This window comes from Saccostrea cucullata, unplaced genomic scaffold (genome assembly GCF_032062105.1).
Source record: "Saccostrea cucullata isolate Sc308-1 unplaced genomic scaffold, CSIRO_AGI_Scuc_v1 ctg7242, whole genome shotgun sequence".
In the NCBI taxonomy this organism is placed as follows: Eukaryota; Metazoa; Mollusca; class Bivalvia; order Ostreida; family Ostreidae; genus Saccostrea; species Saccostrea cuccullata.
In genome coordinates this window covers 1-63,160 of record NW_026935203.1, presented here as the reverse complement: position 1 = coordinate 63,160, position 63,160 = coordinate 1, and the positions used below count along the sequence as shown (strand labels likewise).

General features: G+C 32.7%; 5 protein-coding genes across 5 annotated transcripts; 4 read left to right on the top strand and 1 right to left on the bottom strand.

Annotated features, from left to right (window-relative positions):
• Positions 1–1,866: 1,866 nt before the first annotated feature.
• On the top strand, positions 1,867–6,546 carry LOC134242241 (probable serine/threonine-protein kinase roco6). Its single transcript, XM_062724326.1, has 3 exons — positions 1,867–2,108; positions 5,069–5,166; positions 5,344–6,546. The coding sequence occupies exons 1-3, from the start codon at positions 1,943–1,945 to the stop codon at positions 5,557–5,559; spliced, it is 480 nt and encodes a 159-aa protein (XP_062580310.1). The 5' UTR covers positions 1,867–1,942; the 3' UTR covers positions 5,560–6,546.
• A 17,636-nt stretch (positions 6,547–24,182) lies between these two features.
• LOC134242237 (organic cation transporter protein-like) lies at positions 24,183–41,004 on the top strand. Its single transcript, XM_062724322.1, has 10 exons — positions 24,183–24,407; positions 34,444–34,684; positions 35,638–35,741; positions 35,959–36,113; positions 37,096–37,264; positions 37,729–37,941; positions 38,024–38,250; positions 39,483–39,664; positions 40,258–40,409; positions 40,745–41,004. The coding sequence occupies exons 1-10, from the start codon at positions 24,262–24,264 to the stop codon at positions 40,821–40,823; spliced, it is 1,668 nt and encodes a 555-aa protein (XP_062580306.1). The 5' UTR covers positions 24,183–24,261; the 3' UTR covers positions 40,824–41,004.
• LOC134242238 (uncharacterized) lies at positions 26,635–27,905 on the bottom strand. The gene is made up of 3 exons (XM_062724323.1): positions 27,549–27,905; positions 27,358–27,460; positions 26,635–27,243 (listed from the first exon to the last, which is right to left on the bottom strand). The coding sequence occupies exons 1-3, from the start codon at positions 27,619–27,621 to the stop codon at positions 26,787–26,789; spliced, it is 633 nt and encodes a 210-aa protein (XP_062580307.1). The 5' UTR covers positions 27,622–27,905; the 3' UTR covers positions 26,635–26,786.
• An 8,792-nt stretch (positions 41,005–49,796) lies between the features above and the next one.
• On the top strand, positions 49,797–59,984 carry LOC134242240 (solute carrier family 22 member 7-like). Its single transcript, XM_062724325.1, has 6 exons — positions 49,797–50,016; positions 56,460–56,688; positions 57,077–57,180; positions 57,413–57,567; positions 59,158–59,326; positions 59,797–59,984. The coding sequence occupies exons 1-6, from the start codon at positions 49,874–49,876 to the stop codon at positions 59,819–59,821; spliced, it is 825 nt and encodes a 274-aa protein (XP_062580309.1). The 5' UTR covers positions 49,797–49,873; the 3' UTR covers positions 59,822–59,984.
• Positions 59,985–60,352: 368 nt separating this feature from the next.
• On the top strand, positions 60,353–62,423 carry LOC134242239 (organic cation transporter protein-like). Its single transcript, XM_062724324.1, has 4 exons — positions 60,353–60,574; positions 60,770–60,951; positions 61,458–61,609; positions 61,707–62,423. Exons 1-4 carry the CDS (start codon positions 60,361–60,363, stop codon positions 61,786–61,788), a joined length of 630 nt encoding a protein of 209 aa, XP_062580308.1. The 5' UTR covers positions 60,353–60,360; the 3' UTR covers positions 61,789–62,423.
• The last annotated feature ends 737 nt before the right edge of the window (positions 62,424–63,160 follow it).

Here is a 63,160-nt window from a genome sequence, read left to right as displayed (position 1 = left end):
TTATTAGTAATTTTAACCAATCAAAGTGTTCAGTGGGCGGAGCATTCAAGGAATCTCTAGTCTGTGATATGTCATCTTATTAGCAATGTAACTATGACATCAGAACATTTCAACATGCGATGTCAAAATCATACTTGAATTCTAGCAAATTGAAGACAATGATAATTCTTCGAAATGTCAGTGAAAATACTTTTAAAAAATAATTTAATTGTTTTAGGACAGGATACATTACTTATCATACAATCTGTTAAACCGCTTGCATTGAATTATGCCTGTACAGTGTGTTTTTTTAAATGTCGGAATATATCTGGTAAAGAAAATTAAATCGCCTAAGATTGTTTCGGTATAATGAAACAGTTATGGAATGGGAATTCGGGAAATAGCAAATTTATGGTTCCACTCGGCAGGAAACTATTTCCCTCGGCGGCTTCGCCGCCTCGGGAAATAGTTTCCTCCCTCGGGAAACGATAAATTTGCTATTTATCATACCATTCAATAACTGTATACTATGACACGCCAAATTCACAAAAATAAGCTAATTATAGTTTCACGGGCGATAAACTAGGTTTATCGGTTGTAAAATATAGTTTGCGGACTGTAAATTATAGTTAATAACGTTATCCGTATTTGACATCTGTAAACCATAGTTAGCGCGATAAACTATATTTCACAATAGTTAACTATACTTAACACTGAAAACAATCATTTGCGATTGCAGAACATATTTTATCTGATAATGCAAATTAATGATTTGTAAAGTATGGTTTAAATCTCTATAATATGGTTTACAACTATAATTAAAGATCTGATAAATATTGTTTCACAATTTGTGAAACTACGATTAGCAGCTCTTACATGTAACTATAGTTTACGATTGTAAATTATAGTTACAAACGTGAATCTATGTTTATCAACAAAATCTATTGTTAACGTTATATTACAGACAGACAGACTTATATAAAAAATCGTAAACTATAATTAACAACCGTTAAATATAGTTTTACAGATGAAAACTATAGTTAACGAATAGTTAACGTCATTTGACGTTACAACGTTGAGTACACTGTAGCATACCTGACGTTGCGTCAACACGAAGTGCATTCGGACAATTGTTTACAAAGAATATAATATTCTTAGTCGTATTAAATATGGTATGTCATATTAAACCTTTGTTACTTACTTTCATAAAAAAAATGACTGACAGGTAAAAATGAGCATGTTAAAGATACAGATCAGAGGCCTGTTCATCAATTACTATTGGAGGTATAAGGAATTTTTGCAAGCGCTCGCGAACGTTCGCTTTGCTGAACAGGCCTCAGAGTTATCAATGAAACAGCACATAAGGGGAAAAGTGCTTATTGATTTCACATAAAATACAAAACCTAAAATAAAATTAAGTGTAAATTGTATCTGTTTGTTTTAACTTGACTGTAATATGGAGGTTTGATTGTAGATTTATTTTCTGCATGCAAAATATGACGTCACAGTCGTTTTCGTTTACAAACAGAGCCGAGTTTCCCGAAAGTGACGGGGTTTGGCGATACTTCCCACGTACATCAATCTTAAAAAGAACAAACAATTATTTTTAACAATTGTTGTTTGAATATGAAAATTTTATTTGTGGTGTAGTAAGCATGTTGTCATTTCTTTTTTGTGCTGTTTGGCTTTTTCCCTGTCAGACGTTTTAGACACACTTTTCCATAAAAGATGCAAAAATTGCAAGCCTTGGTGTTACCCTAAAAAAGCAGAACCTTTAGTTTTTTTGTATAAAAATTTGTGATTTATAGATTAATATGAGAATTTAACAATTATTTTGTAAACAAAAATATAAGTTTAATAGAAGTATTGCTTATAACATGATAAGATTTTTGATTTTTTTTCTCAAATTGCACATTTAGCTGTCGAAGAAGCAGATAAAGAAGGGAAGGCACTTTTGAGTGTTATGGATTTTGGAGGGCAGTGTGCCTACTACGCCTGTCATCAAGTCTATCTCAGCAGAAGAGCTTTCTATCTACTGGTGATAGATATGTCAAAGTCGTTTGATGAGAAGGTTGACCCAGCGCTTTGTGAACAACAGGGGACTATGTTTGCTGACTGGACATATGGTGGTAAGAGGTTTATTTATTAAAATACTTTTTGTTAAGAGTGTGATAGACAAACTGTTCTATGTATTTCTAGAAATAGAATAAATTCTTTAAACGTGATTGTCAGAGATGTTATATTTTAATTCGTGCATACAATAAGCGCATTGACTATTAAATGCAATCGCTGTGTTTGTTTGCTTGTTTGTCTAGTGTGAATGTTTTGAGAGATCATGTGATATTTTATTTTTGTATTTACACGTGTTTCCGATTAAATGACCTAATGTGACTTAATGCTAACCAAATAACTGACCGCTTTAATCTAATTAATATGCATGTTCTCACCTAGTATATAAGTACAGCACCCGCCAAATTCCTGACCCCTACACTTATTGCTTTTACGGCTAAAGACTGTAACTGAAAATATAACAAATTTATCTTCAAAGTAATAATTTGGAGTTTTATTTAACTGGATATCTGGTAAGGTTTTTATTTACATTAACTATAATAATTGTAAAAATATCGTTCATAATTTACATTTATTAATTAATCCCGACAACTAAAAATCATATTATGTATTTGTTGTTAATGTCTGCTATTAAATAATTATATAGTATTTGTTTTGTGTGTGTGTTTGTTTGTGTGAGTATGTTGTGTTGTGAGAGTGTTTTTAATGTATACTTTGTAGGTTTTTTTTATTTTAAACACGTACATAAATCCTTCCTGTGTCGAATCCAGTGTTGGATTTTTATCCAACAAAAGGCCCAGAGTAATTTATCTTAATAAAATAAGTGTTTTGACAGTCCAAATACCCTTCAAAGTATTTCCCAATAACAGTTTTGAAAACATCCGTCAGCCAAGGCTGTACAGTAGGTTGTAGAAGAGGCAGAATGACGCACCGCGTGGCCAGAGTGTTATTTGTTACATTTTGATTAGTCGAGTTATGTCTATTCTAATACATGCAATAAACTTACCAATATAATTATACATCGCTAGGCACTACTTCAGCCCGTTATGCAAATTATCCCATGTTTCCCACTATCGTTGATGCCCTGGCATACTATACGAACTAGACAGTGATTCCTTAAATATACTGAGTAATTTTTTTAAATAAGCCAAATCAAGAACTTTTTATTTCTAATGTAAATTGACAATAAGAATTTTAAACGTATTTCTGAACATATCAATTAAGAATACGACTTAGACATTTTTTTTAACTTATCGCTTGAAATAAAAGAAAATACAAAGCGCTTACTTCAATGTTTTTATGTACTACATAAAAAGACAAATGATTTACTGTAAACCAACTTTTATTCGCGTGCGAGAAATTTTCGCGATGTTCGCGAGAGCCTTGTCATTGCGAATATTCCTCGCCCTGAAGCGGTCCTTAAAGTCTGTGTGTTAATTGAAAACATCGGCTTGATTGCGAAAATTAATCGTCGCGATCTAGTTTAACCCTGGTAAATCGCGAAATAAAGTCGTCACAAATAAAAGTTGGTTAACAGTTATGTCAGAGGCAGCAAATTTTGGTTACTAGTAATCTATTTGTTTTGTATCCATCGTTACCTATTACTAAAAGCTTTAATGACTTAATTTTGTTTCATTCGGCTATACTGATCAAAGTTCTATTAAAAACTAGGAATGTCAATTTGTAACCGGTTAATCGATTAATCGGTCGGAACGATGCTAATCGGTTAGAAAATCCGTATTCGGTAAGTCGGAAAAAATGAAATATTTGTAAATTTGAGCGTAGTTTCGTTATAAATCCCTTGGTTTTTTTTTCTCAGAAAACAATAAGCGCTGCATAGATTATTTCATTCAGTGTTTTTACACATCTTACAAATGAGAATATTTGGAGGTAATTATAGCTCTCCAGATTGAGATTGCAGGGTAATTGGTCAATTCGTTAATTGTTAATTACTGTTTTAAAACATCATGCAGTTACCCAGATAGTCCTGTGTTTTTTTTAAATGATATTAAAAACATTACAGTTGAGCACTTTTAATTATAGTAAGTCTATACTTATTTTGCTGTTATCTTTTTTAAAAATTATATTATTATAAAAAATACTTTGTAAATTGTAAGTTAAGTGAGAGTTCAGACACGGACTATAGTTCTGATTATGATGCCAAGGCAGAACTAACTTCGTTAACATCTGCGCTGGAAAATTACCCCTGTCTGATTTTTCTAGCAAGATTCATGGTTTTATTAATTTTTTCTTGGCTATTGAAATTGAATAAAACAAACTCTTATGTACATAAAATTCCCCGATGAAAAAAATAAACAGAATGTGACTTCTAACGTCGCGTTTTAGCCTTTTTGTGTATGAAAAAAAGTAAAAATTCTCGATACGACTAACCGGTTAATCGGTCGGAACGTTTTGTGGTTAACCGATTAGCAATTCTGCAATAGATTGCCATCCCTATTAAAAATATATCTTTTTTCAAGGCCGATAAAATGAAATAATTCTAAACCTCAATTAAACGTCGACCTGATCAATATATAAAGTGCCAGTTCATTAACGTCATTTGAAAACATGGGATAATTCTCTTCTCGATTGACTCTACAGATCCATGTAGATAAAACTCCTCCACTACCTATCATCCCTTGTGTATCAAAGAAAAAAATGGGAAAGCCCCAAGGTAATCATTCCACACAAGAAACGCTGACAATACATTATAATATTTAGTTGGTTGAACCTGTGGACAAAGCTTTTTTTTTGTCGTTTATGTCATCGGCATATAAAACAATGTACATGAAATGAAAAGTTAGATAACTAAAATGGTATTTATTAGATAAAAACTACATGAAGAATTCTTTATTAGTCCGTGAGATATTCACCTGCATATGAGCCATTTGCCTTTCAATTGTCAAAATTTACATTTTTTTAATAAATATGGAGAGATCGGCACACTTGACATTTAGGGAGCAAACACAGAAAAAGAGTCTGAATCTAAACATAATTTCATCAGCCTTATTTTACACAGAGTACATCCTTTTTTGGCTGAAGTCTGTCCACACCTATTGTGAAAGTAATGCTCCAGTTGTCATCATAGGAACTCATTTTGAAAAAGTAAAAGGCCAGGTATTCTTGAAAATATTTTTTTTAATGTAATTTGAAATCATGCCTTCCATTCCTTCGTAGACAAATAATTCATTACTAAAACAATTACACAAACTTTTAAAAAAAAAAGAAACAAATTTTGCGTTTAAATTCCTTTCTAGTAAAAAGAGATAATATTAATCTATGTGTCTTCTGTAGAATTCTGACACGTTCTACAACGAAATACTGGATCACCTGCAGTTCAACAAACATTTGAAAGGACACTTGGAACGAAAGAGATGTTTTGTGCTTGGTTTCCATACAGATGGTACACCTTTTTACGATACACTTTCTGACTTAGAAAAGTGTATTATTGAAATTGCGAGGGAAGAAAAAATGGAAAGAAAACATTCCAACCGACTGGGCTTTATGTGAGGTTGTTTTTCGAGAATTGAGAAAACATGGGTCAAAAATGATAACAGTTAAAGAATTATCCAACAGATGTTTCGGTGAAAATGAAGCAAAGAGTGCGCAAATCAAAGACGTCCTGAAATTTTACCATGATATTGGGGTCATTCTATACTTTAACGAGGGTGCACTTTCTGACACTGTAATCCTTGATATCCAGTGGTTCATTGATTCATTCAAAAACATAATTGCAGACCCAAATCATGTCAGGGATGTTGCGGAAAACAGCCGTGATTGGTTAGATTTCTACAAAAGTGGTCATATCTTAGACACACTTTTGACCAACATATGGAGATTGAAAAACTTCGAATTGGATTTCTGGAACAGATACAAGCACAAAGAACATCTTCTCCAATATATGGAACGTCTTGGTTTAATTGCTGTTGGTACAGTAGCTCATTATATTCCCTGTACGAATAAGCGCACATTTGGAAGTGCCGAGGAAAACTATTTTCACTCTTTGGAATACAAAACGCCTGTGTTGGTCTTTCGATTCGAATTCTTGCCATATTTTATTTACTTCCGCCTGATCGTTTCCTGCTTGACAAGAACCAACAGAGAATGGAGAGTTTTACAAGACAATGGACTTTGCCTGTACAAAAATGTTGCGTGTTTTGCATATAAGCAGCATGCGGTTGCTTTGGCTGTGAACCCCTCCTCCGTACAACTTCAGGTTTATCATCCGACAAATACTCCGGTTACCAAAACAGTTGCATTGGAAGTTCGTAACATTATCACACATTTATTGAATGATTTGCTCGAGAATTTTCACAAAAAAATCGACATGTACACTGTTGGATTCCAATGTTCAAAGCAGGAAGTATTTTACGAACATGATGATTGCTTTGTTGAAGAAGAAGAGTTGTTAAAGAAGGGGACTATGCTGTGTCCAAAACATGAACTGAATAACAGCCACATTTTACGTGAATCAAATCTGCTATTTTACTGGAATCTGGTAATCACCATTAGTGTTCAATATTTAAATACTATTTCTAAAAAATGCACACAATTAATTATATTGAACCGAGCCTAGTGTAAGAGCGTTGGCTTCGTGATCGGAATGCCCGGGTTTGATACTCGTTTGCGCCGCCGTATCAAAGCTAAGACGTAAACAAATCTAATGACTGTTCCTTTGCCTTGCCTTTAGCACTAGAAAGTCACCGGTCTTTCACATATACCCTAAAAACGTAGGTCCCGATAGGCGCCGGCACGATAAAGATAATCACTTCTCAATGGTCCTCAGTGCCGAGTATAGATGTAACTCTGAAGGCTTCACCAGCATAAAGTGAACTCTCTATATGAATGAAAAATTCTTGAGAGGGACGTTAAACATTATACAATCAATCAATCAGTTACTCGTTGAATTCATCTTGCATTAAATAAAATAATTTTTCATTCTCATAATCACATTAATTTCATATAAATTGATATTGATTGATTGATTGTATATTGTTTAACGTCCCTCTCGAGAATATTTCACTCATATGGAGACGCCACCACTTGCCGGTGGAGAGCTGGAAATTTTGTCCTATGCTTGGCACTCAGGGCTATTGAGCAGGGAGGGATCTTTTTCGTGTAAACACCTATGCGACACGGGACCTCGGTTTATACGGTCCCATCCGAAGGACCGGTCTCCACGTCCCATAGTGGGATTCGAACCCGCGACGTAAGGACTGACTCCTCACTTCGCGACTTTAGAGCAAACGCTCTAACCACTGCGCCACGCGGGCGACATAAATTGATATAAGAAGACTTAAATCAGCCTATTATAAATTTTGTTCAAGTCGTCTTACTTGAACATTCTAAAAAATTACATAAATACTTTAGACATTTTAAAAAGAAAAGTGTTTTGACGTTTTTATTCATTTCATTTGGTTTATTCGCTAATTTTGGCAATTCCATATGAGTGAAAAATTTTCGAGAGGGGCGTTTAACAATGTACAAGCAATCATTCCCAAATTTTGAAAAAATCTAATACAGCAACTCATAGTTCATGTTTTAGTTTCAATTCGTTGTACAAACCATGCGCGGATCTAGAGGGGGGGGTCAGGGGGGTCAGGACCCCCCCCCCCCCTCGGAATTTACCAGGTTAAAAACGTACATACTAAAACAAGGAAAAAGTTACCATGGATTCCCTTGGAAAACGCAGACCCCCCGGTATATGTGTAAAATGGGTATGAAAAGTTAAAGATTTGAGGCAAAAAAAGAAAAGAAGTCACCACTAACCCCCCCCCCCCCCCCCCCTACGAAATAGGTTTTTGACGTTAGGGGGAGTGTTACTTTACGTTTTTTTTTTTTTTTGCTTGTCAAGAAATTTCCAGGATAGGATTTTTTTTTTGACTGAGGTGGACCCCCCCCCCCTGGAAAAAAATTTCTGGATCCGCGCCTGCAAAGGACAATTTAAGAATACCGTTACATGACTCAATGATTGATCAGTTATTGCACATTAATTAAAAATCATGACTATTCAAGGTGAAAGTGACATAAAGTTCTGCATACTAAAATAGCGATGGAAAAGAAAATTATTGCTCAGCAAAATATATCAATTTTTATTAAAAAAAAAAAAAGAAAGAAAAAGAAAATACAGACGGTTTAAATATAACCATTTCATGCGTTATTTTTCTGAGCAGGGTGGGTAGATCCGTACATTTCTGGATATTGCCAAACCCTACATATAAAACACTTAAAAATCATACCGTTAAAATTGTCTTCACATTCTTATATCATATGAAATATTACGAGGGCCGTTCAAAAATTACGCGGACTGCGCTATTATTTACTCTTACAGACGTCATATAGTTATAAAATTTCACAGAAATATGTATCTTACAGATTCCAATAAATTTTGGGCAAAATTTCTGTATTTTAAAAAAATTCTACTAAAATTATCGGTATGTTGATATCGTTGATGGTGAGGTATGGCGCAGGACAAAAAAAAATTGAAGCAAATGCATGCGGATTCAAAAATTTAACTCATTGAATTTCTAAAATTCGCGATATTTTTCAACAATTTTCCCAAATGTACCTATAAAATGTTTTATTATTATGTATTTAGATTTCGGACGTAATATTTGAAGTACTAACAGAAATATAGTGGTTTTTCTCTGATGCGATTCCCGTGAAAACGACTGTGAAAATGACGTCTCCTGAATAGATCCAAAATATGCATATAAAACATGTAGTAAACTAGGCTACTCGTGACATTCGCCCACAAATAGCAAATTGAAATTTTAGACAGTTAGACCTCTGTAAAAAGGCTATACGGGAGGACGGAAAGAAGATTATAGACGAAAAGATAACTTTATCCGGAGTGTAAACAACGTGATTGAGAGTCACCAATATCACACTATATCTCATTAGTAGTTTTTGGTTTTAAAATAAAAAAAAGAATATTCTTTACTTGTTTAATAGATTTTAAGTTTGACAAGAAATGGTGTTTTGATGTTGAGTAGATAAGGTAACTCTATACAGGTACTCAAGGGAAAATGTTGAGAAAATGAAAGCTCAATCACATAATTTTTATAATGCTTGTGACGTCGAAGATTTTGCTGCGCCGTGACTTAATGGTATGTCCTGAAAAATCACTCAAAATAAATATCAATTTACAACATTTTGAAGACCATAAAAGTAAAAATTCTTTTATATTATTTGTGAAATTTTGCCCGATTATGTCGTCAAATATTTTTTCTGTGCAACAAGTCAGCGTAATTTTTGAACGCCCCTCGTATTTTGAAAATTTATGCTTTACTACCGATACTGATATATCTAATATAATTCAAACGTTTGTTTTATACATTTCAGGATGTACTTGCTGAGTCAATAGGTATTTTTTTTAATCTGAATATATTTATTTTACTTGCCATGAAATTAATGAATGAGGACCCTGAAATCTCTTTCAGTGGAATTATATGCACTTCTTTTCTACTTCAGACCCAGACTCTCCAGTTCAAAAAGGGAGTTATGGGAAGCATTCTGAACCTGAAATGAAAACATGTAGCTTCCAGTGTTTCGAAAAACTCACAAAAATCGGCAGAGAAGCTCTTCAGAGATACTTTGACAAAGTCTTCCCTCCAGCGGAGCTATTTATGTTACTTCAGAAGGAGAAAAGTAACTTAAGTAGACAGTTCAATACAGACCAATGTGATCTACTGTATCCAGGTATTCCGGAATTTAGGGACGCACACAGCATGCATCTACACAAACTCTATAATGTACCATTCCCACTGATATTTTCATATTGATTCTGATTTTGTTTTTTTTAAATTTAAGTCTCACGAAATGCTCTTGCTTAGAAAATCAGCATACGTTACGAACAGTTTATACTACATCAAAATGATTACAGCGCTAGTTATTTTTCTTAAAGAAAAATGTCTTGAATATAATTTTGGATTGTATTTAAAAAATTATTAAGAGGAGTTGGCAATATTAGCAGACATCATAACAGTTTAAAAGGTCTTTCAATAACTGGAACTTTTACATAAAACAGGGAATAAGAAAAAAGATAAACATACCCTGAGTTTATCCTCGAAACTTTATTGGTTGCTTTTATTTTTCATCACTGAAGCAAACACTTCTTCTATTAGTTTGAGAGTAAAATGTTGATTAATTTAAGTTTTTGTAATGCTCAATGGCATTTTTATATTTTTTGTTTTTTTGATTTGTAAAAATTAAAGTTTAACTTTAAATGAAAAAGTTAAATAGGTATTTTTTTTTATTTTTAGCTAAAACAGGCAGGCTTACATGTATAATAGTGAAGTACGAGTATGCTGAGTATAAATCTTAAAAAATGACCCAGGAACTCAGAAATTAAAAGGGTCTTACTTATACAGATTTTTTTACATTTTTTTTTTTTACAAAACCGAATACCACATATTTAATTCTTAAATGTATTAAATTTTAAGCATCGTTGTGTTGTCACACATGTACATTACTTCAAATTGGCAATTAATACGTCAAATAAATAGGAATTAGTATTGTTTTTTATGCTTTAAATTTTCATGAAAAATTCTGAATCAGTTGCCGATTTGGGGTTACATGGAGCATTTAGAATGAGAATATAAATAAAAAAGTAGGTAGTGGCTAGGACATGATTGACAGGAAAATAGGCAACAAATACAGATTTAAAAACAAATAGATTTAAGTGTCGCATATTATATTTAGCTTAGCTCTTCATGTCAAATTGTTTTATTTTTCTTTATTTTATTTTTTTTTTTATTTTCTTTTGTTTTTATGGTTTGATAATGTCGTTGCATGAAGTTAAAAGTCTTGGAAAATGCAAAAAAAAAAAAAAAAAAAAAAAGTCCCGAAATCAAACTCATACAAATTCAAACACTTTTGATAAATTTTGAGAATATTTTTTTGCTTTCAATATTTTTATTATGAATCTGAATTCATTCAGTTTATTCAATGTAATTTGAAAATAATTGTTTTTCATATGATTATACAGTAGATAAATCGATTCCAACATCTTCTGCATTTGATGTGACCCTTATGTACAAACTGTTGAGGAACTACGGTCCAAACCTTCCTACCCCGACCAAAGGCTGGGGAAAGACACCGGAACCAGGACAGAAATCTCCAACTGATGACGTAGAAAGGATCCGAGTTTATAGGAATGAGGCTGAACATAAAACTCCGGCAACCAGTGTCATGGAGAAAGAGGACTGTCGTGTGAAGTGGAGAGATTTGTGTCAGGTAATTTATCATAAATCTAAATTAACATCTACCTATTGTAGGTTAAAGGTGAAAAAAGAAAAAATAAATTAAAGTGTTCGCACCATTCATATAATTTACTTTGAATTGTATCAATATTACTAAGGTATTCCTTTACCGCATTGCAATGTATTTTCAACTAGTGGCTGCTTATATTTTGCTTAATTAATACAAGAAAGAAGAACTTCCTTTCTATCGATCTATAGGCTAGAAGGCTTGCAAATGACACCTTTTTGTTTATGTACGTAAATCGGTAGTGATTTATTAGAATGTATTCCCGTCTTGTTGATGGAAATTAGAAATTAGAAGTATTATGACGACCAGTTATTACATTTCTTTAGGAGAAACAGATATATCTGCCAATTTTCTTGTAAACTCAACCTATCAGCTTTAATGGTATATAATCTATAACAGAACAGCTTTATAAAGTCAAAATTTCTACAATATTGTTTATACAGGCAATACTACGACTTAGCGAAGGAAGCCTGGAACAAGATATAATGGAACTCATGTACTGAGGCATCAAGACTGAGATAGGGATAGCGTCAGGTTGCATTAACAACAAAGTTTTGCATCACCATCAGACGTTTATTCTTGCCACAACTTTTCTTTAGTGAAGATTTTTGTGATTTATTTTCTGTGAAAAGTGTAAACTTTCCAATCAACAAACTGATACATCTACCGTGTAAGCAGAAACTTTAACAAGGATTTTTTTTTGGCATGATAAGCGAAGGTGCTGAGACCGGTAAATTGATTCTCGTTAAAAATTAATTGTTTTTTGATATCGCTTAAATTATTTTCGCTAAAAATGAAATACCTATTTTTTAAGGCTAAATCGATAAATATGTCTCTCGCTAAAATTTCCACTTATACAGTATATTAAGTGCACGATGGACATTTATAGAAATAAGGACATTTGGCTGTCTGTGTGTCTATTTGTCTTGTCTTTGAGTCTTCACATATTGATAAAACTAAAATGTAAATTCTTCATGGCACGTGATCCAGTCTTTGATGTTTCGGAGGTTTGTGTTTGCTCTGCTCCTATCTTGTATTGTTTATTAGTCTTTAAAGCTTGAATTCTGTCCATTATATCCGTAATTGTCTTGTATAATTAGCGTATGTACATGTAATAAACAAATGTAAATTGTATGAAGAATATAAAATACTTCACAAACAAGAGGCCCACGGGCCTTATAGGTCACCTGAGTATCATAATGTAACAACTTTCCAGCGATCGTATTTGGTTCGTGTTTTAATCCAAAAGCCATGAAATTCACAAATTTTGAAAGAGGCACCATTGCTTATCAAAGGGCAGATTTCAAAGCATTAATTTATTTTTAGTCAAAGTACCCCCATGGTACCCCTGACCCAGTGGCCCTGAATTTATCTATTTTGAAAGAGGCCCCTCTCTTCATTATAAGGCCAGCATTTTTTTTATGTTTAGGTTTAGTTATGAACATGAGAATAAAAAAGTCTCGAAGGAAAAGGAAATAAAAAAAAAATTTGATAAATCAATTGTACATTCTTTTTTTTATGCTATTCTAATAGGCTCCTTACCACTGGACACATAATGCTTACAAATAGGAAAGTAGAACATTTAATTGCCTTAATAGATGAATTTTTTTTTTATTTCTTCAGGTTATTGTTCATTTCTTCTGACCTCAAATGGACTTAACTTCTCCCATAGTTTTATTTATTACATCTGATGCATAAGCAACCCTTATCTGAAGAATGATGCTTAGACTGTAAGCTATGACAGAGACCTAAACAATGTCGCTGACAATATGCTACCACGGGCAGTTTAAAACCTGGGGGAGGAAAATAATTTACAGACAGAAACTTGAAACGAATACATAATTATCTCACCAGCATGTCATTGTGCAACAAAGTCATCAGCATTTTATTTGTCCTTTGAACGGGTGAAACGTTTTGAATGGCACTCGTATCGATGAATTTTACACTAAACCAAGCTATCTTCTCAAATGTAGGCTTGTAGCTTTATTTACCCGCCGTTTCATCTTAAAACCGGAAGTGCGAGTTCGTAAATTTGAAATCTCGATCCCGACTCATATTTGACATCGGAAAGAAAAAAATTGTTTTATTTTTTTCTGAAAATTCAAAACCTTGAGCGGAGGCTTTGTACAACTGAAAATAAAATAAATCCTGGCCTTAAATATGTAATTAGATCATTAGCATATTAACCAGGAGCAAAGGATAATATGTTCAAAGAATTCATGCAATTCACTATATAATCATTAGAGCCCCACCCTAAAACAAGAACCCCTGACCCTGGGGCCATAAAATTCACAATTTTGGTAGAGGCACTCTTGCTCATCATAACTATGTACTTAGTTAGTTTATTTAATACCCAGGAGCAGAGAAGAAGATTTTCAAAGAAATCATGTATTTTCACTATATAATTAATAGAGCCCCGCCCTAACACCAGAACCCCTGACCCTGGGGCCATAAAATTCACAATTTTGGTAGAGGCATTCTTGCTCATCATAACTATGTACTTTGTTGGTTCATTTAATACCCAGGAGTAGAGAAGAAGATTTTCAAAGAAATAATGCTTTTTCACTACCTACTTATTTAGCCCCGCCCTAGCACTAGAACCCCTGACCCCATGGCCATGAATTTCACAATTTTGGTAAAGGACTCAATGCTGATTACAATCATGCAAACAGTTCGATTGCTTGATGTCCAGGAGTAAAGAAGAAGATTTTTAAAGATTGCATTAATTTTAGTGGTTTTGGCCCCACCCCTCAGGCTCCAGGGGGGCAGGGATCATGAAATTCACAATTTTTGTTCCCCTTCACCCATAGATGCTTTGTGCCAAATTTGGTTGAAATTGGTTCAGTGGTTGCAGAGAAGAAGCTGAAAATGTTCAAATGTTAACACACGACGAACGACGAACGACGAACGACGGACGACGGACGACGACGGACGAAAACGGATAGCAATAGGTCACCTGAGTTTACTCAGGTGACCTAAAAAGACAATATTAGTTAGAACAATTTATCAATGCTTCATTTTACAATGATGTACATTTTATGATAAACTTTTAAAAAACAAACTTCTTTAGTGAAATCGTTGACTGTTCCGCATACCCGGTATTTGTTACGATTTTTTTAATCTTTTGTTTTCATTGATTTTATTTTGGCGATTACCCTTATTATCATAACTTGTTTTTGTAAATATGTCTTGTTTAGAATGTCCTAATGAGAGATTCAATTTAACTTCCTCATAAACTCTAACTGAATGTAAGGAAATTCCTAAAAAACGGAAATTCATATTATAAAGCTTTATAAGCTAACATAACGTTTTGAATATGCTAGCAACATTTTCAATTACCTCATGAAGTTTCATCGTTATATGAATTTCATGTTATGTCAGATAAATATATATAATTTATTGATGGTTAGATATTTATAGTTAGGTATTTTCCTTTTATCTTTGCGTTAACTTTTTTTTATTTAAGGATATTTAATTTTGTTATTCTATTATCTTTCTTATGCATGTAATTGTGTAAATAGCTTGTAACATTCAGGATTGTATTCAAAACCATATGTAAAACCAGTACCAGGATATTAAAGAATTACTTTAGGTATTCTTATTTGTTGTTCATGTGTTTAAAATTAAACTACACAGTACTTTCATTTAAATTGTACTACAAACTACAAATTAAGCAGATAGCACAAATTCATTCAAATGAGTGAACATACATAAGGCTTAAGATTAATGAATGAATTTTAATGCGGAAGGCTAGTTTCACCATTAATTCTGTTGGAAAATCTCTGATCAAGTAACTCTTATTGCATGCACGATAAATGCAGATTCCTCATTTATCAATGAGTGCCGAATATGGGTCTAAATTTGAAGCCGTTTCCCTATATGAGTGAAAAGTTCAAAATAGGATGTAAAGCAAAATACAATCATTATTTTTGTAAAACTAGTACCAAAATAGATGACTTCCTCTCACAATTTTTTTTCTGACCAGACAAAAAGATGGAATTTGCAGACTGTGATTATTAAATTACTGCTTAACATGCATTCTCTGTAAGCACCAAAAAATTTACTATAGGGCTTGGAAACGACATATCTCCGATTTTGATGAAATTTGCACCACAGGTACACCTTGGTACAAAACCAGCAAATATGGTGTTAGAAGTTTCCCACGTGCACCCGGTTGCCATGGAGACGGATCCATTGAATTTGGCTACTTTCGGCCATTTTTGACCAAACAAAAACATGAAAATTGAGGAAATATGAATGCATTTTTATCTTTATGTTGTGAACTCAAATATAAATCTTTGTATCATAAGATAACATCAACTGTTAAAGAATACAGGGCATATAACCAGTTATTCCAGAATTGACCCCACTCTTAGAAAACGGTTCTGCAAAATAGCATAGTTTCTCAAAATTTGAAAAATGGAAAATTTGGCATTTTTTGAGAAATTTAAGGTTAAATAAAAAAAATTGTCTACGGAAATTTTTCAAATCATATGCGTGTCGTCAAACTTCAGTATTAGCAGTGTCCCCTCATGAAAAAATTGGAGTGGGATCTCAATGCTTTTTTTAGTAACATGTATCTAAAAATAGACATATTTCAGAAAAATCCAAAAAATGACATTTGGGCAGAGTTAAAGATGCCATTGCTAGGTAATTGTAAAATATACTGTAAAAGTCAATGTGCTAATGTCAGAGACTGGACACCAATAACTACCATGCATATTATTTTCAGGGATTTCCGTTTTCTATTTATAGCTTCAAATGCCTAAATATAGACATGTCTCATACTCATAAAATGATGAAAAATGTCAATTTTCGGTCATTTTGAAGCTCCACTGAATCAAAAATAATAAAAATATGGATCTCTCCAATATTTCATCAATAAGAACAAGGAATAGTACAATATCTCACAAATTATTGAGGACAGGCTCTCTTCTCTATAAATAGTACAAATGTCTAAAAATAGATACATATGAAATTAACTGTTTAATGTTGATTTTCCACTAATTCTCAAATTAGAGATGGGAAATTTACCGACTTACTGTGATTAACTGTAACTGATATTATGTGACTGACAAGAACAAAAGAACATTCAATGGAATGCAGCATGATAAGCAGAGGTTTCCATTTCTATTTATAGTAACACATGTTTAAAAAAAGACGTAATGCAAAATATGGGGAAAATGTTGTTTTTTGTACTTTTTTCTAAAATTTTGGATTAATAATTGCTGACTATCTGTTTTTAATTGCTATTGGCATATGGTGACCGACATGTAAAAGAAAGCCTTTTATCAAATACAAAATGAGAAGCAGAGGTTTCCATTTCTATTTATAGTAACACATGTTTGAAAATAGACGTACTGCAAAATATCAGAAAAATGTAGTTTTTTGGTACTTTTTTCTCACATTTTGGTGAACAATTGCAGACTTAATGTTTTTAACTGCTAATTGGCATATGATGACCAACAAGTAAAGGAAAGCATAGACGAAATACAGAATGAAAAGCAGAGGTTTCCATTTCTATTTATAGTTACACACGTTTTAAAAATAGACGTGATGCAAACTATCGGAAGAATGTAGTTTTTTGTACTTTTTACTAAATTTTTGGATGAATAATTGTTGACTACCTGTATTTAACTGCTAGTGGCATATAGTGACCAGCAAGTAAAAGAAAGCATTATATCACATACAGAATGAGAAGCAGAGGTTTCCATTTCTATTTATAGTAAAATGAGTTTAAAAATAGACATACTGTAAACTATCGGAAGATTCATTTGTAGTTTTTTGTACTTTTTTTCTCACATTTTGGATGAATAATTGCTGACTGTCTGTTTTTAACTGCTATTGGCATTCAGTGACCAACAAATAAAAGAAAGCATATATGAAATGCAGAATGAGAAGCAGAGGTTTCTATTTCTATTTATAGTGACACATGTTTGAAAATAGACATGCTGCAAACTCTCGAGAAAATGTAGACTTTCGCACTTTTTTCCCTAACATCAGGGATGGTCAAAGTGCAGACAAACGGCTTTTATTTGTTATTGACAGAATGTGACTAACGAGTATGAAAAAGCTTTAGCTAAATCGATAAGAATAATGTTTAAGGGTATTTTTACATTTCTGCCTATAGTAACACATATTTATACCCCACGCAACTAGCTGCGGGAGGTATAATGTTTTTGACCCGTCCGTCAGTCAGTCCGTCAGTCAGTCCGTCCTCTTTTTTTGTCAGCGCAACTCCTCATAAACCGCTGCACAGAATTTCGTCAAACTTTGCAGGTATTAAGGACACAATGTGTAGATGTGCATATAACCAGGAAATTCCGATTCCATTATTTTTTCGGGGAATTTCCGTACTTTTAACTTAGGCATTTAGCCATATTTTGAATATAGAGATGAACAGTTTGTCAGCGCAACTCCTCATAAACCGCTGCACAGAATTTCGTCAAACTTTGCAGGTATTTAGGACACAATGTGTAGATATGCATATTTTCAGGAAATTCCGATTCCTTTATTTTTTCCGGGAATTTCCACACTTTCCAACTTAGACTTTTTGGCCATATTTTGAATATAGAGATGAACAGTTTGTCAGCATCACTCCTCTTAAACTGTTGTACATAGTTTCGTCAACCTATGCTGTTATTTAGGACATATTCCATTATTTTATCCCAAAAAAATTTTGCCTATTATTCAAGAAAATTTCTTACCCCCCCCCCCACTTCAAATTAATGTTTGGATTTGTATAATGCCAAGAAATTTTGATTCCATTATTTATCTAGAAACTTCATTTCACATTTAAAGGTCCTCATATGCAAGACATTTTGATGTGAAGATTTTTTTGCCATTATTGCCCTTTTTGATCTATACTATGTATTTAAAGTGCACTGTGCCTTTCATTGTGTGTTTCACCGTCAAGTTTTGGGGGAGCGTGGGGTATGTGTACTTTTTCTTTCATTATAAATAATCAGGAAAATAAAGAATCATTCGTTTTTCTCAATTTAGGGATATAAAATTTGCAGTCAAACTTTCATTAGCTGTAACTGACATGGCTAATTGTATTCGGTGCGCCAGCGCGTCCACCTCATTCCAATACATGTATTACAAAAGTATGTTCTCCCTGCATTAAAACACTCAAATGACAGGATTTTCTTTATAAATTAAGCGTTTTATATTCAGGTTGACAGCCCAAGCCCAATTGAATTTTTTTTGTTAGGTGGATCCAGAAAATTTTCCCTAAGAGGCGGTGGCTCAAATCACTATGTCAGTTTTAACTAGAACTGTCCAAACGGGACTAAATACCCCCGCTGGGTTTTTCAGAGGTGCTAAATCATGAATATTTAATGGATCTTATTCTAAGAGCAGAGAGAATCGGAATTTCCTGGTAATATGCACATCTACACATTGTGTCCTAAATGCCTGTAAAGTTTGACGAAATTCTGTGCAGCGGTTTATGAGGAGTTGCGCTGACAAACTGTTCATCTCTATATTCAACGTATGGCCAAATGCTTAAGTTAAAAAGTACGGAAATTCTCGGAAAAAATAATGGAATCGAAATTTCCTGGTAATATGCACATCTACACATTGTGTCCTTAATACCTGCAAAGTTTGACAAAATTCTGTGCAGCGGTTTATGAGGAGTTGCGCTGACAAACTGTTCATCTCTATATTCAAGTTATGGCCAAATGCCTTAGTTAAAAAGTGCGGAAATTCCCGGAAAAAAATGGAATCGCAATTTCCTGGTAATATGCACATCTACACATTGTGTCCTAAATACCTACAAAGTTTGACGAAATTCTGTGCAGCGGTTTGTGATGAGTTGCGCTGACAAAAAAAGAGGACTGACTGACGGACTGACTGACGGACGGGTCAAAAACATTATACCTCCCGCAACTAGTTGCGTGGGGTATAAATATATGTTACTATAGGCAGAAATGTAAAAATACCCTTAAACATTATTCTTATCGATTTAGCTAAAGCTTTTTCATACTCGTTAGTCACATTCTGTCAATAACAAATAAAAGCCGTTTGTCTGCACTTTGATCATCCCTGATGTTAGAAAAAAAGTGCGAAAGTCTACATTTTCTCGAGAATTTGCAGCATGTCTATTTTCAAACATGTGTTATTATAAATAGAAATAGAAACCTCTGCTTCTCACTCTGTATTTCATATATGCTTTCTTTTACTTGTTGGTCACTGAATGCCAATAGCAGTAAATTATTGTCTGCAATTGCTCATCCAAAATGTGAGAAAAAAAGTACAAAAAACTACAATCTTCCGATAGTTTACAGTACCGTATAAGTAGAAATTTTAGCGAGGATTTAATTTTGGCATTTTTAGCGAGGGTACTGAGATCGCTAAAATTTGATATCGCTAAAAATTAATTGCGTTTAATTTGTAATAGGTTCTTTAATGAACATTTTAAAATCGCTAAAATTACATCTCGCGAAAAATAAAATACCAGTTTTTAAGGACAAATCGCTAAATTTGCGTCTCGCTAAAATTTCCACTTATACGGTATGTCTATTTTTAAACTCTTTTACTATAAATAGAAATGGAAACCTCTGTTTCTCATTCTGTATTTGATATAAGGCTTTCTTTTACTTGTTGGTCACCATATGCCAATAGCAGTTAAAAACAGACAGTCAGCAATTATTCATCCAAAATTTTAGAAAAAAGTACAAAAAATGACATTTTTCCGATAGTTTACAGTACGTCTATTTTTAAACACATGTTACTATAAATAGAAATGGAAACCTCTGCTTCTCATTCTGTATGTGATATAATGCTTTCTTTTACTTGCTGGTCACTATATGCCACTAGCATTTAAATACAGGTAGTCAGCAATTATTCATCCAAAAATTTAGAAAAAAGTACAAAAAACTACATTCTTCCGATAGTTTGCATCACGTCTATTTTTAAAACGTGTGTTACTATAAATAGAAATGGAAACCTCTGCTTCTCATTCTGTATTTCTATATGCTTTCCTTTACTTGTTGGTCACCGTATGCCAATTAGCAGTTAAGAACATTAAGTCTGCAATTGTTCACCAAAATGTGAGAAAAAAGTACCAAAAAACTACATTTTTCTGATATTTTGCAGTACGTCTATTTTCAAACATGTGTTACTATAAATAGAAATGGAAACCTCTGCTTATCATTTTGTATTTGATAAAAGGCTTTCTTTTACTTGTCGGTCACCATATGCCAATAGCAATTAAAAACAGATAGTCAGCAATTATTAATCCAAAATTTTAGAAAAAAGTATAAAAAACAACATTTTCCCCATATTTTGCATTACGTCTTTTTTTTAAACATGTGTTACTATAAATAGAAATGGAAACCTCTGCTTATCATGCTGCATTCCATTGAATGTTCTTTTGTTCTTGTCAGTCACATAATATCAGTTACAGTTAATCACAGTAAGTCGGTAAATTTCCCATCTCTAATTTGAGAATTAGTGGAAAATCAGCATTAAACAGTTAATTTCATATGTATCTATTTTTAGACATTTATACTATTTATAGAGATGAGAGCCTGTTCTCAATAATTTGTGAGATATTATACTATTCCTTGTTCTTATTGATGAAATATTGGAGAGATCCATATTTTTATTATTTTTGATTCAGTGGAGCTTCAAAATGACGGAAAATTGACATTTTTCATCATTTTATGAGACATGTCTATATTTAGGCATTTGAAGCTATAAATAGAAAACGGAAATCCCTGAAAATAATATGCATGGTAGTTGTTGGTGTCCAGTCTCTGACATTAGCACATTGACTTTTACAATATATTTCATAATTACCTAGCAATGGCATCTTTAACTCTGCCCAAATTTCATTTTTTGGATTTTTCTGAAATTTGGGCAGAGTTAGATACATGTTACTAAAAATAGCATTGAGATCCCACTCCAATTTTTTCATGAGGGGACACTACTAATACTGAAGTTTGACGACACGCATATGATTTGAAAAATTTCCGTAGACAATTTTTTTTATTTAACCTTAAATTTCTCAAAAAATGCCAAATTTTCCATTTTTCAAATTTTGAGAAACTATGCTATTTTGCAGAACCGTTTTCTAAGAGTGGGGTCAATTCTGGAATAACTGGTTATATGCCCTGTATTCTTTAACAGTTGATGTTATCTTATGATACAAAGATTTATATTTGAGTTCACTACACAAAGATAAAAATGCATTCATATTTCCTCAATTTTCATGTTTCTGTTTGGTCAAAAATGGTCGAAAGTGGCCAAATTCAATGGATCCGTCTCCATGGCAACCGGGTGCACGTGGGAAACTTCTAACACCATATTTGCTGGTTTTGTACCAAGGTGCACCTGTGGTGCAAATTTCATCAAAATCGGAGATATGTCGTTTCCAAGATTTTTTGGTGCTTACAGAGAATGCATGTTAACACTTTAAATATGTGCATAATTTATTTCTATATATCCCTCCTCCACCATTGGGATTGGGGAATTCGTTCACTGAGGTATCGGAGAGAACTTCAAGGGATGACATCGAACAAATACAGCAGTAGAAACCAAGAATAAAAAGATAGATCAACTTATCAAGGAGCGTAATTTACTTACAAGGGTAAACATAAGCACAGTATACAAATATCGGTATATGAATGGAAGTTCTGAATAATATATCTTATCAGTGTAATAACTTAACTAGGAGTGCGTGTCTTAGTTAGGGAAAGCATGAATTTTGTGAATAGATATTAGTCACGTGACCATTTGTTCTGTGTCTATAAATAAAATACCATATTCACACAAAATATCTCATAACCATAAATTCATATACGAGAAATCAGATCAAGTCACATTTGTATTTTATTTATGCAAAACTGATTACAAACAATCACTGATTACAAAAACTGCTCACTCATATAAAATGTTGCTTGAACTTCAATGATTTTCCATAGGAAATGTATTTAATAAGTAAAATGCAGACAATTATAGCATTAGCGTAGCTTGCGGGGCAAGGTTGAACAAAAGTGACACTTGAACTTGACAAACTCATAAAGGAATAAATAGAGAATATTACATACTAAAATCCATATCATATTTCATATAAGCCCGAGTGGCCCCATATCAGCCTGATATGGGGCCAGAGGGCTGATGTGACATATGATATGGATTTTAGTATGTAGTATTCTATTTATCATATATTTAAAACACCTAATATGCAAGTTCACATATGGTCATTGATGAATATTTCGTGCTTATTTGTGACATTTTTCTTTTATATCTTATAAAGCCAATTTTAGGTAACTGAAAAAATTAAGACCATAAATGTCAATAAAATATGATTTATTATGAATAATAAAATAAAATAAAGTAATTTGACTTTTAAACGTTATACAAACGTTACTTCCGGTTCGATATGGATTTTCGGACCGCCGGTCCGATACGTGATATGGATTTTCGGACCGGTCCGTGATATGGGGAATTGTGACGTCACCCGTATCACACCGTGCAGAATCGGTGTATTTACTACTAAGTATATGATAATAGCAATTATGTAATTATGTAGTTATCTCTCTTAACAGAGTTTCGATGAACCTTAAGTGAATCTAAAATCTTTAAAATATTATAATTTAAACTGTGATATACAAGGCTACATTCTTGCAATTATATTAACTGCATGTATTTGAATGTTTTATGGGTGAGACCAAAAACTTAATTAGAATACTATGAGTATTTTAAAAGAAAATCACATTTGTATGCGCGACCCTTTAATATAAATGTATGCAAAGTGAGGCTCGTATACTATTTCAATCATTCCGGAAATTGTAGTCCTTAATTAGCTTAGCTTTGAAAAAGGTATATTAATGAATTGATTAATAATGTCATATTTAAATGCAGAGGTAGGTTTCTGAATCTAGTTGCATAGTCCCCCTGTTTATAATAACTATAGACACTGAAATGATATACCTTAATACATGCTTAAATTTCTTTGGAAATTGAAAAAGTATAAATATTAACATATTTTCTTATTGTCAAGGTTTGATAATATTTCATTTATATATAAAAAAAAAAATCGACATCCCTTTATATTAAATTGTTCAAAATCGTGTTATTTTCTACAGAGTACATAAAACGACACTTTTAGTTATTTTCTTTTCTTTTTTTATTCCTTATTTGTAGATGTAAATTTGACTCAGGCATTCCTTTATCACTGTGTTACTGGTCTGTGTACATCTGTTATATGATTATCTTTGGAATTCCTTGATCTCTACAAACAAAAAATGAGGTCGGTGTCACCCGAATTAACCCAGATTCCACTCAGGTGAACTATAAATTCCATTCTTAAATGTTTATGAGTGAAGTACATTCAGCAATGCAACATTATTTTTTAAAATAAAAATAAAATTAACAAAAATAAAGAAAAGAAAATAATAATAAAACCGAAGTAAAAAAAAAATGAAAACACTAACAGCATTATCAAGAAAAAAAAAGTATCGAACAATGTTGTCTTTTATCAATTTTCAATGTGGAGTTGAAAGTCATTACATGACAAATTAGTCATGTAATCATTTTCAATTTCTGATTGATAATTAATTAAAGACAAAACTAAAGAAACAGGTCTCACACAAAGAAAGTTTAATGAAAAGAAACTCAAAACCTTTCCTTACTTTATCATGCTTATCAGATTAAAATATTAAAATTTTGGTAAGCATAATAATTTTATCTAAAAATGAGTTTATCGTCTTCGCACCAGATAGTAAGAAACCTGACACTAAGAAAACCATGTCCACTCTAGATACGTGAAGTGCTGCGGCAATATGTAACCCAAAAATTTGGAGATAGACTCTTTTCAACTTGTCAATTCAAAATCATTAGCAAACACCCCGAATGATAAGATTAATGGTCGTCTGACGGCCTTAACTGTCCGCCGTGCCCCATATCGAAAGCCCTCCAAAGAACACAGGAAAGATGAATTTTGACGACATTCTGATTAAGTTGGGGGAGTTCGGGAAGTATCAGAAACTCCTCTATTTCCTGGCTGTCTGTCTGCCCGGAATTAGCTGTGGTGTTTATATGGTCATTTCCGTTTTTCTGCTTGGTGTTCCGGATCATCGGTCAGTATTTTATTTCATGTTAACTTTGCGAAAAAGGTTCTTTCCGAAAAATATTTCGAAAAGTAAACAAATATGTAAATTCAATTTAATGTCAATATAAGAGTTTTTCTTTTTTTTAAACTAATTAACTAATTTTATAGTACGAATGTAAGTCGAGATTTTACTCTTAATACACATTAAGATTAATAATATTAATTTAACTCAATTTCGTAAAATGTAATTTGAAATTGTTTTAAACTATTCCTTTGACAGTGGTAAGATCTATGGTCAGGGATGCTTTAGCAAAAGAAAAGTCACAGTTCCGCGAAAAATGAGAAAATACTGTGTCACTTTGATAATTCAATAAAACGTCATTCGCTACGGTTTTAAAGTAATTTCGCTACAAGAAAATCTGGTCCTATCTCTTGTAATGTTTGAATTTTTTGATCACATAGAGAAACAATAAAACATTGATGTAGCGATCAATTTTCACGCGGGAAATCAATGGAAATGAGTCTTGATCATCAAATAGCTTTGGTATATGTGAAAAGGCATGCGTCTAATTGATGGAGACGATAGTCGCGAATATTTTGAAAACTTATAGTCGGATAAAAACAAACAAAATGATACCATCTTAAACTTGATCAATTCCTCAAGTAAATGTTGGTTACATAAAATATAAATTCAAGTTAGACACATGCATCACCTAGTATATTCAAAAATGAATATAATTTACAATTTTAGAATATAAAGAATATAAAACACGAACCTTGCATGGTACGTTTTTATGCGATAATAAAAATTCGATATTCTAAAAAAAGGGACTAGCCGTTTTTTCGATAGTAAATGATAAGCAACTTTACATATTATATATGAAAAACATATATATTTTTACAGATTCACCTTACGGAAGTAAATATATTATGTATCTCGTTTATAAAGGTAAAGAACAATCTGATTAACAAACGATTCAATTTTTATTCCGGTATATAAAACCAGTAATTCTGAATAACTACTCCCACCCAAATCCCCATACACCAACAATGAAACTTATATGTATAGAGCAGCCCGGAGGACCGGGCTGCAATTAAATTGTATGAATATTAATCATAGGCGCTTGGGTCAAGGACACTGTATTTTTTCTACATAATGTATTGTCGAGGAAATTCGAACTATACTCGTAACATTTTTTTTCAGTGTGCAGTGTTAATTTTCAGTTTTTTGTAAACCTTTCTGCTTCATATACACTAGAATGTCGCGGAAATTCTATTTTATGCACGCTTTAAAAATGGCATATCCCACTGTATACTAAAGAGAAACAACGCTTGCAACTTCATTTGCCCCTTTCCGTGCCCCAGACTCGATTTTTTCCTTTTAAAAGTTATATGCGCCGCTTACCAGCTGAATTACGAACCCCCATCTCTCCAGAAAATTCTTATGTAATGATAAAAATCCTCAGGTATTAAATTTTCATCCATCTTATATTTTTAATCAATTATTTCTCAAAAATTTCCATCGATTTATCCTCTAATCACGGAAGTCACCAGAATTCCAACATCCGAAACCCAAAACGGACGGACAGAAAATTAATTGACAGTTCTGAAAATCGCAAGGATCAGAGTATATGCCGATTAAAACTGTCTAAAACTTCTTATATTATCACTGACAATATATAATATTATCTTTAACCTGTATCTAATCAAAGGTATATAGATAAGATAATATAAGATATGTTTTATTACTAATTCAGTGCCCAAATGAGCATAAAGAGTACAAACTTACAAGAGAAAGGCCTAATATATAGATGACAGAAAAAGGAAAAACAAAACAAAACATTTAGACATACATGAACCTATACAAACATGTACATGAAATAGACATATGACTCTTCAATGTTGTGACGCGCCAAGCAAAAACCTCCCTTAAGTGAAAATTTTGACAATTTCAGTTTTTTATTGATTCTTATAGAACTTTTCCTTCTGATTCTAATGATATACAGCATAACATATATTTCTCATAATTACGTGTTGAAATAACGCATCAAAATAAAAGAAATATATGCTTTGACGTCAACTGCGCAAATAAAGGCTACAGAATTGTTCCTACGTGTATACTAGTATTAATGGGAGACATATTTCACTAACAATACATGTTCACTTCCTTATTTTGATTCAGTGGATTTTCAACAATAAATAATAATAATTAAGATATGAAATGGTGCAAAAAAAAAAATAATTTTTAAAATATACATTTCCTTTTTACAGTTTATACGTAATCATATACATTTACAAATCACGATATTTAATATCACATGTAACTCAACATTTCATAACAGAAGATACTTTTAAAAGTTAAGATTGTGTCACACAGGTTTTAATCCAAAGAAGTAATTTTGAGCTGTCATTCTTCGTTCTGAACCGGGGGACAGGTCACATCTTTCCAAGGATTGGTTACGAAAGGTCGGATCCGGCTATAAAGGTATGCCTGCCTTTCTCGTGTCAGACCTCCTGGTGAAATCTCTGGAGGTCGCGCATCATGAGCAAAATGCCTTACATCAGATTTCAAAAGTCTCACAGGAATCTCCTCACCATCACTAGACTTTTTGCAAAGTACATACCCTGGACTGTCATGGCAAAATCGAAAGATTTGGAATCTGCGCAAACCCTTGAGTGGATCAAAGTGCTCGGAGAAGAACTGCACCCAATCCGACCACATCCAAGATTCCTCCTCAGCATATAAAACCGCATTGTTGGAGTAGCTGGACTTGTCAACAATAGATCTCAGTTGTTCGAGGGAGTTGCAATCACTTCTCTTGTAGAGGCGTTTGATATGTGCAAAATTCGAATCCACTAAGCATCTAAAAAGATTTTTTGAGTTATCTTATAAAATCATTAAAATAATTCTGAATTTAGTTCACATGAAAAGGTGTCTTTTTCGCTTTTAAGAAAGTAATTTGCAAAAATGTAAATACCTTGCATGTCCTGGAATCTGCATCATGTATGTTATTTGTCTATGTAGACCAAGCAGAATTCTCCAGCAGAAGTATGCCAACAAATATCGATTCTTATTTTGACCTAATGGTACAATTAAAATCAATTTTATTATTTAGGAAAAAAAATAGGATCGGATACCGGTAAACTGAAAGCTTAACAACAGAATTACCTGCACAATTGTCTGCATGAACAATGCACTCGTTTTCACCTAAACCAAAGTTGTGTAAGCAGTGATGTAGCATTGATATTACAGCATTTGGTCCATGTGTCTTCGATCCATTTTCCCCTGAAAGTGTTATTCAATTTCATTAATTTACATAAAAAAGTAGTTTAATTAGAAATAGTCTAATTTTTTATTGTGAGGTAACGTCCATGTAATATAGTTGCATACCTATAGTTTCGTTTTCATCGACCAGGTAGTTATACTGCCTTGGAATTCCATCTACTCTCACTCCAAAAAGTTGAACTTTGCGAGGAACCAGGAAGTAAAGTGGGCCCATTTGTCTGGAGTGATGAGGCAAAAACATTTGCTGAGAAAAATCAAAAGTAAAGTGAACTTTAGTATAAGGCTTAGAGCATGGATCTACAGGTCCATATCCTCTTGTGATGCCTTGAAGCTCTGTTACAGAATCTGTCACGGCTTGTTGGTAGGCTTGTTTTTCTCTTGTTGCCATTTGAAGGTGATTTTGGAAATTAATCGTAGCCTCTAGTTTCTCCGCATCACCAACAGCTTCTCTAATAGCATTTCTATGCTTTTCACACAAATGACACACATCGGTCCGTGGATTACTTATTTTGATGTGAGGTGTGCATTTCAACCACACGTCCTTAAAAGAGGATAAACCTAAAGGACGTATCCCGGTCATTCCACAATCCTCTGTATATTGCCTGTAAATTTCATCTTTAGTGTTGGAACATGGTAAGTAAACTTGAGGTTCTGGACCACCGCCCCCGTGCCCAGCCGGTTGTGGAATACCATTTTGAGTGGCGTAGTTTTGCAAGTATTGAACAACATTAAAAACCTCATCGAACTTGAATGCGTTTGGGGCTTTTCTACCCTTGTTTCCATGAACTCGTGGGGTTACTCCGTGTGTTTGAACATGCTTTTGAAGACTATCTAAAGTATGTTCTTTCACATCGTATACAATCTCAAAAGCAGCTCTACAGATTTGTTGACTACGATAAGTGTACATATATCTCACTCTTTTTCGAGTACTTTTAGGTTTTGGACGAAATACGAAATCATTTAATGTTGTCATTATCATGACTTCTTTTTCAGTTTTTTCTAGTTCTCGTATTGAGTATATGTGATCAACAATTTCCTGTGTTGAGAAATTGTTGAGACACATCTTCACACATTTGCATCCTCTTTGGATCACATCAAAAATGACATCTTCCTCAGTATCACTTAATCGTTCGTCATTTTCATCCGAATTGAAAAAATGTTCTGCTCGATTCTTTATTGATAAAGGTTCATCAACTTCGGAATCATCATCAAAGGAAGTATCTTCTACAAAATTTGATTTACGCTTTCTGCCACTTACTCCAAAATGTTCGTTTAATCTAGCTCCTACCAAAAAAAAAATTAATAAAAATCAAGCACATATAAAATATAAGTGACTCTATAACAAGGTTTCGTGCATTCCAAAATGTGTTTAATAAAAAATCCATATATTACATTAATCATTTATTTATTATGATAAAAATATTTGTTCAAAGTACAATCCTTGCATGTTTGATATTGGGGGGGGGGGGGTATAGATGAAAATGGTTACTGAAGTCAAAATGAAATATATGTTTTTGTTTTCCTTTGCCCGATCCACCCTCGATTTAAAATGTGTCTGCTTTCCCCTTTATCTTTACTACTACATAAAAATTATAGACGAATTTTTTTTGTGGTTTGAACCGGTAAATCAGTCGAGAACTTCTCTTGTTTAGAACTTATTATTATTTTTATTTATTTATTAATTTTTTTTTTTTTTTTTTGGGGGGGGGGGGGTAATAGCACAGGTTAAACTCTAGTTGATGTTCAAATTTTTTAGATATTAAAAGATTAAAGAACTTACGGTAAATCTTAACAATTTTGTGAAGAATTTTATGCCTTGTTTTAATTGATTATTCATGAGATCTAATACTTTAACTTGGTATATAAACCATGTTTGTACCAGGGATGGGGTCAATTACTTTAAAAAGTAATTAATTAAATTACAATTACTTTGGCTTTTTCTTCAATTAAATTACAATTAAATTACAGGCTTCCTAAGACATGTAATTAATTAAATTACAATTACTTTACAAAAGTAATTAATTAAATTACAAATTACATTTTCAATTTTTGAATTTTTTTTATAATCATATGAATAGACAGGATCATTCACTTGTCTATAAGCGCTGCCTCTGCACAAACAATACAAATAATATGCTAGTAGGCATAGTGTATCTTTGTGGTTTAAATCATGACTTTTATTTATATGACAGTAAAGAAATATTCAAGATCAGTTTGATGCAATTGCCTCCACACAAAACCTACATGTACATAAATTGCTTGGGTTATGATATTTGATTAACAGGGTTTTCTTTAATAGAGTAAATTAAGTCGCAACTATTATATATAACCCCCTCACATTAAATATTTCTTTTAAAGGTAACCTTAACATCCTAAATTGCTTCTTATGTTGAACATTTTTACTTCATATTTATTTAATACTTGTATAAAATATTTTACTTCATATTCATATAATACTTGTACAGAACATATCTTTTTCAGATACAAAATTTATTCATAAAATTCTGTTTTGATGTTAAAATAATTATCAAATTGAAAGTTTTTCTTGTTCTCAAACCAGCGGAGCATTTTTAATTGAGATAATTATCCCCATGCATTGGCTTTGTCATCATAATCATGTAATGAATATGTCTAAAGAGGGATTGATTTAAATGTTTTGATTGCAATTTACAGCTGTGCTCTGTAGGGCAATTATCTCTCAATACCAATAAGAGAGAACTTCATTAATGACACACACATTCCTTTTCTTCTTTTTTTTCTTGACACAGACATTCTTATTCTAGGTTGATCAAACAACAGAGATTGAAATATAATAAATTATGTGTGTTTCATAGCTGAATAGACCTTAGAATTGTGGTGCAAATTTAGATAAACATAAAACAAAAAAGTTCAAATTTCATATAATGATTAGAAAGAAACTACATTATAATTATAAAATAATCTGTCTTCTGTATAATTGAAGGACTGAGGATTTGTTTTGCAATAAAATAAAAGACAGTATAACGGGGAGGTCGTGGTGACAATGTATCATGAATGTGTATTATATAAAGTAATTGAATGTAATTGAAAAAGTAATTGAAATTACATGGTATTTTTCCAGTGTAATTAATTAAATTACGATTACAAGTAATTGAAAAAATGTTCAATTACAAATTACATCCAATTACTTCAAAAAATGTAATTAATTACAGTCAATTACAATTACTTTTTTCAATTACCCCATCCCTGGTTTGTACCAGGTCCTCTAACCCTTTATTTATTTAAATCTTAGGAGGCCTGAAACAAATGCATGTGATTTTTTTTAAAGAATGACATTGGGTCTTCCTTTGTGTTTGTAGTAAATTGATTACTGTATCATATTTTTAAAACAAAATGATGAATGATTTTCTTGCAATGGAACGGCCATTCATTCTTGAGTTTTAAATTTACTCGGCCAAGTCATGAAGGCATCTTCGCTAACCAAGGGTTTCTGATAATAGTACAGTTTTGCCTATTAATGGTTGTAAATTTATCTCTATTCACACACACAATTGATAAGCATTTTGTTAGCATATTGTAACTGCATTAAATAAATTCTCGAATATTCTCGAAAGAATTTCATTTCTGAAAAAAATTTAGAGTGGTGCCCCTTTGTTTACATTAGCAACAACTTGGCAACAAATTTATACTGATCGTTTTCATACTGTCGTAATCAAATAATCTGAATTTCAAACATCCCTTTATATTCCACATTATTCAATAAGCATAGCCACAGGAGTTCGCAATTTTATCAATAAAGTCAATAGAAATCACTCGATTGACCAAGCCATGAGCTCTGCGTAAATTATGCTTACGCGGAGTTTGTGCATGAAGGTAATTAATCCTGTGCACCAGTGCGGTATAATGTAATGACAATTCAAAGTTTATATTATATTTCTAGAAACTTTTGAAATATGAATACTAAATTTCTCATTTGAAGTTTTAAAAAAATTAATAAATCCACACCTGCTCGCATGCATGCGATCGAAAAAGTCGCATTTGCATGTAGATCTACCGATATACAATCAACATGACAGTATATTGGTCCAACAAGTTTCTCGAATATTTTTTTTCTCATTCAGAATATATTCTATCTCTAATTAAAAAAAATAATCAACTTAAATAAGTTTTTGCAAATATATTATGCTGATGTAAGGCTCAGTAAAAAAAAAAAAACTCACCTGAAATTCCTCCATAACGTTGTTATTATAGCTTGAACAAGGAAGTTAAACACATGGCAGACGAGAATACAGCGTTTACGTCCTTATGATATTTAGACGCGTTTTCTGACGTTACGTCATAATAGATATAAGGGAGGTTTTTGCTTGGCGCGTCACATATATATATATATATGTATCATATTGTGGTATGGGGCATCAGTATTTAGGCCTAATGGCATTTAATTAATGTACATGCATTTTTGAACTTAATGTTTATAAGACAGATAGAGAGAAAAAAAAATGCAAAGTACATTAGTAGTAGAGACTGAAGTACACATGAATTGAATAATTATGTATTTCCTAACATTTTTACTTTTATCATTTTTTAATGAGATTTTTTCTCTTAATAAAAAATTTCGATAAAAAGTCACATAGTTTAAATAATACATTGTGATCTTCATTTGCCATAATCCATAAAAATTTTTGATTGTTAGACAGAGTGTTGAAATATTTATAATTGTCACTTAAAAAGTTAAACAAAACTTTCCTTTCTTCATTATATAAAGAACAATTTGTAAGGAAATGGATTTCATCTTCAATACAATTTGAATTACAAAGAGTACATGTCCGTTGACTTCTTTCTAGAGGGATCTTTTTTCCATTAATACCTTTTGTATATTCATATCTACCACTTTCAATTCTTAATTCATGTGCACTTATTCTGAATTTACACAGTATTTTCCTCTGTTCAAAAGACTTTAAAGATAATAAATATATACTAGTACATGTAGACGGAAAAGGGGGGGGGGGGGCAAATCTAAATACAGTTGTGTTTCAGGTTTAACATTATTTAAAAGATTTAAGAATAAATGAAACAATGCAGCAAGTTTATTTGTACAAACACTGCATGTTTTCCTGTACTATTACTGGTGACTTGATCTGAAAGACGCAATCAAAAGCTGTGTATATGCCTGAATAAATATACAAGTTGAATAATCTTTTTAAACAATTTTTTACTATTACTACAGGTGACTTGATCTGAAAGACGCAATCAAAAGCTGTGTATATGCCTGAATAAATATACAAGTTGAATAATCTTTTTAAACAATTTTTTGAAACTGCCTAATATCAAATATTTTTGCCAAAAGGAATGTTAAGTGTATTTTGTCTCAAGATTTGTACATGTATAAAATTCTTATTAATACTTCTTGTGTTTTGCCACTGATTCTGCGTACATAAATTGATAATAGAGCTACTTACTTATATTTTGACGGCTCATATCGGCCATCGTGAATTTGGCACCTACATGTACATTGTTCCCCTAACTCGGTATATTAATTACATCGTAACGACAGCTAATTCCCATCACTCCCTACCCTACACATTTTTTTTCACATTTGGTGCAAAATGGTTATTGCATCTATTTGTGAGAGAGAGAGAGAGAGAGAGAGAGAGAGAGAGAGAGAGAGAGAGAGAGAGAGAGAGAGAGAGTCTACACCCATTGAACTTCCCACATCGTTCTCCTGAAATACACTATTAGTTTTGACAGATTTTCTTGCTTTCTTTCTTTTCTTTTATTATTTATTTATTTATTTATTGTTCGTTTAAGTTTTCATGCATTGATTTCGATTAATAAAAACTGTTGAACAATAAGACGCCCCCCCCCCCTTCCGTCTATCAATTAAACTTTAATTTCCTTTGATTAAGGATACAGGTTAAAAATATTATATACTGTCAGTGATAATATAAGAAGTTTTAGACATTTTTAATCGGCATATACTCTGATCCTTGCGATTTTCAGAACTGTCAATTAATTTTCTGTCCGTCCGTTTTGGGTTTCGGATGTTGGAATTCTGGTGACTTCCGTGATTAGAGGATAAATCGAGGGAAATTTTTGAGAAATAATTGATTAAAAATATAAGATGGATGAAAATTTAATACCTGAGGATTTTTATCATTACATAAGAATTTTCTGGAGAGATGGGGGTTCGTAATTCAGCTGGTAAGCGGCGCATATAACTAAATCGAGTCTGGGGCACGGAAAGGGGCAAATGAAGTTGCAAGGTATACAGTGGGATATGCCATTTTTAAAGCGTGCATAAAATCGAATTTCCGCGACATTCTAGTGTATATGAAGCAGAAAGGTTTACAAAAAACTGAAAATTAACACTGCACACTGAAAAAAAATGTTACGAGTATAGTTCGAATTTCCTCGACAATACATTATGTAGAAAAAATACAGTATCCTTGACTCAAGCGCCTATGATATTAATGTATCAAACTAATACATGAAAGAATCAAATGTTGAACATCTTGTAAATTTACTTGAGCAAAAAAAAAAGACAATAACTTTTAACTAAACCATGCAAACAAACCAAACATTTAAAAAATATGAGAGAAAATAAAAATAAATTTAACCATTTATTTTTTTGGATATATGACATAATATGCCAAATAGTTCTAATCATATCATTTTGATTAAACTTGTGTGTTTTTGCTATATTCAAAAACTAAGGGTACAAAAACACAGTTTCAAACATCCAAATTAGACGTTGGATATTACCAAACTGAAGTAGAGATTTCTTTTTTCTGTTTTATAGATGTGCATTACCTCTCATCCAGAACGACACATATGCCATTCAAAGTGAGACCCATCGATCATTGATTGATCTGTATATTCCAAACACCGATCCCGATGATGATAAATTGGAATACGACAGATGCAGTTACTATGTCTATGAAAATACGTCATTTATCAGCCCTAATGCCTCCCGACACAAAGAAAAGTGCTCACAATGGGTGTATAGTGAGGATGTTTTCAAGTCTACTTTTGCAAAAGAGGTAATAACAGCACGACATTTAACTCTGGGCATGACATAGTTTCGACTTTTTACTGACTACTTTTTCTCATTGTGGTATCAAAAATATTTACATATCATTTGTTGGGATTTCTTAACACTATCGCAGGGTTTTATGTTGAGCTCACAAACATCTCAACTTCTAACGATATGGAAACCTTAATCTCAGAATCCCATGGGAGAATGGTGGGATTTTCAATCCCACCATTCTCCCATGAGAGAAAAAAATGTCAGGTTGGATATTTTCTCCCATCGGGATTTTTTCTCCCACAAATTTGTTCAAATGGGATAAAACCCATGGATATTGACAATTAAACAATTTCTTCAATACATAGTGAAACATGAAATATCAGTATCTTATACAGTGTGACAATGATAAATTTCTCATCATAATATATCGGTATAAAATACCGGTATACCAGTTATAACAATGTCTATTAGAGAAAATAATTCAATGTCAATATCCGTGGGATTTATCCCATTTGAACAAATTCATGAGAGAAAAAATCCTTTAGGAGAAAATATCCTATCTGCCATTTTTTCTCCCATTGGAGTAACGTTGGATGGTTGGTGGGACTGAAAATCCCACCATTCTCCAATGGGATTCTGAGTTTTAGGACTCCATATGTTTAGAAGTTGAGATGTTTGTGAGCTCAACATAATACCCTGGAATACTGTTAAGAACTACCACCAGGTGATAAAAAATATTTTATATATCATAATTAGAAATGGTAGTTAAACGCCTGGACTATGTTGTGTCCAGAGGTAAGTGTCGTACTGTTTTATATGAAATAAAATTAAGTTTTGTCCTCGGGAAAATAGACAAAAATACGTAGGAAATTTAAATTTAATTACACATTAAACAGATAAAAGACATTTATAAATTTTAGCTCAAATGGGATGACAAACAAATAATTGTTGTTATAATATTCGAAGATAAATTTGGTGTGTGATGACCGCTACAAAACATCCCTAGCCAAGTCCTTGTTCTTCCTCGGCGTCCTACTCGGTGCCCTCGGGCTCGGGATTCTGTCTGATGCGTGAGTACAACAAAATGTAAATCAAATATATCTATTTAAAACACAGGGTTTGAAATGAAGACTTTTTCTAAATTGTTGGAATTGAAAATCTATTTCTTTTCAACTTAATAAGAGACCATAAACAGCAGTTTACGCTGGTTATTCATATGAAATTGATTAGAAATATATTATAATTATGATCACTTTATGCGCCAAGGGTTTGGGTTTTATATTACAGAATTGGCCGGAAGAAGACCCTATGTTTGTCTGTCATTGCGATGATGGCCTCTACCATAGGACTAGCCTGGGCCCCCAGCTACCCCGTGTTTGTCCTGATCAGAATCTGTGTTGGGGCCGCTACATCCGGGGTATTCATGACAGGATTTGTGATAGGTAAAGATCATGTATATTAAGATTAGCTCTTATCTTATCTTAATTAGTTTTCATTTCTTTAGTTGTTGATTTTTAACGTGAAATTAAAGTTTAGTTAATCTTATGTTATAGACTGAACAGCCGTATCTAAAATGTCATCAACACCATTTACACGAAAATTTCCCCGACAAACTTTGCTTTTTTTAGCTGCTCACCATCAATCTCGCACCAGAGGACGCGCTCCTCAAGTTCACACTTACAAAGTGTTGGAACGGAGCTAGCTGCAAAAATGAAGTCCTCTCCTTTTCTAGCCATAAAACATCCGATAAAAAATCGGAGAGGGCTACATTATTGCAGCTAGTATGGAGCGTAAAACGTTTTGCTGAATCGCTCACCATATCAATTGTACTTGTCCTTTCATTTTTTAATAGCTGTAAATATTAACACCCTTCCCCGCAGTCACGCATTTTAACGCATATATACTATTTCCTATTTCTAACGCAAAATCACGCATTTACCGTTTGCACGTTTCTCCGCAATCACGCATTTTCACGCACTTTAAAAAGTTCATTTAATCTTCAATTTATTGCCAGTTCCAACAGTTTTATACTTGCTTGAATCTTATAAAATAAGAAAAGTTATTTTCTAATTAAAATATTATTTCAGAATATTATTTACGCTTTTAGAGAAATGTATACCCCGCTTTAAAGTTCTTGCGGGGAAATGGTAAAGTAATATTTCTATATATGACGCTAGGATTCAATGTATGTTGCATAGCAATTCTGTCAGTTGTAAACAGTAATTGTAACGTATATTGAATTGTGAGAAATTGAACTTTTCCCATTCGATCGATATGCATAACATTAAACCGTTAAAATGATGAAAGAATATTCAGTCTCTCTCAGGAAAATTTCAAACATAAGGAAAGAAATAAATCAACACTTGCCAAAGAATTATAAATAATACATTAATATTTCACAAAGTCGTTCTTTTTCCAATCAAGGTATGGAATTGGTAGGGCCTGGCAAGCGCCTCTTTGCTGGTGTTGTGAACGAGATTTTTTTCGCTGTGGGCCTCGTTCTCCTCGCAGGCGTGGCCTTCGCTCTCAGGGACTGGTTCTGGATCGAGTTATCTCTGTCCATTCCCACTGTTGTGTTCATTTCATTTTGGTGGTAAGTATCCTTTCAATGGATACTTGAAAAGTAGCTGAAATCACGTCACATTAAACTCCATCGCGTCAAAGTAGGCGCAACTGCATCACAGTAGGTACTGACTGAAAGGCTTTAATGACCATCCTCTATTGCACTTGTCTTGTTTTGCGTTAAAGCTGGCGACGTCTTCATACGAATTAAAATTTCTCTAGGAAAAACAAAATCAGAAATCCAAAGTATCATTATAAAACATATGAAGTAGTTAATTCGTCAATAAAACAAGACATTTTTAGTTCATTTATTTATTTTAATGATTTTACTTTTTATTACATTAAATTAAAAAAAAATGTATTTAAAAAAGAACAGTTTAACGACCATAATATTTGGTTACTATAAAAATTTCTCGTACGTTTTTTTTATGTTATAGCTATATTTATAAATTTAGGCTGAATAATTAATTCCTTTTCATTTTTTGAGGAAATTAGCATTTTACCTGAATCCCCCAGATGGTTACTTAGTAAAGGACGAATCGACGAAGCAGAAGAGATATTACGAAAGGCAGCAAAAGTCAATAACGTCACACTTCCGGACAAACTGTTTGACGACGATGTCATGAAGAAGCCTGAGACTGCCGCCTTGTGGAATCTGTTTACTTCAAGAGTCCTACTTTTCAGAACTCTAATAATATTTTTTAACTGGTGGGTAAATATTTTCTTCGGGCTAGTTTTAAATAAAATGACACTATGGCTATTTAAATTGCATTTCTTATGTTTTACTTAGGATGGTCGTAAGTATGACGTATTACGGTTTGTCGTTAAACACCGGAAATCTTGGTGGAGATTTCTACGTCAACTTTTTGATATCCGGTGTGGTAGAATTTCCCGCCTATGCACTCTGTCTGATTTTGTTAGATAGATGGGGAAGGAAGAAATGTCACTGTACCTCTATGCTTCTAGGAGGAATTGCGTGCTTATGTACAATTTTCACGATCAGTTTTGGTGGAAAAGGTAAAAATATCATATTTGTAGTTTTTTTTCAATTATTATAATTAACGAGGCCCGATCTAGTTGAAAATTACGAAAACGGAATGATAAAAAATTTTAATATTTGGAAATATTTTTGTATGTATTATGCTAAGAAAAATTAGAATGAAATTTTATAACCTTGCCTTTATTGTAGTCAAATGGGGGCACTGTCAAGATATGACCATTTTTTGTGTTTTATACACAACAACATAGTAAAACCCTCCAATAAACAAAGAAATTAAGAATTTAAAAAAAATACAGGATGAAAATTTTTGTTTTTCACATATATCATGCAATTTTCATTCTTCTCATAAAAAATGAAAAGAAAATTGAAGGTAGTCTTTACTGCAGTGAAGAGGGGGCATATCGAAACACAAAATTAGCACTTATTTTATCCAACTAAACATTAAATAAATCGCCATGGGTGTACATAACATCAGCAAACGATTGCAATACTGCATTAGTTTCTAAAAAATAAATAATTCTTACATTTTGAAATAATTTTCTCTTCATGCTTTCTTTTTTTTTCTTTATACGCGACGTTGTTAAACGTGGAAAAGGGGGTGGGGTGGTGTGGGGGGTTAAAGGCGAAAAATGACGAATTTTACCAATATCGTGTAATATATAGAAAAATAAAATATATCGGAGGTTGCATTTAAATGATTCAAAGACTTATTTTTTTTTAATCAAGCTAATTCATGCATATTTAAGTCCTCAATAAAAAAGGTGTGTATAAAGACTTCAACATGTTCAAGGAGAAAGACTAAAATCGTTTACTTTCGGTTGCAGTGTTTGTTTTTTTTAACTCACAAATTGAAATAAAACAAGGTAAAATTAATGAATATGTACAAAGAAATTGATACCTCAAAATAAATCATATTCCAAAGTTGTTTATCAATTAAAAAAAATATTTAAAAAAAAAACATGTAAATAATAGACATACCAGCTTTTAACATGTACAGTCGATAGAGTTACCAGGTATGAAGGATCAGCGAAACACTTTAGCGCAATTTGACGTCATTTTAATTGTGATGTTATTGTGTTCAATTGTTACTGCAATCAAGGGTACTGTGACGTGCCTGAGTCGACGCTGCGTTAAAACGTATGCGCAGTTCAACTAGATCGGGCCTCGTTAACTTCAATAACAAAAAATCAAGAGAAAAATAATTAAATGCGCCAAACAATAATACTGTCGTTTACATTATTTTGACTAGAATTCCAATGGTTAACAACGACATTAGCTATGATAGGAAAACTTGGATCCGCCGCTGCATTTGCTGTGATCTATGTTTTCTCAGCTGAACTTTACCCTACTGTGGTCCGTAACGCCGGTATGGGAGCCAGTTCCTGTTGCGCACGCATTGGTGGAATATTGGCGCCATACGTAGCAGACTCGGTATAGTTTATATTGTAACAAATATTTTTTTTTTTAAAAAGTGAAAAATGGAAATCTATAGACTACACTTAAGGAATGAATTTAATAGCTACCCATTTTATACGGTATAAACTGGGTTGGGGCAGTTTACGCTTTATAAACCGCGAAGCGGTTTATAAAAAAGCGTAAACAGTTCCAACCCAGTTTATACCGTATAAAATGGGTAGCTATTAAATTCATTGCTTATAATTTAATTTTCATTCATTTGATGTAAGAAAAAAAGATGATTGTTCAAACAAAATGACTTCAATTTGTACAAAATTTGAATGTAACGTCAGGCGGATTGATACGTTTTTGACGTAAGTCATTGTGACGTAGGCAACCCATTTTATACGATATGAAGTAATTTTTTTATCCAATCAAATACAGCGTTACAACCAGAATTAAATTATTCAGTAAATAATTTTAACAAATATATTCAAAAATATTTAAAAAATTAAAAACAAACTTATCTTACCCTACATGTAGCTACGATCTTTATCCCCCCTTAAGTACTACTGATTTTGTGTGTCTGGTAAGAAAAATGTTATAAACAGTTAATTTTTACTTATCAGGGTGTTTTAATCGGTGGTCAGTTTGGACAAGCTGTCCCACTAGTTATATTTGGTGGTGCCTCGGTGTTGGCTGGTCTCCTGTCCCTAAAACTTCCGGAAACACTTGACGAGAGTCTTCCCGAATCTATAGATGACGGCATCGCGTTTGGAACGTAAGGGTTTTGTTTTACATTTCATTTAGAAGACCCACAGGAACACTCTCCATTATACCATTAACTGAAGTTTTCCAAAAGCACTTTCAGTATAAAGATTTATTATTATTTCTATAGCAAGATAAAAGAAAAAAAAAACATGCAATTGAATACAATTTGTAATGTACTTTTAACGACCTTGCCCCAAAATTCTAATTATTTCATTAATTCATAGCGTATGGTCGACCATATAATATGTACTTATAAACGTGATAATTATGATTTTAATGTTTTATCGAGCTAGTGCTAGTCTCTTCTGAAATTTGCAAATACAGACAAGTTTGTTGATATTTCAGGCCAGAATACAGGAAGAAGTCTCTATTGTCCCTTACAGTGGAGGCCCCCTGCCCGGATATTGGAATGACGAAGCTCTGATACCCCCTAAATATAGCGGAACGAACCAATAGCACGAGTGCTGTTCTAGATCGACTGTGACTATGTACACAGATACTTATGACGATAAATAAAGTTGATGAGAGAATGAATGCCTATTGTCTAAAAATCTCTGATATTATGCATGCAAGAAAGATTGATTACCTTGATGTTTTATTTAAGCAATCAATGTAGACGTAATTTTCAAAAAGAGACTGATATTTAAAAAAGTACTTCCCTCTCCAATAACTGTATTGTGATAATCCAAAATCAATATAGATTAACAATGATATTAGGCAAAAACTTTTTTAACGAAAAAATGATTTGATTTAATATATATTAAACATTTTTTTAATTACTTTGTTTTTTATTTTTTTTTTTACATGCGGATTTTCAAATAAAAATGTTATTGCAATTTTGCTGAAATATTTAGAAACTATTTTAGAAATTAAATTAATTCAAGAACATGTAGCAGTCGGCTTTGCTTCTTCTTATTTATTTACAAAAATAATTGAAACATTCGGAGAATACATGTATTGGGTTAGCAGTACCAGTCCCCTAATAGCAAGACAATTCAATGTTATCTGGTACCCATGGAAAACTGAAATTGATTTAATTCCGTCAAAAATTATTAAAGCGAAACATAATGCAAACTTGATCTATACCTCACTTATAAGGTAGACCCATCACAAAAGCAAGCTCAAATAACAAGAGGCCAATGGGCCACATCGCTCATCTCCTGAATTAATTCAGCCATGCTGTTTTTTTTACAAGATTTCTCCTTTGTAGTACATATTGTAGCCCCATTCTCCCCCAGGGGTCATAATTTTGATAACGCAAAATCTACACCACCACCAGGATGCTTGAACATATATACCTTTCAGCTTTTCTGGCACAGAAGTTCTTGAGGAGGAGGAGACTTTAATAAGATTTTTCTCTATATATTACAATGATAAACTTGGATTCCCTGTTGTGGCCCTGTCCTACCTGCAGGGTTCTTGAATTTAACAATTTAGAATCTACACTACCCACGGATGCTTCCACATAACTTTCAGCTTTTCTGTTCATTTGGTCTACAACTCATCATGATTCACTCACATACCGAAAAAAATCAGCATGCGATTGATATCTGGAAACATGTAGAAAAAAGGGGGGAAACCGTTAAAAAATCAATACCTGTAAGGCTGTTATTTCTTCCAAAATCATTGAAGCGGAGCAAAATCCAAACTTGATCTGAAATTCATCAAGATACACTCACATACCAAAATTTAACTCAATATTTGTGAGCGTTTAAATAAAAAGTGCTGAATTACGACCTTTTTAATCTTTAATTTTATCTCCAAACACTTGCAATATTAAGCTTATGTATGGTATTTCATTGGTGAGTTAAAGATCAAGTTTGCATTTCGTTCTTCTTCTACGTTTCTTGAGGAAGTTATGACATTATAATCCATATTGCTAAATAAATGTGAACAAGATTGCACTTACTGGTCCTGAATTAACATTGTATATTATACTTTCATGTGAATAAGTGAAATCTGATTTGTCGAGAAACATTTGTTAAAGAACACATCCGCTGAATAAAAAAGCCACGCCCTCCAGCGTAGCAACAGTCAACACTGCTTGACGACGGGTGATATTCCAAAAAATAGCGACTGCGTAGAATTTATGCGCGCACGGTTCACTTTAATATGTATTTGTATAAAACATGTAATAGTAAGATCATACGAAGAGAAATCCTCGTCATGAAGAATGGGCGGAGCGAAGCGGAGCCCATCCTTCACGACGAAGATTTCTCTTCATATGATCTTACTGACTTAGAACAGAAACTCACCCAATCAGATGAATGGATTAAGAATAAAATCCTCCCACGGCTGTGTCATATATAAGGCTCAACTTTACCTCTCGTTGTACACATATATCGAGCACGCAATCAATACCGAACACACGCGATTTCAGAATGGACTCCCAATTCATTCAGGTTAGCACTGGATTATATGAAATATTTTGATTTATTTGGGAAATGGTATGGTGAAAATATTAAAGTTACTGAACTAATGAATACCCATGTAACAAGAATCGTAATATCTATATTTTTGAAAAATGATTGTGTTAAGATGACAAGGCCCTAGTCAGCAGGAGTGGGTATCACTGTCTAATATCAAATAAAAAATGATGAAAATTGTGATTAAAGGTCCTCCACACCATGTGACTTGTGACGTATATATAGAGAGAAAAAAATATTTTTACTTCTGGTTTCATCTAGTATATGAATGGACGATTTGGCCTAGCACCGTTTGTAAACATGCCGTTTGGCATGATCACGGAGTGACCGATGGAAAAAGATGTGCGGGACGTTTTTTTTAAAATAAAAGAACAAAAGACGTCTTGGATTATGTTACTTAATAATTCGTTAACAACAGGTACTGGGTATGACGAGAAACGTTTAGGTTATTTATACTTTCAGGCTAATCAACAAAGTCTGTTTTGATGTTGAAATTTCGGCATACTAATTTGTGCGTTTCAATAATACATAATCTCATTGAGTGTTCATAAATATTGATAAAATAGTGTTTGTTTACTAAATATAGTATGGTGACGTATGCAGAGACTTGCCGAAGTTTTTGAGTCCCGGGCAACAGGAAAGACAACTCCAAAAAGGAACTTTGATACCAAAGAGTTTGAAAATGTTTTTTCTACATCAGTGCATTTAATTTTAATTAATTTTTTTTATGCAATCTAATTCATTAATGTTTCTTCTCTACAAAAGTAGTCCTTATTGATTTTTCTCGAGATGTTTTTAAAGAAAATGAGTTTTACTGTATGTACTTTTTATACATAAAATGAATTTCTGTAAAAAATAAGTTGATCGATAAAATTAAGTTTTTATGGTTATTCTGTGAGCTTAAAAATATACAAAAGGGTAAGACAAAATTTGTTGTGCTAGGTATGAAACGCATTGGGAAAAATTTCTTGAAACTTGTGAAATAATTATTTTAAAAAATCAATATAATTTACAATTTAATCCCTGGACAGTTTTTAAAGGTTGATATGCTTGTTTAAATTAATGCTCAATAATATGAGCACATAAGCCGTGGGTGTGTGAAGGACCCTTAAATCTGTTTCAAAGACAATGTTCGTCTCTATGGGCGTGCTTGATTGGTAGCTGGAATTTTCGGAATTGGCGGAATTACAATCAAATTCGCCGGAATTCAGTTCCAGCGCAGTTCTATGAATTCCAAGTTTAGAGGTGGTGTGAAAGGAATTAAAGATGGTGACTACTATGTACATTTGTCAAGAGTGACGATTAAGAACATGTATGAAGTTTTTTACTGCATATGGAACCTAATACAGTCCTATAAACCTATTTGCAAATTAATATTTAATGTTGTTCTCATAATATTATTCAAATCATATTAATTAAGTTCACCTAAGAGCTGCTCACAACATGATATTCTGTTCTTTACAGCATTCAACTTTCATCCTCCATTGCGTCTTACAATAAAACATTTGATAAAATAAGAAGAAATTCAGATTTCTTTATTTGTCGAGCAGCAGCCATATTGTGAACTAATTCTGATTCCAGTTTTACTTGATTGGTAGAATTTTTGGAACTCTCGGAATTGAAATCTGACTTTACAATCAAGCACACCCTAATATACATGACGATGGTTGTATTTTGTGAATGTACCAAAATGTGAAACAAAATTATATTAAAAATGGCGACAAAAGATTACAGTGGAAAAAATGTGTAGCAATGCCTAGAAAGTTTAACTATCATTGTAAACAGCACGGGGATTTTGAATAGTTTTTTTTTTGTATGCTGAACAAAGACCAATGAAAACACACCCAAATAATTGTCAAGTGAACCAATCAGACATCGTTGAATTTTTTCAGAAATAGAAGAATTCTAGCTTCTACATGTAGAATCAATTTTTCGCGAGAAGTAGAAGCATTTGATTGGCTGAATAAGTAGGTTATGTTATAATCAGTATAACTTAATAAATATTGCATGTAGTTGAGTGTAGCAGGGAAAATTTTCATCCCATTGGCAAGAAAAGCGTTGTCAACCGGGGCTTTATATAATAATACTCTCAGAATGTTTGTTAACACTAAAAGAGTGCAGAACTTCTTGCCATATAATATTGCCTTAAAATAGCTTTACATATGATTTGATGTCTGTAAGAAAATTACTTGATCAGCAATTATGGTGACACTGGCGTCGGAAGCAAATTGAAAGTGGGGGGGGGGGGCTAAGTATAATAATTTTTTTTTTTACCTTAAAAAAAAACCTACGAAAGCCCAATGAGCTCATTTTCGTAGGTAAAAAAATAAACTTTTCGCGTTTATGCGCGAAAGTTACGCGTTTATTCGCGAAAGTTTCGCGATATAACGCGAAACTTTCGCCAATAAACGCGTAACGTTCGCGATATAACCCGAACTTTCGCAATATAACGCGTAACTTTCGCGTTATAACGCGAAGCTTTGCTGTTTAACCAAACAATTGCTTAAGTCTCAACTTTCTTTGGATTTCGATATCAAGTTTATTCATTACAATAATAAGCAAAAGGCTATTTTGATCTTGGACTATCACAAAATAAATTGTAAGCTTTCTTGCCATTGAATCCATCCTTATAGTCACAATTTGTCTTTCTCGATGCTGTTTAAACAATTCAAAGTTTATGGAAGTTTTCCAGAAGTTAATCTTCAAGATTATTAATTTCGGGGAAAATCTTTTTTATGCACTCTCTAGAGAATTTGAAATAATTTTATAGAGATCAAGATTAAGATCTCAAAATGAGGTAGATTTGTCAATTGTGTCCCACCACATTTGTGAAAATTGGATAGCAGATTTTCATTTGTCTCCCCTGGATTCACTGTGGAAATACGATATCCTATTTTGAGGTTGCACCAAATACGATATCCTATTTTGAGGTTGCACCACGTTGTCATTCCATTGCTTACGAAAACATTGACGATTCAAAGTGTACAAACTCTGCTGTATACCTTCATAGTTTTTTTAGTCTACGAACTTCTCTATAACCCAATACATAAATATTGGAGAAAATTTAGAGACTCCTCCTCCTCCTCAATAAATTTGTAATAAACAATATCCAATTAAAATTGTTATTTTAACAGCATCATATGACCTGTTAAGCTCAAGTTCAAGTTCAAGTTCATTTATTTCGCTCACACCAACATCAGTGGTACATGAGGTACAATATATAAATTAGTCGTCATAATTGTAAGAAAAATAATAAATATAATTATGATACAATAGCATAAATGAGAGGCATAACATATGTGCAAAGTATAGCAATAAACATACAATGAAAAAAGAATTTAAAAAAAAAAACAAGAAAAGAGGATATGGTAACATTTAACTTATGGAGGACAGACGGTGTCGTTTATTTTAGAAATAAATATACAAAGGTTTTTTAAAATTAAAATAAAATGTAAAATTTTCTTTCTGACACTATTTAATGTTTTGCATTCTAAAATGAAATGAAATTCGTCTGCTATTTTTCCTGTTTTAGACAGTTTACAAACTCTTTCATCTAATGGAATATTTGACCTCCTACCAGTTTCAATTGGGAGGTGGTGGTTTGAGGTTCTAAATTTTATCAATTTTTTTGGAGTTTACTTGGTAAAATACTTAGATAATTTTCAAATCCAAAATCAATTTTAAAAATTTTGTAAATTTGACCTTTTGATGAGTTATTAATATCACTATGCCATTTTTGAATAAACTGGTCTCTTAATCTTTGTTTCACTGCTGCAAGTATCCAATTTCTGTTAATGGAACTTTGTTCATACCAAATGTTAGAGAACCCACAAGAGGTTAAAATTTTATAAATGAAATCTACCCATGGGTTTTTTGGACCTCCATGAAACTATTGAGAATATAGATATTTATACAAAACACAAACTATTTTGTTTTCTGAAGAATTCGGGGTAAGCAATTTTAACCAGTACGAGATCATTCTTGTAAAAATAGTAATATACAATGGGAATCGCCCAGTCTCCCCATACACCATATACGAGGGCGTGTTACTCTTTAAATGGAAAATATGTTTTAAAAATTTTAAATGTACACGTTCAATGATTTCAACGTTTTCATAACCCCAAATTTCACAGCCATAAGTCAAAATTGGAACAACAACTTTATCAAAAAGATCTAACTGACATTCAGTTGGTAAGTTAAATTGTCTTATCTTCCTTATTACACCATACATTGCTTTCTGTGCTTGTTCACATAAATGTTTTTTGGCCTTACAAAATGAGCCTGAGCGTGAAAATATTATCCCAAGATACTTAAATTCTTTTACATTTTCAATTGCATTATTATTGTAATAAAATACCTTTTTTGACATTGGTCCTTTAGAAAACACTAGAATTTTTGTCTTACTAACATTAACATTGTGTTTCCATTGTGAACAATACAAATAAAAATCATCTAGAGCCTTTTGCAAATCTACATCTGTTTCAGCCATGATAACAGTATCGTCTGCATATAACAAAATGAAAAGCTTGAGATACACATATAATTCTTCTTCAATTGCATCAGTTATACTTTGTACACCAATAATACCTCTGTCAGAGAGAAAATCTTCCAGGTCATTGATATATAATGAAAATAAAAAAGGCGATAGATTTTCACCCTGGCGAACTCCAACGTTACAATTAAAATAATCTGTGGTTGTACCATTCAAATTTATCATAGATTTAATTCCAATATACATATTTTTGATGAAGTTAAAACATTTACCACTGACTCCACTCTTAAATAGCTTTTACCACAGTCCAAATCTCCAAACCGTATCAAAAGCTTGTTTAAAGTCAATAAATGCGCAGAAAAGTTTCTTTTTTCTTTGACAAAAAAATCTGACATAAAAACTGTAAGGTAACTATATGATCTAAAGTTGAGTACCTTTTTCTAAATCCTGTTTGACTCTCATTAATTAGATTTACTTCTTCAGCAAATGTTTCTAATCGTGTGCATAAAATACTTGTAAATAATTTTCCTAAACAGCTCAATAATGTTATGGGTCGATAATTTTCTGGTAGTGTTGGGTCACCTTTATTTTTGTATATAGGTTTAACAATGCCAATCAACCATTCATCCGGTACGGTACCTGAGTCAAATATTAAATTGAACAATTTTCTGTAAACGGGTAGAAATATAGTAATTGTTGAAGTTATATGTTCATTAAACAATTTGTCAAAACCACATGCTTTGTTATTTTTAAGCTTTTTGACACTTTTCAGTATTTCTTCATCACTGATAGCACAATTCAGGATATCAACTGAGAAATCATTTGAAAAATTTCTTACATCTTCCTGTTCATATAAGTTATTAGGTGCAACATTGCAATTATTATCTTCATTCATATCTTTCAAAAAATTATACATGTCATTTATATCGACAGCACATTTCTTATTTTTATCAGATTCTCATGAGATTATACATTGTTCATTTACTTTTACGTTAAGTTTCTACAGTGTATAATTTTTTTGTCCAAAGTGATTGATTGCTTAATTTACTAGTGGTGCAGTTGTAGTAAATGTTACCGATTAAAAAAAGCTTGAAAAAAAGTGTCAAGTGGAGATTTTCCTTAAAATAAAATCAGTCTAAAGAATTAAATTAAACTTGAACAATTGAAAAACATGTACAAGAAAGTTAAACTTAATTCAATGGTAAGGTATTAAAAAAAATATTCTGATGACTAATCTATCCTATTCTCGCATCATTTCTCCAGTACATTTTCTGAGGAAATGATGTTTGTGATTAAGTTCCTAAGTGTCAGTAAAGATCAATGTTCCTGAGTAATTTTACTATATGCATATTACGCGAAAGTTACGCTTTATATTGCGAAAGTTACGCGTTAATTCGCGAAAGTTTTGCGTTATATCGCGAAAGTTTCGCGTTATAACGCGAAAGTTACGCGTTATATCGCGAAAGTTTCGCGTTATAACGCGAAAGTTACACGTTAGTTCGCGAAAGGTTTGCATTATATAGCGAAAGTTTCGCATTATAACGCAAAAAATTTATTTTCTTTTTTAGCTACGAAAATGAGCTAATTGGGCTTTCGTAAAAACCTGACAAGCCAAAAAAATAAAAAAAGGAAACGTCAATTTTCCAAAGGCGAAAATCCTATTTCGTGGGGGGGGGGGGGGGGGGGGGGAGAAAGAGAGAGAGAGTAGGTTTGAACTTAAGTACCTTTAGTTAATTTTTTTTCCAAACTCCAAAACTTTACCCATTTTTAACCTATACTGCGAGGTGTCTGTGGAAAGTGGGGGGGGGGGCTAAATCTACGATGCAAGGTTCAATGTCTATACTAGGTATACATTTGGGAAAAAAAAGTGGGGGGGGGGCTAAGCCCCCCACCCCACCCCACCCCGGTTCCGACGCCTAAGGGTGAATTTTAATTAAAAACTTATTTTCGCTTTCAATAATTTACCCCAACTCGTAATATCAAAAATGAAAGTAAGGTCGTTGACACCCTTTCGTCGATAATCTATTTTACTTAAAGACAAGTTTAATCCTTAAATAGTGAGTACAATATATATTCATAGATTATTGATTAATTATGAAAGAAAAAATATTTAAATTTTATAATATATTTCATTCAACGCCTATATACACAACTACATGTAATCTTATTTTTTCACCGTTTTTTCTATGAGTATTCTTAATTTTACTAGATTTTGTAACAATGTATAAAATCATTTATTTCATTTAATTCTTCACAGAAAATCTCGCCTTTTTTACTGTAAAACACAATCGCAGTGAATGTAATTATAATGCTTGTAAAAAAAAAATTGAATTGACAAAATATTTTTTTCTATATCGCCAAGGATTCCTATAAATTCGGCATAGATATAATAAATTTATGTGAGCTATCTTATTTACTACTGCTAGGTTAACAGACAGGGACGTCAAATTTCTGTGATGCTTCTTGTCAACAAAGATTCTATCATATGTTAGCAGAACACGTAAACTGCACACTATATGCACTGTGCACGTAATTGTGATCAGCCACTGATTTGCAATGGATTTTGATGATGTGTTGAAGAAAATAGGAGAGTTTGGTCCCTATCAAAAGCGAACGTTAGCATTATTAAGCGTAACATGGATTATTATCAGCCCCATTATGATTTATTCTGTATTCGGGATCGCCACGCCAGATCACAGGTTCGATCTATTTCTAATTATTTTTCAAGAAAAGCTTAACCGGGTAGAAGTAAAGACATATTATATTATGCATGCCCTAGAGCTCATAAAATAATGTAAATCGTGCTCTACTAGGCGCTTTGATTTCAAAATGACAATTATTTTTTAAACAAACTAAATAATTTGCTTCTTTTACCAGCCTAAACTGTTTTATTAAGTTCACTTCAAAGCGAAACGTCTTCAGACAATGTTCCAGTGACTCAAACGCAAAACGAATCATAATATAATATTCAATTTACAACCATCACATTTTCACCGCGGATGACATCGGTTGTGGCAGGTCGGCAAGGGATGTTCATTCCGCCGTGGCACCTGATCCCACATCTCGCGTGTAAGAAGTCAATGTACCCCTTCTAATTAGTATTGATTGGATTTAAGTTTGAACACTGTTCATTATCTGTATATATATTTCACCATATCTGTCGTTCACTGATTTTTATTAGAAAATTTAAATAAGTGTAGATGTTGCGCACGGTGTTGGTAATATTATATCTAACTCTTTATGTCGCTAAGGAGTAGGCGGCTTCACGATGTCCTTTTAACTTTAAATAAAAAATGAAATTATTTATGTTATCCTAAGTAATAAATAATTCTTGAACTTTAAATAAAAAATGAAATTATTTATGTTATCCAAAGTAATAAATAATTCTTGAATATCTCTTTTAAACAGTTTAGAAATATTTTTACTATGATGAGAAGTTATTCATAATTGGTCTTTTACAGCGAAATTCCCGTGTCCGACGTTACATCAATTATTGTTCGCGCAACTACAAGGTATAAAAGTATGCACTTAAAGTTCTTGAAATAAAATAAAATTTAGGGGATACAATAAAATATATGCATTCTTTAAGATATAGTTGAGTTTTTAACATCATTTTATCAATTTCATGAATTTGGATCGAATCTACAGTGCGTAAGTAAAATGTCTACCAGAAAAAAATCGTTAATTTACATTGACATTAGGCGAAATGGCAATGTGTACCAGACATTAATTCCAGACAAATATAAATTTTGGTGAATAATCTTTGAGTACATATATATCTAAGATTAATTGAATTGATACATTTTATAAAACTTTTCCAACACAAATATTAGGAAGGATTTCCTAAGTGTAGCCATTTCGTTATGCACGCACGAGTCACTGTATTATGGCATTGTTACTTAATATGTTACATACAAAAAAATATATAAATGTAAATAAATCAATGTAAGATTTACAGCAATCATTGCTGTAGCTTGAAAGAACATTTAATGCTGTGTTAATTAATTACATAATTTCTACAGTAATGGTCGACATGAAATAATTGCAAGCACCAATTAAAGTGTAGCCATTTTGTCACAAGTACGAAAAACGTCATGCAATGTCGTGCACAAGCGTTTAATGTCAGAAAGATATATATTTACAGGTAGGAAATATAAGATATTTTAAAAACAGATCACCATTTCAGTCTTTAGTTGCTTCATAAAAGGAACAATTAATTGGTTTGCGGCCGTTTTTTGACGCTTGTGTCAATATATGTTTCTTTTTTTGATGTAACGTCAATATGTACGAACAACGTGCGCAACATTTACATTATTTTAAATCATGTACTAATGTTTAACTTCGTAAAAGACATATCAATAAAATGGACTACATTGGGAAGAAAACTCTTTAAAATTGCGTCAGTCTACAGTATTTTTTATAGTCACTGAATATTTTCTCCTTTACATATTACAAGTATGAAAACCATTTTCTTTAATAAAATCATCAACTCTAAAATAGTTTGAACCGGTAGTTTAAGGTTATTTCTTAAGTATCATATGGGGTTTCAACTCCGAGGCGGTGATTTCAAGCATTTCGAAAATTCATTTTTTGAAATTCTTTGCTTATGAATTCTTTGAAACAAAATGACATGCACACGGTTGTAAGAATGTAGTACCTTCCAATTAAGAGCAATAGGCTGTTTGAAAGCGTTAGGGACCCGTTTCATCAAAGGTCGTACGCCCAGTTGTAGCGCTACGCCGGTGTGATGTCGGGACGAAAATTTGCATTTCATTAAAGAGCGTATCGTTACGCCTGACTTAAGTTAGGCCAAAATTTTACGTCTACTCATGGGTAGGCGTAAGTTTGGGTGTTAAGTTAAAATAAAACATTTTACATTTTATTTTAAAACAAATTAGCGAGTTCTAAAGCACGGTCCTATATATAAATATATATAATCATCAAAATGTCCGTCTGTCTGTTACGCTTTGGCGTACCCATCTCTAACTGCAACTCATACGACAGAATGAAACTTGATGAGACTTTTACAGAATCTTTATTACATAATACCATCGTGCCTTATTGTACTTTTTGATCCGACGCATGCATATTTTGGGTTTCCCATAGCAAAACATTGACACTGCCATTATAATCATATGGGAGGCGGGGGTACTGAGTATCTTTCAGTGAGCTCATTGCTTACGGAGCCTGTACATGTAGTTATATTTTAATTCTGTTTCATTCATTAAAATGAGATCCATTTAATTTGTCTATTTTGAAATAAAATATTCCCCAAAAATATATTTTTTAAAAAAAAATCGATTTCAAGGCACAGTAATCCTCTTTTTAGTAATTTTCTACATTTAAGTAAAAATATTAAAAAAAATTATCTTAAAACCAAATATTTTTTAATCATGTTTGAAGAGTCTATTTCTTATTTACTCCTCGTCCGCATGCGTGGATCTAGAGGGGGGGGGGGGGGGGGGAGAGGTTCCAGAACCTCCTGATTTGTAGATTAAATATTACTGAATGTACAGATTACTCAGTTATAATTATATTTCTAGGTATCTTGGACAGGTGAAGTTCCCGGCGAATCTAAGACGGGACCAAGGGCGAGGGTCTAATAAACAATAAGAGTTTTTTTTTAAATGGTGAAATATATTATTATACTTTTGTAATATCGATGTAAGACGATGATAATATCAATGTAAGACGGTGATGATACACAGTTAAGTTCAAGAAATGAATTATATTGCTAAAAATATTTTTTCTCAGACAAACGTTGATGCAGAAGACATCTTTAATTTTCATGATTTTGGCTAAAAAAGTAAATTTTACAATACATAGAATAAGATAATGTGAGCGCATATAAAGCACATATCAGATGAAAATATATGTTTTAGATTTCCCGCATAACTGAGATTTTCAATGAAATCAAAATAAAGAGTCCGACTCTCTCTCTCTCTCTCTCTCTCTCTCTCTCTCTCTCTCTGCGTACGTTAAAACGGTACTTTACATTTAACCTGCAGATAGTTAAGAGTGTTTTTTTTCTATAACTGCATGTACCTAGAGTCTAGTATTTCAAAATTATATTTTGAACCTTAGTTCCATTTTAATAACAATCAAAAATATTATCTGACTCATCTGAATTAAAAAAAGATTAATAGACTTAGAGAGGATTGTCTTACATGCACCTTAGAAGTAGCAAACGTGTTAAATTTATTTCTTGACTCAAAATGTATACATATGTAAACTGTTTGCATTTTTATACATTTATTTTTGCCTGCATATGCATTTATTATGAAAAAAAAGTTTTTAGATTTTATTCTGTCACAAACTTAATTATTAGTATTTATCAGTAGAATCAGTATTTATCGAATCATGAAACTTGTTATCAAAGGTGAAGTCATTAACCTGTATCTATTTCTGGTAGAGTGAGTAAGGTGGGGGGTGTAATTAAAATTCCAAAATAAATAGTTTCCTCTTCTAAATTTATAAGCATTTTTATCATTGAAATGTTGGGAAAAAACTAGAATGGAACAGATACATTTCTCCTACATGACCCTATAAATCCATGCATGTTTCAATCAGTGCAGGTATTCATTTATCTATAATTTGTGTTATCCTGTACTTTGGGCAATGTTAATGTTTTTGCGCCTGCGCAATGCTACGTTGTCAAGGACTTAGTCCTGCGACTAAGCGTATCGTTTGCGACTAGACTTAGGCCACTTGGTGAAACACAAATTACGACAGACTAAAGTTTGGCGTAAGCCTCGGAAGTACGCCTAAGTTAAGGCTTAAATTTACGACTTTTGATGAAACGGGCCCCTGGACAATTCAGTCGACTGGAAAAAGTTGTGTCGCTGACATTCTTTGCTCATTAGTTTTCAAAAACGGGCGTGTGCAGCTCATTTTAAGGACGATTGATATAAACCAATCCATGCAAACTTTTTTTCTCCTTTCTGTAAGAAATAAAAACTTTTGGTGGTCAAATTCTATTTTGCCTAAAGGAGTTTCAAAGTTTGTTACCAAAAGGGATTTCAAGGGTTAGGGTTTTTCTATGTTTAAATCTTTGTTTCTTTCAAAAATATGGATTTCGTCCATACACCAAGAAGAAGATGTGAATGGCAAAAGTGTTAGGCAAAAGGTTTGTTTGTCAACTAGATGAACAGATGTGAAATCTCACTCAAGAGGAAGGTTGCGTCTCCTACACAAGGATTTCCCTGTAGGAAATATGGGAAGGAATTCTCACGTACCATTGTGGTGGGCATTTCTTCAAAGCATATTTTTTTCTTTTGAAAATCTTCATTGAAATTCCCACATTTTGTTGCAGTATCTTTAGAATGGTACCTTAGATTTGATAGCAACCGATAGAGATTAAATTAAGCATTCGTGTCTGTATATTTACATTCAGTGTAATTTTCTTAATGAGATCCATTGGAATTTCATAAGTATTCAATATGCAATAAAACACATCAAACTTTGTCACTGCGAGCTAGAATACCTAGAAGGAATTATATGCATTTTCAATACTCTTAGAACACTAAAATGTGCATTGTTTTGACTCAATTTAATAGATTCAATGGGCCTGTTAATTTATCGTAAAAATAAAATATTTTTACGCCCTCCCTTTCGCATACCTCTCTGTACGTCTTTTAAGCACAACGGGTCTTAAAGGTGCTATATTCAGTAGAAATAATAATGAAATTTACGATTATAATGAAAGCAAATTAGAGATTGTTAATATAACACATTGGATTTTTATTTTTGGATGTCGAACTTCTTATAACGTGTCAGATCACTTGTTATCATACTGCTATAACGCGCGGTATTTAAATAGTTGGCACTGTCTGGCACTGTTTTACGACAACAAAATCAAAATATAAGAATTTAAATGCTTATAAAAGTCTTTGCACACTGGTGAAAAATCTTTTGCCTTCCATATGGCCATTTACATTTTATTCGTGATGAATGAGCCAGGAATCCATATCCAAAGATTAAAATATAGAAAAAAGTCTTTAATTTGACCTCGAAAAGGGGGGTTGTTTTTCAGTGAAGAATTTCAATAGTTAAATGTATTGCTTGGAGGAAGTCCCCTCCAATGCTACGTGCAAATCCCTTTCCACATTTACTACAGGGAAATCTTTTTCGCAAAAGAGACGACGCAACCTGCCTCTTGAGTGAGCTTTCATACGTGGTCTGTTCAATAGTTGACAAACAAGCTTTTTGCCTAACATATGACCATTCACTTTTTCTTCGTGGTGGATGGACGAAATCTATATTCTCGAAAGAAAACAAAGATTTAAACACTGAAAAGCCTTTGACTTGAAACCCCCGTTCGTAACAAACCTTGAAACCCGTTAGGCACAATAGAATTTGAACACAAAAGTCTATATTTCTTACAGTAATTCAGGTTTTTATAAGAAAACAGTTTGTATGGATTGTTCTTATATCAGCCCTCATCCTTAAAATGAGCTTCAAACGTCCTATTTTTGTAAATAATAGAGCCAAGAATGTCAGCGACACCACAACTTTTTCCAGCCGACTGATTTGTCCTGAAGTGTTAGCACAATCCGTAAGGCTTTCAAACAGCCTGTTGCACTAAACTGCAGGCGGGTAATACATTCTTACAACCCGTGCACATGTCATTAATCCCAAAGAATTCATAAGCAAAGAAATTTACAAATATATTCTTCAAATGCTTTTAATCACCGCTTAGGAGTTGAAACCCTACATGACACTTGACCAAAACCACATATACCCATTTACATGTACATGGTGAACTCCGAAAATGATAAAAATCATTTCTACTGAATCCAATATTTTACGTTTTAAAATGGCTTTATATAGACGTTCTTATGAGATCTCTTCAAATTGATATCTCGGGAAAGAACTAAGGACGTAGATGAACAGTCTAGGCTGAGTTCAAGATTTAAGCACTAGTCGTTTTGTTGGGCTAGATATTTCTGTATACTGTATCAATTAATGCCTGTTATCCTTCGTATTGGATGTGCTCGTTGAGCTTATAGTGGGGGCTACGGTTTTGAACGTCGTTCTTTTCTTCTTTTACGGCAAAATAACTTTAATATTGTAAATAAAAGATTCCTGCTTTTTCGTTAAATTAATTGCTGTGGGAACATATTTGTTATTGATTTGTTTACAGGTGTGGAATTCCTGGTTATGATAATGATACCTACAACGTCCAAAACAGTCAACACCAGGAATTAATACAGAAATACATTCCTATTGGCCCAGATGGATTTTACGATAAATGTCACACGTTTCGATTCAACCAATCGACACCTTTCTTTTTTAATGTCAGTAGAACGTTGGAGGAATGTTCTTCGTGGGTATTTGACAAATCTCTCTTTGACGAAACCATTGCCACAAAGGTATACACTTATGTACGAGATTGGTCCAAAGGTATTGTAACTCCAACTTTAAATAACGATACTCTTTTTTCTTTTCGCCTAATGGAATGAATACAGAAAATAACGGTGTCCTATTTCAAATCTTAAATTTATTAAGAACCTATGAACAAGAGAACAAGCAAAATTTAGAAACAGAGTAATTAAGATCTGACAGATTTTTGGTTGAACCTATGATAAATGGGAAAAAAACTTTCGTCACAAAGACGTTGGTAAAGTTTTTAAAGCTTCTAAAAAGTGATGATGTTTAAAAAAACTTTAAAAATTCTTAAATTATGCAAGATTTTCTTAATATGATATATTCAAAATGTATTCAGAATTTCTAAAAAAGAAAAAACATTTCAAATTTCAGATGAATCTTGTCTGCAAAGAGAAGTATAAAGTTTCTCTGAGTAAAACTGTCTTCTTTGGAGGAGTTCTAATAGGATCTTTTTTGTTTGGGATGCTTTCGGATATGTAAGTTAAATGTATATTGAATTTGTGTTTGTTATTTCATTCATTCATTGTGAACAATTTATATCATAAACAAAAACGGCCAAAATGAGAAGAATTTATTCTATCGAATGTAGTATTGCAATTGGAACACGTTCGGCGAAAGCGAAAAGAGTTAAAATTAAAATTTGGCTAACATTTTCCTGCATTCAGTAGGTTCATCATATTCTCTTCCTCATTTGATATCCTATTACAGGTTCGGACGTCGATTTACCCTTTTGATCGGACTTTTAATTGTGTTCGCTTCAATTATGGCGATTGCATGGGCAGACAATTTTACAACCTTCGTCATATTGTATATGTGCGCTGGAGCTGGTGTCGTGGGTATATTTATGACGTCATATGTCCTTGGTAAGATATACAAGTTTGATAATTTACTTATACTCTCCAGTATTATTTAAAAATGAACTCAAACTGGGAAACTACGAAGTTCCTCTTTATAATTTGTTATATTATAGTTGTGTGTCTAAATTAAAGGAACTTGGACACAGATTTGAAGTCAATATATTCTTTATAATATTACGACTTACATATTATGATAGCATTTCGCATAAAAATCAAAAACAAAATATTATTTCATTTAAAAGTTATTAAAACTTCAATTTTTTTGGCGGGTTTGATTGACACGTCCTTGCACTTTCACAAATTTCAACCTTATTCTTAATCCTTGAAAAAAGTTGCAATCTTGTTGTGAGAAATATTAAAACGTTTATACAGAAAAATAATTTTATTCAGAGTAGAAATGTTGAAAAGCAAAACTCCTTCAAACGTATCGTCATTCCTAACCAAATGTTGCGTACAGAGTTTAGCAAATCGAGCACAGTTGTATCATGTACACAGTTTTTGTAAACAGGGCACGAGTTCTGTTATTATTGATGTTTACAATTCACCAGGTGCTTTAAATCGTCACAGACTACTTACCAAAACCACACGGACTGACAACATATATTGTGTGTTTGTTTTGCTTTCAAACATATCTACTCTGAATTTTCTGGATTTTTCATTTATACACAACGAGATTGCCACTTTTCCTTAGGATTAATAATAGAATTTATTTGTAAAAGAGCAAGGATGTGTCAATCAAACCCGCCAAAAATTTGAAATTTTAATATCTTTTATATGAAATAAGATTTTTGATTAATTTTTGTGTAAAATGCTAAATTAAAATAATATATATAAGTCGTCATATTATATAGAAAAAATAACGTCAAAATGTCTAAGTACCTATTAACTACATTTACGACTCATCAGTTGCTGTACTAAAGAACTAAAAAAAGAGCTAATAAAGTAGCTCAATTTCTTAACGTTCGTTTAATTTCCAGCTGCAGAACTGCAGCTTGCGAGGTGAGAAAACATAGACAGATAATCCAAAGATCAACAGATATAAGCATTGTTAAAAGCATAAACAATATCAATACAATAAGAGTTAAACAGCCGGTCTTTTATCATGACAGCCACGCCCCCTGAACCTTTCGGTGCTTTAATATGAGTGTGAGTGCGGTTAAACCCCATCCATTTAAACCCATGCTCTATTAAGTCTATACCACCTTCATTAACTAAATGTGTTTCGTTCAACCAAACAATATCACAATTAATATACTTTATAGTGAAGAAATAATAGAAGAACAGTAGGGTCTTCCGAAGCAAAAGCTCGGAAGACCCTAAAAAGAATAAAAATCTTTACCAACAGAATCAGTAGGTCTTCCGTTGGAAACAGAAGACCTTGAGATTTTTATAGCTGCCGAACTATATTCATGTAAAGCAGAAAAAAAACATCTGAAGCATTCGCAATAAGTTCATGTAGAAGGTTTTTAAATTGCTTACATGTGAATCCCTTTTGGGTTTTTTTTATTCGAGTTTTGCATTCCAGATTCTAACAGTTCTGCAGTAAGGTCCCTTTAGTGGTGTGGGTCAATAATTTGCTTTTATTGTATTTTGCAGGTATAGAGTGGGTTGGTCCATCTAAGAGAATGCTTGCTGGATGTGTTGTTCCCATAACTGGGCCGCTAGGAATGCTTTATCTTATTCTAATATCATATCTAACACGTTCCTGGCATTGGATGGCTATTTCCTGCGCTATTCTGCTTGGTTTATACATTATACTTTGGTGGTAAGAATTTGATCATTAAGTATTTTTTTTTCAGTAGAACTTTGTTAAGCCGAAGACCGATACCGGTAATTCGGACTTTTTATTTTCAGGGAAAAAATCTTAGGGAACAGTTCATATTTAGTTGAGCAAAATCTGTTTCGTTATTCCAAAGGCTTTAGTATTCCTATTCGGAAGAATTTGCTAGGGAATAAAAGAAATCGGAGAAATGGGACTCAATTGTTGATCAAAAGCATAAAGAACTAATAATCTAAATATTTCATCTCGACTCTCTTTATTTTGTATATTATGAAGCTCATCATATGTCACAATGTCAAATCAGATAAATAGAATGAGTTGTCTGCATTTTTCAAATCGAAATGAAATAAGCAGTTTTAGCTGGAAAGAATTAAAAAGCATATTTTTTCATTGAAAATCATAAAGGTAGAAAACAAACCTCATAAGAGCATGCAAAGACATACATTTTACTGAAGGTTTATTCCCGAGTCTCCGCGATGACTGTGTGGAAAAAACCGGAAACAAGACGCCGCCATTTTGTTGAAGAGAGCAGCCGAATGGAACCACGCAGACTTTTCTTCAGAGATACTGGACAAAATTGTCGCCAAGGAGACGGAGGCAGCCAAAGTGTGGCTGTTGTTCTCTGACAGGACGCTCGGAATAAGGACAGTATTATATTTTACAATTGGTAGGTACTGAGTATTAGTACGACAATATTAATTAGCTCAATTGATATCCATGGGATATTGTATAATTTACATAATTAGGATAATTCTCATTTAACAATTATAACATGTAAAAATGAAGTTTGCATCATACTGTTTAATATTATTTTAATAAAGTAAATAGTGTCAGAATATATATCACACGAATACTTTACTTAAGTACTTGTATATCATTTTTGAATATACCACTGGTATTTATCAATATAACATACCTCCTTGTTAAGTTAGAAAAACAACAAAGTAAATGTTAAACTTTGTGCAGAGTTTAAGTTGGAATAAGTTCATTTTTTTAATTTCTGCAGGTTGGCAGTTTGCATGGTGTATTATGGACTGAACCTGAACACCGCTATGCTCTATGGGAACTTCTACATAAATTTTCTTATATTTGTGATGTTAGAGGTAGTTGGGAACGCAACCCTATGGCTAACCATCAACAGATTTGGTAGAAAGAGAAGCTACATATTCTACACGACTGTCGGTGGACTATCTTGCTTGAGTACAATATTCACAGTTAACTATTTGCGAAAGGGTAAGATCAGTTCTAAAACACGGCTCTTGATATATATTGTGATGACAATATTTTTTTATTTTTCTTTTTAATTTTTTATGGAAGATTTATTAAAATTGAAATGTGAACCATATTCTGTATAAAAGTAGAATTATTTGTTCGGTGTGAAAAGGAAGCAAATTGTTTTTCTTTCTTGAAAAAAAAATGAAATTCCAGACTTACAGATAGTAACCACCATTCTTGCTATGGTTGGGATGCTCTTCAACACAGCTGGATTCACTACGCTCTACTTTTTCTCCGCGGAGATATTTCCGACTCTTGTCCGTAACGTCGGCATGGGAACAAGTTCTAGTTTGGCCCGTGTAGGTGCAATGATTTTTCCATTCATAGCAGACACGGTAATACTTTGCATGTTATTGCACAAAAAATGTGACATTTTTCTAAAGCGATGAGAATTGTAAAAAAAAAATCTACATTTAAATACAAATTGTATTGCTTAGCTTGAAATTGTTAGTAATTGTGTTAAAAATTGATAATACTATATATAGGGGGAAAATAAGAATGAAAAACAAAAAGTACTGTAGAATCACAAATTTTCGAGGGTCCAAATTTCTTTGGTTTGAATAAAATATATTGGTTCATGTAGATTTTATTTTCGTGGTTTATCAGTAGTAGTATATTTGAAAAAATTGCCATTGGTTATGGACAAAATTTTCTGAGTCTTATGAAAACCGCAAAAAGAACCCCCCACGAAAATAAGGGTTTCACCGTATATATCAAAACGAAAATTCCTCAATTTGCCTATAATTGCATCAAAATGATATCGTGACTAAAATACGAAATTGAAAAAGTAAATTTAATACGCATGTGCAAAAACTAAATGACGATTTATAATGCAATGCAGCGCCACCTGGTACCTGGCTCCACTGGTGTCGCTATACCATTGGTCATCTTTGGCGGAGCCTGCCTTATTGGTGCCGGACTTAGCTTATTTCTCCCCGAAACTGGAAGCAAAATGTTGCCGGAAACCATTGAAGACGGGAGGAATTTCACCTTGTACGGTCAAATAATTCACTATTTTAGCCCTTACAAAGAAATTAATTCAAAATTTGAATGATTTGTTTTTAAAAATGATTAATTTCATTTTCTTCAGGAAAGCCTTACAGGACAAGAAAGGAAAAATACAGAAGAATGAAGAAAATGCAACAATTTCAGGATCAGAAAATTTTATTTAGAGTCGGATTTTACAAAATAAACATACGCTCTGTAGAGCTTTAGACCGACATGATATTAGTACTACAAATGCATAGATACATAAATGACTATATACACATATAAAACAGTTGATTAACATGGTCAAGCATCAAAACAAACATATTTACACATACAAAACAATACAGAAAAGCACATAAATCATGCAAATAAATAAGACAAACACAGAAAATAGATATATAATGAATAGGTCAAAATAGCATTGATGCTCTAAAAGAATAATCTATGATTTTTACATTTTTGATAAAAATATAGCAAATTTGTTAAGTTAAAAGTATATGATTGTGTAATACTACATGTATACATTTATGGTAACTAAGTTTACCCACATGTAGCCAAGTGCATAATTGTAGTCCCCCTTCGTACTTTCCGGCTTTTTGTATCTTTACCATGACCTTTTATTGTTTTATCATTAAACTTGATGACGTAACACTGAATGAGTACTGTTACCGATAGATGCCATGTGTTTACTTTGAAGATGTAAAAGCTACTTTGAGCCACTTGGGCGACTCCACTGGTGTGTTCTTATATTTAAATGTGTATTTTCATATTATTTTATCTAAGTATAATCGTTAAAAACATCTGTAATCCTCTTGAATGATGTTATGTATGCACTGATCACAATTGTGTATTCCCGCCATTTCGGAAGCTTCTCCATTCAGTCGCTGGATGTTTATCTGTAGGAATACTTTTATTTAGTAGTACTGATACAATTATAGAGTTGTTTTATTTATTATATAATACTGTGAAATGAGTTTTGATCACATTATTGAATTTATCTTGTCTGTTATAAACCTGGATAGGTATTCCGGAAACTGCGTTTCCCTTCATACTGAAGTCTCGGTCTAGGTTCTGTAATTATGTCGCGAATAGTGTTTACTTTTACCATTGTTTACATGCCGATTTTGGAGATGAAAGGCGAAATTCGTAGTTATGATGATTTCATGCTTGAATTTGACATGATGGTACTATTTTCTTTATTAAATACTCAGATACAGTTACTGCATGATTATGCATTCTAGTCATACATGTTTGTATGTTAGGCTACAAAGTTAGGAAGGTTGTGAAAAGGTGATTATAAGTATCCTTGTCGGGTTGTTAAGGTCATTGGCAACGAAGGGTTTCCGGAGAAAAAAGGTTTATACCCAGGTTTCTTTACTTATGAAAAAAAGTCATTGAGAGTGATCTCCCGTATTGAATTCTCCAGGCGCAGAAAACAAAGAAAGCATATGTAACAGACTGAGAGGTAAACAAAAGCACATGTGTTTTTTTATCAGATATATTCAACTCTACAGTAATAAAAGAAAAGTAGAGATGGGTTTGTTTACATTGTGT

Excerpts from the sequence above, each read along its gene's own strand:
- LOC134242241 (XM_062724326.1), top strand. The coding sequence starts at position 1,943 with ATGGATTTTGGAGGGCAGTGTGCCTACTACGCCTGTCATCAAGTCTAT. Across the intron at positions 2,109-5,068 it reads TGCTGACTGGACATATGGTG|AGTACATCCTTTTTTGGCTG; the intron begins GTAAGAGGTTTA and ends TATTTTACACAG. Across the intron at positions 5,167-5,343 it reads TTGAAAAAGTAAAAGGCCAG|AATTCTGACACGTTCTACAA; the intron begins GTATTCTTGAAA and ends TGTCTTCTGTAG.
- LOC134242237 (XM_062724322.1), top strand. The coding sequence starts at position 24,262 with ATGAATTTTGACGACATTCTGATTAAGTTGGGGGAGTTCGGGAAGTAT. Across the intron at positions 38,251-39,482 it reads GATCAGTTTTGGTGGAAAAG|AATTCCAATGGTTAACAACG; the intron begins GTAAAAATATCA and ends TATTTTGACTAG. Across the intron at positions 39,665-40,257 it reads CGCCATACGTAGCAGACTCG|GGTGTTTTAATCGGTGGTCA; the intron begins GTATAGTTTATA and ends TTTACTTATCAG.
- LOC134242238 (XM_062724323.1), bottom strand. The coding sequence starts at position 27,621 with ATGCTACATCACTGCTTACACAACTTTGGTTTAGGTGAAAACGAGTGC. Across the intron at positions 27,461-27,548 it reads TCATGCAGACAATTGTGCAG|GTCAAAATAAGAATCGATAT; the intron begins GTAATTCTGTTG and ends TTGTACCATTAG. Across the intron at positions 27,244-27,357 it reads CAGATTCCAGGACATGCAAG|ATGCTTAGTGGATTCGAATT; the intron begins GTATTTACATTT and ends AAATCTTTTTAG.
- LOC134242240 (XM_062724325.1), top strand. The coding sequence starts at position 49,874 with ATGGATTTTGATGATGTGTTGAAGAAAATAGGAGAGTTTGGTCCCTAT. Across the intron at positions 56,689-57,076 it reads ACGAAACCATTGCCACAAAG|ATGAATCTTGTCTGCAAAGA; the intron begins GTATACACTTAT and ends TTCAAATTTCAG. Across the intron at positions 59,327-59,796 it reads TTATACATTATACTTTGGTG|GTTTATTCCCGAGTCTCCGC; the intron begins GTAAGAATTTGA and ends ATTTTACTGAAG.
- LOC134242239 (XM_062724324.1), top strand. The coding sequence starts at position 60,361 with ATGGTGTATTATGGACTGAACCTGAACACCGCTATGCTCTATGGGAAC. Across the intron at positions 60,952-61,457 it reads TTCCATTCATAGCAGACACG|CGCCACCTGGTACCTGGCTC; the intron begins GTAATACTTTGC and ends AATGCAATGCAG. Across the intron at positions 61,610-61,706 it reads GACGGGAGGAATTTCACCTT|GAAAGCCTTACAGGACAAGA; the intron begins GTACGGTCAAAT and ends CATTTTCTTCAG.